Consider the following 72,089-nt stretch of genomic DNA (forward strand, 5'->3'; position numbering starts at 1 on the left):
CCTAAGAGTCTTTCAATGGAGTTTAGGGGGTCTTCTATGTAGAGTATCATGTCATCTGCAAACAATGATAATTTAACTTCTTCTTTTCCTGTCTTTACCCATTTTATTTCTCTCTCTTGTCTAATTGCTCCGGCTAGTACTTCCAGTACTATACTAAATAGGAGTGGTGATAAAGGACATCCGTGTCTTGTGCCTGATTTTAAAATAAAGGTTTTCAATTTTTGGTCATTTAGTATGATGTTGGCTGTTGGTTTGTCATAAATGGCCTTTATTATATTGAGGTAAAGACCATCTAGTCCAATTTTCTGTAAAGTTCTTTTCATGAATGAATGTTGGACCTTATCGAAGGCTTTTTCTGCATCTATAGAAATGATCATGTGATTCTTACTCTTGGCTTTATTGATATGGTGGATTACATTTATTGATTTATGTATGCTGAACCATCACTGCATTCTTGGGATGAATCCCACTTGGTCATGGTGTATAATCCTCTTGATGATTTGCTGCATCCTATTTGCCAATATTTTATTGAGGATTTTTGCATCTATGTTCATTACGGAGATTGGTCTATAGTTCTCTTTTTTAGTTAGGTCTTTCTCAGGTTTTGGTACTAGAGTAATATTTGCTTCCAGGAATGACTTGGGATGGATTGCTACCCTTTCAATTTCAGTGAAGAATTTGAGGAGTGTCGGCATTGGGTCTTCTTTGTATTTCTTGTAAAATTCTGCAGTGAATCCATCTGGGCCTGGGCTCTTCTTTGTAGGTAAGGACTTAATTATATTTTCAATTTCATTAATAGAGATTGGGTTATTCACCAGTTATATATCCTCTTGATCTAGCTTTGGTACTCTATATGTTTCTAGGAATCTGTCTATTTTTTCTGTGTTATCAAACCTTTGAGAGTAGAGGTTTTCGAAATAGGCGTTGATGATCTTCTGTATTTCTGTAGAGTCTGTAATGATTTTATCTTTTTCATTCCTTATTGCATGAATTTGAGCTATGTCTTCCCTTTTTTAAATAAGGTTGGGTAGGGGCTTATTGAGATTATTTATTCTTTCAAAGAACCAACTCTTTGATTCGTTGTTTCTTTGGATTGTTTTCTTAGTCTCTATTGCATTGATTTCTGCTCTGATTTTTATAATTTCCTTTCTTCTTTTGGCTTTGGGCTTGACTTGCTCTTCTTTTTCTAGCTCTTTGAGGTGTAGCATCAGGTTATTCATTTATATTCGTTCTGTTTTCCTGATGTGGGAACTCAGTGCAATAAATTTTCCTCTGAGGACGGCTTTCATTGCATCTCACAGATTCCAGTAAGTTTTATCTGCATTTTCATTTTCTTGTAGATATTGTTTAATTTCTTCTGTGACCTATTGATTACTCAAGAGTGTGTTATTCAGTTTCCAAGTGTTTGTGTGATTTTTGCAGTATCTTTTATCATTAATTTCTAATGTCAAAGCGCTATGATTCATTAACATGCAAAGGATGATTTGAACTCTTTTGCATTCGTTTAAATATGTCCTGTGAGCTAATATATGGTCTATTGTAGAGAATGACCCATGTACAGCTGAGAAGAATGTGTATTCTGATGTTGTTGGGTGGAAATTTCTGTATATGTCTATCAAGTCCATTTGTTCACAGGTGTGATTCAGTTCTGTTATTTCTTTGCTCATTTTCTGCCTAGTTGATCTGTCCCTTGGTGTCAATGGCATGTTAAGGTCTCCTGTTACAATTGTGTTAATGATAATTTGAGTTTTAATTTCTGTTAGTAATTGTTTTGTATAACTGGGTTCCCTGAACTTTGGGGCATATATATTTAAGATAGTTATCTCTTCCTCTTGGAGTTTTCTCCTAACGAGTATAGTGACCTTCTTTGTCCTTTATGATTATTGTCGTTTTAAAGTTCATGTTGTCTGCAAACAGAATGGCTACTCCTGCTTTTTTTTTTTTTTTTTTGGATTCCTGTTGTGTGAAGTATTGTTTTCCATCCTTTGACTTTCACTCTGTGAGTATCCTTCTGGGTTAAATGGGTTTCCTGTAAGCCACATATGTTTGGATTTTGTTTCTTGATCCATTCTGCTAGTCTTTCTTTTGATTGGTGTATTGAGATCATTTACATTTATGGTTATAACAGTTATATGCTGGTTTATTGTTACATGTTATCTCTCTGCTGTGGCATCTTTATCTTTCTGTTCTGTTTAACTATCTGCTTTGCTTAGTGTTTTTTTTTTCCTTTGTGTATCTAAACTGCCTCTCAATATTTTTTGCAGGGTTGGCTTGGCGTTCATGAAGTTCTCCAGCTGTTCTTTGTCATGGATGTATCGTATTTCACCATCAATTTTGAATGATAGTTTTTCAGGGTACATCAGTCTAGGTTCAAAATCATTTTGCTTTAGCATTTGGAATATTTCACTCCATGCTCTTCTTGACTTTACTGTTTGTGCTGAAAGTCTGCTGTGATTCTGATAGGTTTTCCTTTATAAGTGTTCTGTCTTTTCTCTCTGAGCGTTTTTAATAATCTATTCTTGTGTTGGATTTCTGCGATGGTGATTATTATATGTCTGGGTGTAATTTTTTTTTTTTTTTGGTTATGGCTATTTGGAGTTCTGTAGGCTTCACTGAACCTGATGTCTGTTTCTCATCTCATGCTTGGGAAATTTTCAGCTATTACTTCTCTAAAATATCCTCTTGACATCCTTTGGGTTGTCCCCTTCTTTTTCAGTAATCTCTATCAGTCTTATGTTATATTTCTTTGCATCATCTTGTAGTTGTTGAATTGTTATTTCCTGATTCCTTGTTATTTTAAAAAGATCTTTCCTTTCCTGTTCACTAGCTGCAATCCCATCTTCAAGGTCTGAAATTCTATCTTCACTTTCATTGAGGCGGTTTTCATAGCTTTCAGTGGAATTTTTTATTTCCTGTATATCTCTGTGCATCTGCTTTATGTATTCTGTTTGTTTCTTATATTGCTCATCTAGGGATTTATCTTTTTGTTTAGTTCCTCCATTTTTTAACTATGTTTTCTTTAGATATGTTCAGAATCTCTTTCATTTCTTTTATCATTTCTTCTTTTACCTGGGAGATTACTTCGAGTTTGAATTCCTTTAAAGCTTCCTGGAGTTGCTTGTTCATTTCAGTAGCTATTATGTCCGATATTTGAGGTGTATGGTATATATTTTCTTCTATATACATCACTCCTAGGATTTCTTGAGATGGACTGGAGTTTTGAGGTTGTAATAATTTTGTCTTTCATTTTGTCATTTTCTTATTTTTTTGTGTTAAAAGTGTTATTTGAAAGCTTCCTCGGGGTCTGTTGGAAATCCACTTCTATGTTCGCAGCTCCTGGGACTCTGGCACCCAGCTCCCCCAGGCCTCTGGGCCTCTAGAACCAGTAGCCCTCTCCTGCTTGTTTAGAACTCCATAGTTCCAGATGAGCTGGGCTCCAGGGACACTGTGCGCCTGCCTGCTTACTGGAAACTCCACAGTTCTCTGAGCACAGCCAGAATGGGGAGGCAGTTGTAGATGCCTCAGACCCACTTAGCCACTTCACTGCACCTGGAAGCCTGGAGGGTCCCAAACAGTCTGGGCTTGGAGCAGAGTGCACAGGGCACTTACCGCAGGCCATGGCTAACTGGAACTGGTGATGCTCGCCTGCTTGCTGAGAAATCCACAGTCCTCCAGACATCCGGGGAGGTGGATGCAGGGCCCCCAAATCCGCCCAGCCCTTCCTCTGCACACAGATGGTGCAAGAGTCCCAAATAGGCTCGTCTCTGGGGATAGTGTGCACCCATCTGCTTGCTGGAAACTCCACAGTTCTCAGAGCGCAGCTGGAATGGGGAGGCGGATCGAGATGTGAATATTAAAACAGAAATACTAAGTCTATTGGAAGACAAATTGGGTAGAAATTTGAAGACATAGGGGTAAGTTGAGAATTCATGAACAGGACTCAAACCACATGGCAAATACTTCTGAGAATCAATAACTGGGATCACCTCTTATTAAAAAGTTTCTGCATGTCAAAAGAAATCTCCAGCATAGTGGAAAGAAAACCCACAAACTGGGAAAAAATCTTAGTGAACTGTCCCTCAGACAAAGGACTTCTGTCTAAAATATATAAAGAATTAAAAAAATCAGACTCCCAGAATTCAAAGATCCAATCCAAAAATGGGAATCTGAGATGAATAGACACTTCTCAGGTGAAAAAACACAAGTGGCAAATAAATACATGAAAAAATGTTCATCATCATTGGCCTCTAGAGAAATGCAAATTAAAACCACACAGAGCTTCCATATTACTCCTGAAAGAATGGCCAGGATCAAGAAAACCACCAACAAACACTGGAGATGCTGTGGGAATAAAGGAACTCTCCTGCACTGTTGGTCGTAGTGTAGACTGGTGCAGTCATTGTAGAAGTCAGGCTAGAGATTTCTCAAAAAGCTGGGATTGGAAGTCCCATTTGTTCCAGCTATTCCACATCTAGGAATATTCCCAGAAAAACTGAAAACTTCATACCACAGTGATATATGTGCACCCATGTTTATAGCAGCACAATTTGTAATTGTGAGATCCTGGAAACAACCTAAGTGTCCATCAACTGAGGAATGGATAAAAAAGTTGTTTTATTTTTATACCATATTTTATGCAAAGCTATAAAGAATGATCACATTGAGATATTTATAAATAAATGGGACCAGCTTGAGGCCATATTCATAAGTGAAATAAATCAAACTCACATGTGTAAATACCGAATAGCATCCCTACTGTAAGAAATGATAAAAATACAAAAAAATGTGTGGTAATCATTATTCCCCATTATATGTCTTTGAAGCCTTTTAAATTTTCACCCATTAATCGGAATGGTTTTATTCTCGGCTGTTTGATATAATTGCCTGTGATGATAAGAACAACTATTTTGAAAAAACAAGACATCGTAATAGCTAGTTCTGATTTAATATCAACTTATTTTCTTTTTTTTATTTAAGAGGAAAAAGAGAAAAACACAAAACTAAACAAAGCAGTGTAAGGTTACACATAATACAGAACTACAAAAAAAACATAACAGTAAGAAATCACCTGTTAATAGATTACATATTATCATCTTGGAGATAGTTGCTCAAATCACAGTATCAAAGAATACAAAGTAGACATTCAAACAGAGAGACTGCAAACAGCTGTGTTCAATGATCCAAAAACATTAATATAGTCAGCTATTTAACACCCCTAAACACACTTGCTGTTATATCCGTTAGAGCTCTTTTTTACAACAAAATTTACACATTTTGGATTTTATTACTCCTTAGTTCTTATTACTTTTTTGGGGGGGAGAATAAAGTCAAATATGGCAAAACAAAGCTGTCAGTCAAAACCAAGGATAGACATAGCACATGATGTAGAACAGAGTACAAGGTTATTAACAATGGTTATCAACGTTGTCTCTTGTTTCCTTAAAAAGATTTGTCTATCTCATTAGATATTATAAAGTTGGACAAAACAGTAGAGAACAAGACCAATAAAACTTAGGCATTGTAAACATTACAGGACTTCCAAAGGAGACAATAGTCAAACCAGAATGGGCATCTTTGTGAATCTTATTGCCTTCAAAGTAGTTGCCTATACCCTCAGACTTGATACTATCGCACAGAATGGAACAGAGTCTAATCAGTCAAAACAAGATCGTGGGAGCATTACAGGACTTCAAAACAAGTTAATAGGAAATCGAAAATAGTTACTATTATATATCCTAATTTTTTAATTTTTCCCTTAATTAAAATATACATAAGAAATAACAAAATAATTTTTTTAAAGAATAGTAGTTACCATAGTGTCTGTCTTTTTCCTTGAAATATTTGGATAGAACTTCATATACTATAGCTTCAAATATTTCCATATCAAGAAGCCCAGAATAAAGCCTTTCTAATTAATAAGTGAAAATTTTATAAGGCTGCAAGGCCACATAATGGGGAATCATGATTACCACATATTTTTATATATTTGAATCATTACTTACATTAGGGAAACTATTCGGTATTCACACATGCGAGATTGGTTTATTTCACTTATGAGTATGGTCTCAAGCTGCGCCCATTTATTGATAAATATCTCAATGTGATCCTTCTTTATAGCTGAATAATACTACATTGTATAGAAATACCACAACTTTTTTATCCATTCCCCAGTTGATGGACACTTGGGTTGTTTCCAAGATCTGGCGATTACAAATTGTGCTGCTATAAACATAGGTGCACATAAATCACTGTGGTACGATGCTTTCAGTTCTTCTGGGAATATGCCTAGAAGTGGAATAGCTGGAATAAATGGGATTTCCAGTCCCAACTTTTTGAGAAACCTCCAGACAGACCTCCACAAAGGCTGTACCAGTCTACACTCCCACCAACAGTGCAGGAGAGTTCCTTTTTCCCCACAGCCTCTCCAACATTTGTTGTTGTTGGTTTTCTTGATCCTGGCCATTCTTTCAGGAGTGAGATGGTATCTCAGTGTGGTTTTAATTTGCATTTCTCTAATGACCAATGATGATGAGCATTTTTTCATGTATTTATTTGCCATTTGCATTTCTTCATCTGAGAATTGCGTATTCATCTCAGATGCCCATTTTTGGATTGGATCTTTGAATTTTGGAGGTCTGAGTTTTTTTAATTCTTTATATGTTTTAGACAAGAGGCCCTTGTCTGAGAGAGAGTTCACTAAAATCTTTTCCCAGTTTGTGGGTTTTCTTTTCACTATGCTGGAGATTTCTTTTGACATGCAGAAACTTTTTAATAAGAAGTGGTTCCAGTTATTGATTCTGGGAAATATTTCCCGTGCGGTTTGAGTCCTGTTCATGAATTCTCTACCTACTCCTATGTCTCCAAGGTTTCTACCTATTTTGTCTTCCAATAGATTTAGTGTTTCTGATTTAATATTCAGATCTTTGACCCATTTAGATTTTAATTTAGTACATGGTGATAGACATGGGTCTAGCTTTAGTTTTCGGCAAATGGAGAGCCAGTTTTTCCAGCACCATTTATTAAAGAGACTGTCGTTCTTCCAGTGAACCTGCTTGGCTCCTTTATCAAAAGTAAGGTGGTTGAGTGTGTTCGTAGTTGTGGTTGTATCTTCTAATCTATTCCATTGATCTTCAGCTCTGTTTTGATTCCAATACCATGTTGATTTTACTACTGTTGCTTTGTAGTATAACTTCAAGTCAGGGATTGTGATGCCTCCTGCTTTGTCTTTGCTGCTTAGAATTGCCTTTGCGATTCTAGGTCTCTTCTGGTTCCAGATGAAATTTAGGAGTGATTTCTCTAGATCTATAAGGTATGTTGATGGTATTTCTATTGGGATTGCATTGAATCTGTATAACAGTTTTGGGAGAATAGCCATCTTCACAATGTTTGTTCTTCCTATCCATGAGCAAGGGATGTCTTTCCATTTTCTGAGATCATCTTCAATTTCCTTTTTCAGTGTATTATAGTTTTCACTGTATAAGTCTTTCACTTCTTTCATAAGAGTAATTCCTAAATATTTCATTTTTTTGCTTGCTAATGTGAATAGTCCAGTTTCTGTTATTTCTCTCTCTGTAATTTTGTTGTTTGAGTATAGGAATGCTATTGATTTCTGAGTATTGATTTTGTATCCAGCCACATTACTGAATTTATTTATTGTATCTAAGAGTCTTTCAATGGATTTTAGGGGGTCTTCTATGTAGAGTATCATGTCATCTGCAAACAATGGCAACTTAACTTCTTCTTTTCCTATCTTTACCCATTTTATTTCTCTTTCTTGCCTAATTGCTCTGGCTAGTACTTCCAGTACTATATTAAATAGGAGTGGTGATAAAGGACATCCTTGTCTTGTGCCTGATTTTAAAGTAAAGGCTTTCAGTTTTTGGCCATTTAGTATGATGCTGGCTGTTGGTTTGTCATAAATGGCCTTTATTATATTGAGGTAAAGACCATCTATTCCAATTTTCTGTAGAGTTTTTATCATGAATAAATGTTGGACCTTATCAAACGCTTTTTCTGCATCAATAGAAATGATCATGTGATACTTATTTTTGGCTTTATTGATATGGTGGATTACATTTATTGATTTGTGTATGTTGAACCATCCTTGCATTCCTGGGATGAATCCCACTTGGTCATGGTGTGTAATCTTCTTGATGATTTGCTGGACCCTATTTGCCAATATTTTATTGAGGATTTTTGCATCTGTGTTCATTAGGGAGATCGGTCTATAGTTCTCTTTTTTAGTTGGGTCTTTCTCAGGTTTTGGTACTAGAGTAATATTTGCTTCCAGGAATGACTTAGGAAGGATTGCTTCCCTTTCAATTTCATTGAATAGTTTGAGGAGTGTCGGCATTAGGTCTTCTTTGTATTTCTTGTAGAATTCTGCAGTGAATCCATCTGGGCCTGGGCTCTTCTTGGTGGGTAAGGACTTAATTACATTTTCAATTTCAGTAACAGAGATTGGGTTATTCAACAGTTTTACATCCTCTTGATCTAGCTTTGGCACTTCATATGCTTCTAAGTATCTGTCTATTTCTTCTGTGTTATCAAACTTTTGAGAGTAGAGGTTTTCAAAATAGGTGTTGATGATCTTCTGTATTTCTATTGGGTCTGTAGTGATTTCTCCTTTTTCATTTCTTATTGCATGAATTTGAGCTTTTTCTTCCCTTTTTTTAATAAGGTTGGCTAGGGGCTTATTGATTTTATTTATTCTTTCAAAGAACCAACTCTTTGATTTGTTGATTCTTTGGATTGTTTTCTTAGTCTCTGTTGCATTGATTTCTGCTCTGATTTTTATAATTTCCTCTCTTCTTTTGGCTTTGGGCTTGACTTGCTCTTCTTTTTCTAGCTGTTTGAGGTGTAGCATCAAGTTATTTATTTGTATTCGTTCTGTTTTCCTGATGTGGGAACTCAGTGCAATAAATTTTCCTCTCAGGACGGCTTTCATTGCATCCCACAGATTCCGGTAAGTTGTATCTGCATTTTCATTTTCTTTTAGGTGTTGTTTGATTTCTTCTTTAATTTCTTCTGTGACCCACTGATTACTCAAGAGTGTGTTATTCAGTTTCCATGTGTTTGTGGGATTTTTGCAGTATCTTTTATCATTAATTTCTAATTTCAGAGCGCTATGATCCAATAACATGCAAAGGATGATTTCAGCTCTTTTGCACTTGTTTAAATATGTTCTGTGAGCTAATATATGGTCTATTTTAGAAAATGATCCATGTACTGCTGAGAAGAATGTGTATTCTGATGTTGTTGGGTGGAACATTCTGTATATGTCTATCAAACCCATTTGTTCACAGGTATGATTCAGTTCTGTTATTTCTTTGCTCATTTTCTGTCTGGTTGATCTGTCCCTTGGTGTCAATGGCGTATTAAGGTCTCCTGTTACAATTGTGTTACTGATAATTTAAGTTTTCATTTCTGTTAATAATTGTTTTATATAACTGGGTGCTCTGGAGTTTGGTGCGTATATATTTAAGATAGTTATCTCTTCCTCTTGCAGTTTTCCCCTTACGAGTATGTAGTGACCTTCTTTGTCCTTTATGGTCATTGTTGGTTTAAAGTTCACGTTGTCTGCAAACAGAATGGCTACTCCTGCCTTTTTTTGGATTCCTGCTGCATGAAGAATTGTTTTCCATCCTTTGACTTTCAGTCTGTGAGTATCCTTCTGGGTTAGATGGGTTTCCTGTAAACAGCATATGGTTGGATTTTGTTTCTTGATCCATTCTGCTAGTCTGTTTCTTTTGTTGGTGCATCGAGACCATTTATATTAATGCTTATTACTGTTAAATGTTGGTTAATTGTAGGAATCTTATCTCTCTGCTGTTGCATCTTTATCTTTCTGTTCTGTTTAATTATTTGCTTTGCTTAGAGGTTTTTTTCCTTTGTGTATCTAAACTGTGTTTCAATATTTTTTGCAGGGTCGGTTTGGTGTTCATGAAGTTCTTCAGCTGTTCTTTGTCATGGAAGTATCATATTTCACCATCTATTTTAAATGATAGTTTTGCAGGATATATCAGTCTAGGTTGGAAATCATTTTGCTTTAGGATCTGGAATACTTCACTCCATGCTCTTCTTGACTTTATTGTTTGTGATGAGAAGTCTGCTGTGACTCTGATACGTTTTCCTTTATAAGTGATCTCTCTTTTCTCTCTGACAGCTTTTAATAATCTATTCTTGTGTTGGATTTCTGGGATGGTGATTATTATATGTCTGGGTGTAGTTTTATTTTGGTTATGACTATTTGGAGTTCTATATGCTTCACTGATCCTGATGTCAGTTTCTGATCTCATGCTTGGGAAATTTTCAGCTATTACTTCTCTAAATATCCTCTTGATATCCTTTATGTTGTCTCCTTCTTTTTCATTAATCCCTATCATTCTTATGTTATTCTTCTTTGCATCGTCTTGCAGTTGTTGAATTGTGGTTTCCTGATTCCTTGTTATTTTTAAAAGATCTTTCCTTTCCTGTGCACTAGCTGTGATCCTGTCTTCAAGGTCTGAAATTCTATCTTCACTTTCATTAAGGCGGTTTTTACAACTTTCAGTGGAGTTTTTTATTTCCTGTGTATCTCTGTGCATCTGCATTATGTATTCTGTTTGTTTCTTATATTGCTCGTCTAGGGATTCTATCTTTTTGTTTAGTTCCTCCAATTTTTTATCTGTGTTTTCTTAAGATATATTTAGAATCTCTTTCATTTCTTTTATCATTTCTTCTTTTATCTGGGATATTATTTCGAGTTTGAATTTCTTTAAAGCTTCCTGGAGTTGCTTGTCAACTTCAGTAGCTATTGTGTCTGATATATGAGGTGGATGGGGTATATTTTCTTCTAAATACATTCATCCTAGGGTTTCCTGAGATGGGCTGGAGGTTTGACATTGTAATTTGGTCTTTCGTTTTGTCATTTTCCTATATTTCTGTGTTTCAAGTGTTATTTTAAAGCTTCCTCAGGATCACAGGCCGCAGTGCCTCAGGAGCCTGTGATCCCTCCCTGCTTGCAGAGATATCCACAGTCCTCCAGACAAAGGAAGGGGCTTCTGCAGGCACTCCAGATCCGCCCAGCTCCTCCTCTGCACGACTATGGCTAGGCGGGGCTGGGCTTGGGGGATAGTGTAGGCCCGCCCACCCGTTGGGAGCTCAGCAGACCTCCAAGTGTAGCCGGGAGGGATGGGGAGGCGGCTGTAGTGGTCTCTAACCCACTGCTCCACTTCACTGCACCCAGAAGCCTTGGGGGTCGAGAACAGTCTGAAATTTGGGCAGACTGTGCTGGGCACTCACCACAGGCTGAGGTGCCTCAGGAACCTGCGATCCCTCCCTGCTTGCAGAAATATTCAGTCCTTCAGACAAAGGAAGGGGCTTCTGCAGGCACTCCGGATACGCCCAGCTCCTCCTCTGCCGTATCAACTTATTTTCAAGTCCCATCAATCTGTTGTTCTTCTGTTTCCATTGATTTTATCCTGTTCTATCTTATTGGGTTTTATTATATGTGATAATATAAACAAATTTTTATAGGCAAAGAGATAATATAGAAAACGTTGCTCATTTTCTGTTAGCTGGTTCTAAGTACCTTGTAATACTTTCATCCTCTTGAATGGTTTTACACTGTATTGATATGTGGGATACTATAATATTCGAAGTTATACTCAAATATTTGAAGGAAAGAGACACTATGGTAACTATTATTAAGTCGGGTTTTCTTGTGGTGAAATACTATGTTCCTTAAATTGTTCTGTCTAACCTGTATTGTTATGTTGTTATGAGCTCTTTTATCTCAATCTCCTTTTTTTAAAATTTATTTTATTTTCTTAATTAAGGGAAACATTTTTAAAACTTAGCAGGATATATTATAGTAACTTTTTTATTTCCTATTAACTCAATTTAAAACCCCGTATTGCTCTCACCATCTTGTTTTGACGGATTTTACTCTATTCTGTTCTGTTTGATATTATCAATTTTGAGTGTATAGGCAACTACTTTGAACGCAATAAGATTCACTATGACACCCGTTCTGGTTTGACTATTATCTTCTTTTGAAGTTCAGTAATGTCTCCAATGTTTAGGTTCTATTGGTTTTGTTCTGTACTCTTTTGTTCAATTTTATTATACCTGATGATATAGGCAATTCTTTTTAAGGTAGCAAGGGGCATTATGGTAATCATTGTTGATTACTTTGTATTCTGATTTTACATCGTGTACTATGTCTATCCTTTGTTTTGACTGACCACTTTGTTTGGTCACATTTGGTTTTAATGTCTTCCAACAAAAAAGTAATAAGAATTGTGGAAGTAATAAAACCCAAAATGTGTAAATATTATTGTAAATAAAGAAAGGAAAAGAAAGTGCTCTAAAGGACACAACTGCAAGAATGTTTAGGTGTGTAAGACAGATGACCATATTACTAAGTTTTTGTTGGATCATTGAACAGAACTGTTTACAGTCCCAATGTTTGAATGTCTACTTTATTTGCTTAATTTTGTAATTTGATCAAATATTTCTAAAATAACAATTTGTAATCTATTAACTAGTTATTTCTTACTGTTTACTTTTTTTGAAATTCTGTATTAGTTTTTTTTTTCCTTAAATAAAAAATTGTATATATTCCAATACTCATGTGCTGGGATTTTAAAGTGCTTCTCATTCCACAGAGCTCCAGAGTGGTGATAATGTGCTAGTGGCTGCTGTGTTTTGTATCATGAGCTCCCATCCTCTGTGTTGTAGTCTGGGGTTGTACACAAAGAACAATTCAGATCAGGACATGGAGTTTATAATATTTTTATAATGGTCACCGGAAGTTAACACAGGAGAATGCAGGAAATCCATCCGCAACACCAACAACATAGATTATTTAGTCAAGAGTCTAAACCCCACGGCAATGTCCCACATGAGTCCAGATAAAAACCCAGAGCTCAGAACAATGCCTCCATGAGTCCAACTGGAAGTCCAGAGCCCACAAGAAGGACTCACACCAGTCTCTTTTACAGATTCGTGCCAGGAAGACCCAAGGGTCAGTGGTGGAAGCCAGAAAGTCTATGCCAGCAGGATGAAGGAGCTGTGCTAGTGGGATGAGGGTTCTACACTGGAGCCGAGAAGTCACACCCACAACAAAGAGTGGGGCTGTCCTGAAAGGCACCACAGCCATCCTCAGTGACACAGAGGCCCCGAGCTCCTCCGACGACAAGCACAGTCGGGTACGTGCCAGGAAGCAGTGTGACAAGTTCATCCTGGAGACCAGGCAGCACATGTCTTCCCCTCAGAGCCAGGAAGCAGTGCTCGATGTGAAGACCAAAGCTTCTTCAGGAGAACCAAAACGTCAGACAGCAACTCGTAGGAGAACCAAGAATGCCTCCATAACACCTCAATCCCTCTCAACACCTCTCTTCTTCTCCACCTACTTATCCTGGCAACCCTCCTCAGGTGGAGCATCTTCTCTCAATGCATGCTGATGTAATGCAGCTGGCATTAAGTTGACCACTAGTTATCGAACCATAACACTCTGAATTGGTTCTGGAGCCCTCATGAAAGAAGGCAGGGGTGGTCTTCTTGGATGGAATAATGTGGGGCCCAAAACCTGGGGGTAAGGATGGGGCAATGTTCATCACTGCTGGAGGACCGCTGGAGGGCAGGTTGAAGTAGTTGGCAAAGGCTTCCTTTTCTGCTCCCAGAGGAGGAAGAGGGGGATAAGGAGGAGGAGGAAGAAGAGGAGCTCCAGGCAGCCTAGAACAGTCTCAAGCTTGACCCTGAATCTGTGATTCCATCCTTCTCTCTTTCTCTCCCCTTGGCTGCCTGGGATCTTGCCGCCCACTTCATGCTGAGTCTGTGGCCATTGACAATTGCCTAATTAAAGGTCTTCTCAGCAGCCATTTCTGCAGCCTGCCTTGTGGCCAACTAGATGAAAGTGCACTGCTGCCTCTGTACAACAGTGATTGTTCAGATCACACCCAAGTGGTAGAAGTGATTTCTGAGGTATGTCTCAGTGATGGCATTATCCAGACCTACAACATACAATGTGGTAAAGGTCTTATCCTTGGGTGGGTTTAAACAGAGCATTGCTGAAGCCTGCTTTTAGAAGCTTAGCTGCCTCAGGGTCCCTCATTCCACAATACCAGTATTTAATATTCTGATCAGCAAGGGAGCTGTCTTGGTCTGTAAGCTTCTCATATATTTATGGACACTCCTCTCCTCTCTTACACTCTCCTTTCAGCCAGAATGAGCAAATGTGGGGTGATTCCTTTTGGAGTAGGATACAGTCTGGGCCAGTTTAAGCAGCATGTCACTAGTAGATGTGGCTTTTCCCAGCGTGCCAACTGGACTTATTCCATCAGAGTTAGAAATTTCCCTTCCATATTCTGTGTGTAGTACTCTTTGTTGACATATGACATGAGAATGTCATCTTTAAAAGACAGTCCTGAATCTGAAACCTGAATGGGCAGGCCATACTCTAGGTCTAAGAGGCATGTCTGACAGAAATTCTTGAGTTTACTGCAGGTTAGGCACACTTAGATCTTCTTGAAGCACATGCAGACCTCAGAACAACAGTGAAACACTGTGAATGGCCTGGCACAGATCTTGCATTCCTTCTGGTACTTTTCGTTGATCATTTGGAGATAGGGGTTTTCACCAAGGCATATCTGGCATAGAATCAAGAAGTCCGCATCCTCCCAGTTCTGCCTGTTGTAGGCGTTAGAACCCAGAGAGATCGCCACTTTGAGAGCATCACAGGTCAGCAGCAGGTTCTGAGAAGGGAAAGACTGCATGGCCAGTTTATGAAGACTTGGGTTTATTACTCATTGGGCAAGTATAACCCTAGCTTGCCTCAGGAGGACATAGATGGTCCAATGCTAAGGAGGAACTTGGCCTGAGGTATAATCCTGGGATGTCTCAGGAGACATAGATGGTCTAACACTAGGGAGGACCTTAGCCTGAGATGTAATCCTGGGATGTCTCAGGAGGACATAGATGATCTAATACTAAGGAGGACCTTGGCCTGAGATATAACCCTGGGATGTCTCAGGAGGGCATAGATGGTCCAATGGTAAAGAGGCTGAGGTATAATCCTGGGATGTCTTAGGAGGACATAGATGATCTAATACTAGGGAGGATCTTGGTCCGAGGTGTAATCCTGGTATGCCTCAAGAGGGTGAAGATGGCTCATCCCTAATGAGTAAATGTGAAATTACAAATGTATTATTGATCATCCCAACTTTCTGTTTTATCCCTTAAGGAAGTATACAAAACTAGCTATTGTGAAATTGTGGCCCCCAGAAGACTGCAGCTGTAGGAGGTACAAAGGTGACAGCCAGAAAAAAGTTAGGCTTGAAAACACCAGACACCAAGGCTTGTGGGAATGCTTCTCTGTTTCTGAGCCTAGTGCAATTTATTAATGTGATTTGCCTCAGGTGTTCTGTCATGTCCTTCCTGACACCTCATTCCTAGGCCTATGCCATAGTAGAGTGGCAATCTGAGAGGTCATAGAACTAATGGCTAAAGAATACTAGCCATAGAGTCTATTTTCACAGACTTCAGTATACTCCAGTCACTACAGAAACCTTCTCACCTGTCATTCGGGTGAACAAAATTGACATACCACTGTGTATCTTCTTTGCTATATTTGGAGTGCAACAGAACATGTAAACCAATAACAGTCCTGCTTAGATGAGCAAGCATCTTCAGATTTTTCTTAACTGGATTATACAACATGTTACAGGAATCCCTTATAATCGCTCAAGGTCAAGCAATAAATGAGCCCACTCATCTTAAATTAAAAAATCAGCTAGCTAATCAAAATTAAGGAGGAATACAAGGTCAGCACTCTCCTCAAATATATTTAAATTTGGTTACATACGTTCTAAACTTTCTGAATCTTGCTCTTGATTCTGATTTGCCACCAGCTACATTGTACTGGGGACAAGAGTCCACCCACTCACAGAGATCTTTACCCCCTGAAACTTGGAAGAACCTCCAAGGAAGTATCTGAAATGGTCTAGCATCACTCTTAAATTGGAGCAGACAACATGCATGTAACGTCACAGGAAATAAAGAAACATTCTGATGCATGTGCCCACAAAATTAACAGCTCTACAGGGACCATAGACACCATGCCCGAGCACAAAGAGTCCCCAAACAACTGGTTTGAGCATTCACGAACCTAAGCATCCTTTATCTGCCTCTCCCCCAATGGAAGCAGACTCTACTGCCCATTGGTGCAACACCCTGACCAGAATTCAACCCACCCACATACAGGATATTGAACCCTCTATGAAGACAGCAAGCAAGGAACCTGACAGCACATTGTCCACTGTCCTGGGGAAGGTTTACAGAGGGGGTCATACATAAGATTCACCACCTACTTAGCAGCCAGGGTTTAGTTAAATCACCTGAATTTTTTTTCTTGCAGTGCATTCTCTGCTAACTGCTACCGTGATGACCTCCTAGACATATTTAAAATTACCTATAACAGTCGATCCCATTAGCAGCAACAGTTACATGTGGTTATCAAAACAATAGTATATGAGTATCCCATAAATATGGCTCTGAAATCAGCAATGAGGAAGTTGCTGGTAGAGCTGGAAATTCCAAAGCATCAGCCTACAGCCCACCTTAATGAATGGCTTTGCTTCCACAGGTGAAAAAGATTTTATTTCTTTTGATTCTTATTGTATTTTATTGCAACAGATCTGTTAGCTGACCTATTTTACAAAGAAAGATGATTCTGTCTATTGAATGAAACAAGCATCAAAACTACAAAAGAGTTATAATTATCCAAAATTTCCAAAAGAGATTTGAGTGCTCTCTAATACTGATAAGTTGTCTGATGTGTTTTTGTCTGTCTGTCCAACGATAAATGGCTGTTTTCTTTTTATTGATGGATTCCAGGGTCCCTTCATTTCCTTCGTAACCTCAGTTTAAAACCAATTGTTTTTCCCCATCCTAGAATTACTGTCTCTAAAGGATTCTGGTGAAGTTTCAGCTGGTCTCCTGAATCAATCATGTTGACTATTGGCTGTGTATGTGTGAATGACTTCCTTAACCACACCCTTTTTCTGATGGAATTTTTGGTTCTAATTTTCACAATGATTTCAGAATGTATCCAACAGTCTGTTCAAGATGTTCTTTTCTTTTCCTCTTCAATCTCCATGATTTCCTCAAGGATAGAATTCATTTAGACATTTACCTGATCTGGAGAAATTCCAACCAACCACAGGCTCCACATGCCTCTCTTACCTTCAGGGAATTTGAGACTGTCTGCACAATTTCTTGAGTTAAATACCAGAGGAAAAATATATTCCTGTATGTTAAGGGCCATTTTTCAAAATGGGACACCTGGAGAGTGGAAGCTGGATCCATTAATAGTCATCCTGGGGTGATGGGCATAAATTGAGAGCTAGTGGTCACGCCACTTACTAACTGCACCTGGCATCAAAACTGGCTCCCTGGGCCCAGGTGTTGGGTGTTAGTGTGGGGTGGAGGTGATGCACGATGGCCAGCCAATGGGCAGTGAGGAGAACACCGAGGGACAGGATAAAAGGACTCAGTTGCCTTTTTTTTTTCTGCTCTTGTGGCTGGCTTACAAGTGTGCTTTGCTACTTCAAAGCTGGGTGTTCCTTAGGGGCTTTTACTTACTGTCTCTTGAGCTGCTCTAGGATTTCAGTAGCTTCAGAAACAATGTAGCCAAGCAAGGAGAAGAGCTCTTCTTCTCCCTGTAGCAGCACTGTGTTATTGGTTGATTTTTTTGATGATAGTCTCTTTTTCAACCCATGGGGTAAATAAGGAGCAAAACAGAGAAGTCAGAATTTCAAGTGGAAAGGGAAGAATAGATGGGAAAGAGGGGTAGGAAGAAAGGGAAAGGGAATTTGAAAGGAATTAAAGGAAAAATTGGAAATGGAGACCTTGCAAGTTTGGAGAGGAAGGAAAGGTGGCAAAGGAGCAGGAATTTAAGATAGATTACATACATGTGTGGATTCCCTGGGATGAATTTGAACATTTCATACCTCAAATGTGTACTAATACATGTTTAAAACTTTTTCCCCCTAAAAATTTCTTTCTGAATTGGAAAAAGAAAGAAACTTTTGAGTTAAGGTGGGTAGGAGCTTTTAAGGCCAAGGTCAGGAGGCTGAGTTGTGAGAGGCTTGGGTTTCCATAGGAAATCTTTAGTGGGCTTTGGAGACTGGCAAGCCAAGGTCTGAAGAGTGGGAGGTAGCAGAGGGAGCCAAGTTGTCTATCCCAACAAGCACATCAGAGAAAGCTTGCTCACCCCTTTTGGGCAGCATAAAAAGGAATAAGCGTCTGCTCTGCTCCTCAGTGCCATGCTTAAAGCCCTTTCTGGGAAGGGGACTCAGTGCTCTGCTCACCTGCTGGCTCTGGGCAGTTGGTGGGATAAGGTGGTGAGGATGCAGCTCACATTTCAGCCTGGGCAGCCCTGAGCAGACCCTGAGGTTGGTGAAGAGTTGGTGGTTTCCTATGGGTCAGGGACATTCCTGTAATTGCTGCCCCACCGTGCTATAGGTTGGGAACCATTCCCCAGCTCTACCCAAGTTACCAACCACACCTGGTGCTGACCCAGAGCAGCTGTGAGGACTCAGGTGCTGCTAGAACCTGGCTGAGTACTGGCTTTGAAGCCAGGCTGCCTCTTTCTGAGGTTGGGGACTCTAGCTTCTATCTCAATGCAAAAAAGGGGGAAGAGCAGTTTGAGCAACTTGGTGCTCTGAGTAGCCACATCTTGGCAGTAAGAGCACATGAGTTAAACATCACCTAAAGGGACAACTTGAACAACTTTCTGAAACAGCTTTGTTAAGTGCCATTTTTACCCTCCCCATGTGGTGGCCTTGGGTCTAGGTCTCCCCTACTCTGCCATTACCTATTTTCCAACTGGGCTTTTTTTCCTGATCCCTTGGGTGATGGAAAGGGTGCTTAAGGAACCAAGACTTAAGCAAAGCTGCCTCCAAGATTCTATCAAAATCCCAAGACAGTTTCTACTGAGCTGAGCCTTTATACTTCATGCTCTCACACCTATACACTCATCGTGCTTATTAACATTACACACGGCAGGTCTCCAGGCAGCCTGGTTTCCTCAGATATTCTAGGCAGCTGAGGGTAGTCAGGCTGTTAGTCTAGTGAGGTTTTTTCATGATCAGTGTCAAATGTTGCCTTTCACGTTCAAAATCTTCGAGCTGCTGTGAGTCTTGTTAACTAGAACAAGTTTCACAGGTGGAATGAGGTCTTGACTCCCTTTAAAAACCAAATATAATGCATATTTTTTGTGTCTAGGTGCTAGTTGTCCTGCTTTTTCCAGCTTTTTCTCTAAAGGAAGGCTGGGAGGGGCAGTCTGGAGGAAGGGGAATTGACAGGTGATAGAGGTATGATGGGTGAAGCTGTCTTTAAGCAAGTCATTCTGTAATATATGCAAGTGAAAATGCAGATGGACAGAGAAAGAAACCTGTGGATAAGGTGAATCCTACTCTGCATCTGGCTGCTCCCCTGGTTCTGGCCTGACCTAAACTGAGCGCTCTGCTCATTCCCCACAGCTAAACTGTGGGAGAAGCATCCCAAAAGCCTGTTCAACCTGTTTGATGCTTACCAACACAAACTGTGTTCATAACAGTTAAGTAACACTCTAAGACTCATTCTTGCCCATCTGCAGAGATCTGACGTTATTGAGCTGAAACTTTAAATCCTGCCTGTGCAAGGTGACAGCTGGGTCTGGGTACACCTAGGGCATTGTGGGGCATAGGTTTCTGAGGGACTCATAGGGGGAGTGTCACTGACCACTTCATCACAAAGTAAATTTAAATGAGTCTGTGGCTGTTGTCGCAAAAGCCTAGAGCTCTGAGGCACAGGGAGTTGGCCAGTTTTAACATTTGCTCCTGGTTTCAAGAAAACAAGCTCCATCTGAAACCTTGGAGACTGAGAATGAAACCATCTAAGATCTGTTCAGTAACTCTGGCTGTTGAAAAATTGGTGCTGTGTACAGAACACGTGGCTCCCCAATGTTGAACAAAGTCAAAACCAAAGGTTTGGGTAGTTTTTTATTGGAAATTTAGGGAATAGCTCCTAGTTGAGTTGGGTGGTTGCGTGGTCCCTCAGTCCATAGTTACAGATGAGAAAAGCACATGAATTGCTTCATGAGCAGCCACTTCTCACAGGTGGCTCTGGATGTAAAATGACCAATTAGAACTTGAGATTCTCATCCAGGTCAACATGGAGGGTTTAATTAGAAACACAAGGTGGAGGAAAAACTGGTTATACTGGATTTTAAATTTCTTCAGAATATCATGAGTTGCCTGGGGAATGGCTGCCCCTCTTTTCACAGACTGACAGCATCCAATGTTTCCAGAGGACATTCAGCCTATTAAACATTAGTTCATTGTCTAGCTTAACTTTTCTTGCAGGACTTCATATACTCATTACGGCTAAACACACTACAGGCTTATTTCTACCAATGCGGAAAGTTGCCATACAATTTTACATGAGAGAACACCCTGAAACAATCTTTTCTACTCCTAACTCTAAATCCTAAAATTCTAGGGAATTGGCCAAATTAAAACGTGGACTTCAGCTTCTAAGAGGCAGAATCTAATTTACTAAGAAAAAAGAGGTACCAGCTAATGGCAGGCATCTGTATCTAACAATGAGGTCCAAATTATACAATATTAACAATGTCACACTTCATTCTTTAAGTGATGACTAGAATTTTCTACAAATTTAGCCTAAAACTTACACAACAATATTGAACTGTTACAAACAACCCCAACAGAGTCTCCTAGTATGGCAAACACCAATGTGATATTTTAGGATTCTAAGGCATTAACAAATTTTCCAACTCAGGCAAATTTAGAAATTGTCTTGATAAACCCCTTGATTTCTTCAACTCTGCATCCTTTGAAAAGGTCCCATTTCAGTGACTATAGTAATCTTTCACTGGATTCCAGGGGTTCCTTCATTTCCTCTGTAACTTCCATGTAAAACTACTGATTTTTTCCCTGTCCTCCAATGAGTGTTTCTGAATGATTCAAGCTTCAGCTGGTCTCCAGAATCGATCATTTTGATAATGGCTGTGTATTTGTCAATGACCTCCTTAAGCACACTGGTTTTTTGAAGGTATTTCTCGGCAAGATTTTTGGTTCTAATTTTCAGTGATTTCAGGCTGTAGCAAAGAATCTGAGTTCTTTTCCTCTTCAATCTCCATGATTTCCACAAGTGTGGATTTCTTTTTCTTTTGAGACTGGGCTGAGCTCTGGGAAATTGGTTTCACTGATGCAATTCTCCCAAGCATCTTCCATGCACTTAGCCCCAAAGAACAGGATTTGTATGATGTGGGTCCTGGTGAAATTAGGTATTCCTTGATTTATGTGAAATGTGACTTTTTCATCATTCTTTTGCTGAATTCCATAAAGACAGGGGCCTCCTCCTCCTCCTTTTCAGACCTCTTTGCACTTGCTCTTCAATAAATTTGGCAGGTTACTCTTTATTGCCAAGATACTGATGCTGCTTCCCTCGCCCTAGCTGCCAGTGAGTAGTCTCTGGGTCCCCAGTAGTGTGCTGGATACACCAGCCTTAGAGGACCTCATGCACTTTGGCACAGGCCGTGTCTTCCCAGCCACTTAGTATAATTCCATCAGTGTTTTCCACTGAGTAGCGTTCCTATGGATGTGCTCTCAGTTCCTGCTGTGTTCATCATAAACTGTATTGTTATGGACTCACTTGGTGCCAAAGCATCTCCTAAGAAGTTCAAAGTCATTGCAGAAGTACAAAGTCATTGCAGAATTTCTCTGAAAAAGAATCTGTAAACTACAGAGGATTTCCTACAATCAGCAACAGTTGTCTCTAAGATTCTGACCTACAGTGACACATAAAGCTATTCTTGTTCCAGAACTGCTTCTGACACATCTGGCAACCCGAAGGCAGCATTTGAAGCTCTTTGGATTGAATCCTATTGGTAATGGCATTGTGGGTAAGAAAATCTAGCTTCCCCATGGCAACCACTGAGGTGTAAGCCCTTTCAGAAGGGAAACCCCGGGATTGGAAGCAGAAGGAGATTGCTATTGGGGACCTGGCAGAGGAGTGCCAATTGCACATGTTAAAGATTCAGCAAGACAATACAGTAAAATTAGACAAGTCTAGTAATACTGAGTGGCTGGGAAGTCAAATATCCCCCCAGATGATACTGCAAGACCGTCCCTGTGTATTGAGTGTGTACAATGATAGGTGGGGCTGACAAAAGGCTCAGGGTTTTTCCTTAAAAACTCTTTATTCATGAAAACTCAGGGAAAAAATAACTCTTTACTTCATTCTCCTTATGTACATATGATTAAAGTACTGAGTTGTCTAGGAGTGGGCACAAAGTTTTCTCCCATTGTCCCAGAATCTGCTTGGCACAGGTCTGAGATGACATAAGTTAGAGTGGGTTGTAAAGTACAATGGGGAGAGGCCGGGGCTCGTGGTAGTCTGTCGCAGTGGACTCCAACCCAGATTGCATGAGTGCCATGGTCCCAGTTGTGTTTCGCACTATGCTATTTAAAATGCTGACTATATTAATGTTTTTGGATCATTGAACACAGCTGTTTGCAGTCTGTTTGAATGTCCACTTTGTATTCTTTGATACTGTGATTTGAGCAACTATTTCCAAGATGATAATATGTAATCTATTAACAGGTGATTTCTTACTGTTGTTTTTTTTTTGTGTGTGTAGTTCTGTATTATGTGTACCCTTACACTGCTTTGTTTTGTTTTGTGTTTCTCTTTTTCCTCTTAAATAAAATTTTAAAAAAAGAGATATGGGCTGAATGAAAACAAAAAATGCTCACAACCCATGTTGTCTGTTGGGGAGGGGGGGGCACTTTTTCAACTTCATCTCTCCAAAACTACTCTTCAGCTGTATCCTCCATACTTGTACACATTTGTTTTCTTTACAGCTCCATCAAATTTCTCCTCACCTCCCTTGTTAGATGTCTGTTTGTCCCACTAGATCTGATACAGCATGAGACACTAAAATTTTTCTCGGCCTTGGGACCCCCTTCCAGTACTGCCACGTTGACATCCTTGTGCAGGACCCCACCAGTCCTGTCAAATATAGCTGCCCAGCATTGGCCTCAATCTTAAAATTCATGGCTGGGTTCAGATTTCAAACTCTAGATGACAATGTGTGCCACCCCACCGTGAAAGTCACCTTTAATCGTTTAATCTTGACCTTCCTGTTATTTACGATTTCAGGCAGTGTTGGCCTGTTTATGAGCTCCCTTGGCTGTCTGAGCTCTGACATTGTCTTCCCCCTTTGTGGAGCGCCCTGAATGGCTTCAGATCCTAATACTCGTATCAAATTAGAAATTCTCACTTTGGGTTCTGGAGGAGGCATCAGGCCCAGTCTGACTTTCTCTCATAGCTCCTTCTGTGCTTCCCTCCACATTTGCCTCTTGAGTTTCTTCTTTTCCTCCTTGGGTAAGGCAAACCCCCAGATTTACTGATATCACTGACTAGAGGATTGAACCAGGCTGGATGTTCAAGGCTTGTGATTCCAAAATTTCTTGGGATTTTCCTGTAAGTTCAAACCCATTGGGTATGATGTTAAGAGTCCCACCACTCAACTTCTGGGGTGTCTTTCCTTTAGCTATTTCTTCAGAGCAATGAGGTCTACTGCAGTTGAAGTATGAATACCTGTTTTTTGAGTGGCCTGTGACATCTCTGCCTGCAGGTTCTCCAGTTAAGCCTTTGTCTATAATCTTTGAGCAATCCTCTCAAATCTACACATTTCATGAAATGTATAAGTTTGTCTCTGGTACTGACGGAAGAGGCAATTGAGACTTGGTGATCCAAAATATGGGATGCCATGTCACTGGACTCTTTTTATTTGAACTATTGCTTGGAAGTGTTCTTTTCACAGCACCAATATTGGCCTTCAGTGTAGGCATGTGGTGTGTCAGCTCGGTCTCCTTGCCTGTTTCGTCTATGGTGCGACATTGCTCATCTCAGACCAGTGGTGTGGGTTTCATTTTCTCTTTTGACTCTACTTTTAGGGGAGCAATGCCCATTGCATGGAGATTAGCTAGGCCCACCATGTTGGCATTGCCAGTGAGGCCTGTCTTCAGTGACAGCTGGGCCTCGATTTGGGCTTTTAGGTCAGCTGGTTTCTTGCCTTCTTGATGGCATAATTCATAAAAGCAGCAGTTTGGGAATCCTGACCAATGCTGCCTATTGGAAGTCTGGGTGGAGAGGAGTTTTTGGCTGAGGTGGGGGATGAAGCTCAGCTGTTTCTTCCCCTCTCCAGTTTGTTATTTTGTTGCCTCCATCTGTGTAATCTGGAGCTCAGCATGCCAGGATTCTGTGTTGGATGCCCAGGGATCATCACTGGCTCGTCTACCACCACAAAATGGGATATTCTCCCGAGAGCCCACACGAGAGTCCCCTTGGCCAGCACCTGGCCAAGGCTTGCCATGATGTCCATAGAATGCCAGGAAAAAAACAGGTAAGTACCAACTTCCCAGCCATTGTTAAAATGCGAGGTCTTTGAGTCCCACAAACCCCCTACTTGCAAGGCAGCCATTATTTATTAGCAGTATATAGTCATAGGTGAGGCTAGCAAAAGGATTATATAATTCACCCAAAGATTTCCTACTCCAGAGGGTACAAGTCTTAGCTTTATAAGTATCGTGATGTATAGACCTTTGAGGATGCAGGAAGGTGTAGCCAAAAGGTGTAGTTATTCCCATGTTTAGAAGTGTTAATGGGAAATTCTAGATGCCCAGTCCTTCCTTTCATTCCATATGAAAATAGGCAAAAGCCAGTCAGTGAATTTGTAGTCCCCAAAAGTATTGTTATTTGTGTACTCCTGATGATTCCTTGACGATTACAGTCATCACCGAACATCTTTAGCTCTCACTTTCTGCTCCTGTCGCTGATAGACGTGGAATGTCTGGAGCTTCAGTCTTCCTCTACCACTTCAGTCCATCCACAAACTGGAGTCTAGAATCAAAAGCTTTCCAGATGGCCAGCTGCCTTTTTCTTGACCATGTCCTTCTCCATGCAGTTCAATGCTGCTTTGACCACTGTGAAAGCCAGTACCCTTTTTATAGTCTTTAGCCATGCTTTAAGCTCATCCAGCTCCCTCTTAGACAGTGCCATTATCCCAGAAAAGGAGAATGACAGCTCATATACGACCCTACACCTGTGTGCCATCTGTACCAAACGTGTACCTCTGGTGCCAAGTTACCTGCCTAGAACACTGCATAAGTAGAAAACCTGATTAAAAATCCACTATGAGAAAAATCATTCCCCCCAAATCACTCTTCTCCCAGTTTTCTTCTTCTTAAGACTTGGCTTTGACTCCTTGGCCAAGTATAGTCCTGGGATGCCTCAAAAGGACGTAGATGGTTCAGTCCTAAAAAGGCAATGTGAAATCTCAAATACTACTGGGATAATCCCAACCCTCCATTTTATGTCTCAGAAGCATTCATAACTAGCCATTGTTAAATTATGGTCCCCAGGAGATTGTAGCTGTATGAGGGACAATGCTGACAGCCAGAATAAAGTCAGACCAGAAAGCAACGGGACACCAAGGCTCATGAAACTTTCTCTGTTCTTGAGCGTAGAGCAGGTTGTTCATTTGAGTTGCTTCAGGCTTTGTGGCTGAGCCTGGCCTTGCTCTGGGCCCCAAATCTCCAGCTTTAGCCACTCCCCATAGTGAAATTGAACTATATCAACAGAAAAACTAGAAAGCAATTTCCATTTCAAGAAACAATAGTCCTGTTGATACAGGGGAAAGAAATTCCCAACCTACTAAAGGGCTGCTATGAGTTTGTATTCTCTAACCTTGAAAAATGAATTTTAGGAAAAATGGAGGTTAAGGGCAAAATACCTTTTGAGAGGAAAAATGAGAAGTGTCTTGAGTGGTTGTAGAGGACACCACACTTTAAAATTTTAAAGGGTTGAAGCCAGAAACCAGCTTGCCTCCCTGGTAAGTGGCTGTGGTGTGGCAGGCTGCAGCCCCTCCAGGGGGAGAACCACCAATGTCTAATGATATCTACACCATGTGAGAAACCAAGCGACCAGCCTGCCTCCCTACTAAGCAATAGTGAGCCTCCTACCAGTACATGGGTTGAGAGTCAAACATCCCAATTCCCCTGCCCCCATTAGAAAATGGGAAAGAGAGATCTGAGCATCTCTTGGGAGGTTGACCATAAGCAATATAGCAAATAAGGGGGATTTCCGTCTACCATCTCTTTGAAGGCAAATATTTTTAATGTTTTGCTTTATTCTGACTAATGGTACTGCGGTATATTCAATATTCTGTTTTGATAAGTTCTATAATGTTCTGTATGTCATTTTATTTTGCTATATGTGATTGAAAGAACAACTATTGTGAAGATAATGAGATATACTGTAATATCTATTACTGTTATCTCAGTAACCTGTGAAGTTCTGTACCAATTTCACTACACTGTCTCAATTGGCTTTTTCTGTCTTATTCTGGTGTATTTTACTACCCTCAAAATAATTTTTTAAAAAATCTTTAAAGGGTAAAAATCCACTGGTCTTAGGAATCAAAATTGGTGCAACTCCAAATACAAGTAATACATTATCCCTTTTTACTGCTTTCAAATCTATTTTATCTCAAAGCCTGTCAATCAGGAGGCAACAGTGTACTCATTTTAATGAACCCCAAAATTGCCAAGCATCCCTTCAATAGTAAAGGCAAAACTATTTGTTGATGGTCATGAACAAGAAATGGTAATGCAAGGTCAAAGACATACTGCACGTCATGCAGACAAATTGAGCTTTTTGGGCTCGAGGATAAAAGGGAGTGCATCTGGTTTAGTTTGAGGTTCAATAGAATGATCCTGTGGTGATAGAACTCAAGTGGGTGAAGCATAAATTCTTTGGGGTCCCATCCATGCTCACTGGGTAGAGATGTAAGTATTCAACTTTTGCCACCTCAATTTTCACTTGTGTGTAGTCTGTCCACTCATGGGAGAGTCCAAAATGGTGCAAGAGAGCTTATTTGCATAAGTGGTATAAAGCCACTCTTGAAGTTTGCTGTCGTAGCTGAGTAATGGCTGACTATGGGGCAAAGGTCATGTTTCTTTCTCTCTTGAGGGGATACTTTTTAATACCTGAACTAGCTCTTTAGGGCACCTGGTATATTCTAGGCCTCAAATGTGACCCCTCAAATAAATAGGGGCTGATGGGAAGGACTGTTTAGAGTAGGATTAGAACCCGTTTTAGTATAGATTGGGGGAGCCAGGGGTATATCTCAGTGGCACAGCACCTGCTTGGCAAGTATAAGGTGTTTGAGTCCCAGTACTTGGGGAAGAAAAGGAATATGGACTGAGATTCAGATTTAATAAAGAGCACAATGCTTTTGTCATAAAGAGACATAACCATGAGTGTGTCAAACTGATATTTCTTTAGAGTAGCTCTGCTGAGTTACTTTCATTGAGTTTTGAGTGATTAACAAGAAAAATGAAAATTTTAGGTTTATAAAGTCTTGTGTCTCAATGAGACAAAATCTGACCCTCAAAGTGAAGCAAGGGAAGCTTTGTTTTTCATTCTGGGGCTTTTAGTTCATACTTGGCTGGCTCCAAGTCGGGATAGCATGGCTGGGCAGCCATTCATAGCCACTACAAAGAAGTATGGACAGAAAACAAAAGAGCAAAGCATGCCCTCTTCCTGAACTTACATTGTAAGTTCTGCCCCTGAGTGAGTGCGGCCCTCACACCCCCAATCCCAGTGCTAGATGAACTAATCACAAACATTAGACTAAGCTGCATTCATGATTGCATTGAGGCTTGGTGGGTGGGGAGCATCTGAACACAAACTGTAACACATGAAGTATCAATTTTTTCAACATTTATTTTTCTGGTGTAGAATCTAAAACACATTTCTATGAGCCACAATGAAAATACCAGTAGCAGTGTACAAAAATTTTCAGGTGTCATACCTAAGGGAGTCTTCACACATGGCAACAGCACATTCTATACCAGTCTCTCTGACAGCACAGGTGTTTTCCTTTCCTACTCTTCTGGTAGGATGTACTTGACAGCTGACTGGTCTGGTTTTTTGTTAGGTTATATTATGCTACGTGTAACTCACAAAAGCAATGAAGTATGAAATTCTTAATATATTGCATATGTCTTGGTTACTTGTCTGTTATTGAGACAAAATACATGATGCTCAAAGTTAGATAAGGGAAAGTTTGTTTCTTACAGGTTGGCAGTTTTGGTCCATATTCAGTTGGCTCCAAGTGGCAAGGTGGCATGGCAAGGCCACTATGAACAGCAAGCATGAACAGCAAGAGACATGCCTTCTTTCCACTATTCTACTGATACTAGCTCCACCCCTGGGCAGGTGTAGCACTCACAGCAATTGCAGCACTAAATAACGAACCAATAACAAATGGTACAGCCATGTCATGATCACATGAGGCCTTGTGGTGGGGCTACAGAAACACCATAACAGCACACTTAGAATAAATTTCAACATTGTTACATCAGCTGTATACTTACAAAACCTAAGAACATCATAAAAACCTTTGTCCCCCACAATATAAATGCAAACAAGTCTACCAAAGAAACCTTTGCTTCAACTGTCACACCCAAGGAAGTTTTCACACTTAACTTGCATGGAATATGCAGTTTTTATCACTTAAACTGAATACACATGTTTTCCTGTCCTTTCTTGTAGGACACAAGTGACATCTTTTTGATCCATTGTAGTAGGTCTTCAGTAGGTTGTCTACCTTGTTCATCTGTCAGCTCACAGCTGTAGTAAGCTGTGATCCTCTCCCCTCTATTCAGCTAGCTCAGCTAGAATAGTGGCTCTGTTTGGCCAGCCTGGTAACTTCATAGTTGCTTTTCTTCCTGAAATTCATACTGCAGTGGAAATAGGAGCTGTGTAATTGTCTTGCTACAAGTTCAGTATGGGCTGTGTAGGTTGGTGAAGAAAAAAGTCTAAGACAATCAAGCTGCCTTGGGTCTTGGATCCAAGGTTTGGGAGAATCTAAGCTGTAGAGCTGATTGTGTGAGACCAATGTATTCCTACTGCATTGAACACCTAGTGGGGGAGGCTGGTCTAACCCTAAATATGTTCCAGGCTGGTTTGGTTAATGGTCATGTCTTAACTAAAGCCCCTCACCCTCTTGGGACTCTGACACTAAATCCTTCAGGTCATTGGGGGTTGCATGTAGGATACAGATGTTGGCTGCCAGGTGAACAGCCCCCAAGCTGGGTTAATCACTTTCCCTTTCAGTGAGAGTGACCTCATATTTCCACTGTTTTTCTTGATATTCACCCTTTGTATCAGTGTTTACTATAGAAAAGTTTTAATGCAGCATATAAAAAATACTAAGAACCTATAAGACTGGCTTACAATGGCTGCCCAGTGTCAGGTGTGGAAGCGTGCAAATGCTTGTCAGCATGGTGGAGGTCCAAAGGATCCAGTTGAATCCCTGGAGCTCTGTAGTGTCCTGTGAGTCATATCAGGAAGCTGAAGAGTCTGCATTGGAAACCAAGAGACGATGTCCACAATGAAGACTCTGGAGCTCCTCTATAAGAAATGGAAGCAAGCTTTCCTTCACTTCCTTTGATAACATTCTGGCCACAACCTCTACCTGGGTCTTGTACACCCATAACTATGCCGAACCAATCTAGTTGGGCATTTTTTATGCAAGCTGACACAGTAAATTACCCTTGTAACATCCCCCTATGCACCTGGCCTTCAGTCAGAGGACACTATTCCCTGGTCACCATATCCCGTGGGATGGATAGTGAACTGACAGATTTTCTGGAGACCTCAAAACATGTTCTAGGCTAAATCCAGTTAAGAGGCAATGTTGAAAGCCCATTGCTAGGGGTAGAATGGCTTGGCTTTTCAGGTTCTGTCTGCACAGGTATCTACTTCTACAGGACTGGATCAGCACTTGGAGCATCATATCTTGCCTTAACTTTCATCCCTAGGGCATATGACCCAACATCCACAAGTTAAAGGGCCCTGTCTTGGCTTACGGTTTATAGCTGTTTCAGTGCCTAGTCAGTACAGCATGATGCCAGGAGGCCTCGACAGAGAAAAAGCTGTTTATATCATGGTATCTTAGAAGCAGAATGAAGATAGCTAGAGAAGGAGACAAATGCTTCTAGGCTATACCCCCATAACTGACCACTTCTGACCAGATCCCCACCTTCTAAAAAGCACATCTAGTATACATATTAAATTATGCACTGAGCATGAAACAGTTGCCTCCCAAATGCCCTGACTACAATTGCATGGGGCTTTGATGGGAGGACACCTAGACATAAACTCTAACTGGTTTAGAATCAGGTTAGCCTCTGAGGTGGAAAAACTACCAAATCGGGGGTGGCATCAAAAGTACAAGGATGTTCTTTCAGGTGTGAAAAGCTATTTCAGAAAAGTTATAGAATGAGATTCCTTGCCAAAACTCCTGAGGCCTGGAAGCATTACAGTATAACTTTCAACAAAACTATCTGCCTGCTGTCATGCCTCTGCTTTGATAGAATGTTCTACATGAATGCAATCAAAATGCCAGGCAGTCACATGGCCTGTTGTGAAGGGAGTTAGAAAAGCTCAAAAATACAAAGAAGCCTTGCTGTTTGAAGATATGACTTTGGCTAAATGCTGAACAACTCCCCACCCTATATAACCTACACATACACCCTTTCTTAACCTCTGCTTTTCAGAGGTTGATGCTTTCACCCCTAGGGAAGCTTACCAGGTGCTCCTTAAAAAGGGAAAAGAAGTCAGGTTTAAAAACTAGAAATGAAGGTAGCAATTGAATTTGGAAGTAGTCCCTCATGATGGTGTCGCATCCTTAGTAACTGCCAATCCCAGTAGGAATTGGCTTTGGGTTGAAGGTCTGTGATCTTCTAAAGCGAAATGTGGGGTTTGCCTCATTTCCTAATTTCTCCACACAGATTTATGAACTTCAGAGTGGAGATTGCCTCTGTCCCCAGCAGCCTTTGGTGGGTTGATGTTGGCTTACATCCTAGCAACCCTCAATGTTCTCATGAACTCACTGGATTTAATTTGAAGCAAGAGCAGGTACTGTGTTCTGTCCCTGGGGTCATAACTCAGGCAAATGAGCACATGAAAGTACATGGACCATACTATGGTGGAACATTCCTATGTCACATGTGTGTGGAAAAGATTAAAAGCCCATAAAACCCTGAATTAATGAGAATAGATAGCACAATGGATGGCATGGTAAATCAGGGCCTTCTCTGACCTGTCAGCCCATCTTGAACACCAAGCTAACGTGAACCTTTCATGCGCCATCCCCTTCCCCTCCCCCCATCTCTCTCCTCATACTTTGAGCTAGAGAGGAAATGGACAACACCAAGAGGGGAGTTCCCTTCGGAGTCAAGCCCTAGGGATTATAAAGGGTGGCAGGGAAGGCCCTTGAGTGAAGGACCTTAACAAGTCTCCAGGATACTGTTAATTTTGCTAACAAACTTAAATGTGCCATTTAATGGTGAATTCTTGAAAGCTCACCTTGTTCTTTCATGACTTAGTTGGGCTTTGAACTATGAGGAGAGCTGTGATGTATACATGGTCTACAATGGTGAGGACACTGGGTGTTGGTCAGTGTTCACTAGAAAAACTGACTTCTGCAAGATACACAAATACCTCGGAGTTTACAGATTGTTTTACAGTGGCTACCCAGAGTCGGGTGTAAAGGGTGCAAAGGGTCTGTGCACTGGGCGTCTGAAGGGTCCAATTGAAGGCTTGGAACCTGAGAAGTGTCTATCAGGAGGTGGAAAGGTCTGCATCAGAAGGCTGGGGTCTGTGCTGAAAGCCAGGAGATATGATGGTCCAAGATAAAGGGAACAACTGGAGCCTCCTGTAAAGGAGACAAACAGTCCTTTCTTCACTTCCCCTTGACCTTTCTGGAGACAATGCTCCCTAAGGTGGGTCTTTCACACCCACAATTATGCTAAGCCTATTTAGTTGGGTAGTTCTTACACTGACACAATCATCTCATTGGGTGACTCAGCTGATCATCTAAACTGTGCCTCTTTTATTGGATACAAAGAAGTGCCCTTTATGTGTGTGCAATTTGACCCGATGTCTACTTCTGACTCCACTGACTCATAGTTGCTGGGGAATGAATGCCCTGAAATTATCAACAGTTGCTTGTCTTTGAAGACATAGAAAGGACAACAGACAATTGCCAACTTGAGTTCTGGTGTGGACTTCCCACAGATCCCAGGCTGACTCCTTGAATATGGAACAGTAAAATGTGTATAAAATGGCCTTCGCAGGAGATCCCATAAGCTTTTGTCCCTGGTTTTCTGATGTGGCAGCAAGGAGCCAGCATTGCAGGAGAATCCTGTCTCTGGAACCAATATATTCTGTTACTTCTAGCCAGGACCTCAATTTTCTGGTGTGGAATTGCTTGCCCAACCTCCCCTTCCTTCCTGTGGGAAAATAGGCTAGCAGACAGACCCATTGCCCTCATGCCTACCATGCTATCATTCCTGAGTCTCAATTCTTTCAAAGCTGCAGTTGTACTTCTGGCTGGAGTTGGATAGGGTGTTGTCCATGTGTGTCTGGGAGCTTTATGGAGTAAAAGGTCCTTGAATATTGAATAGGGATGACTTTGATCTGAGGGACAAGGATTTGGGCCTTGTAGGTATCCTTTGTTTAAAAATGGTAATTTATGGGAGTGATGGGTAGAAAGAAACTAGTTCTGCCAAATGATTGAAAGGCCAGGTGTTGGAGCAACTGAGGTGTATTTTGAATACTTGAACCCCTTTTTTCTGACAGTGTAGGCAAAGGCACAAGTGCTTCTCAAGCTCTCCTCTCTGAGCCTCCCTAAGCAAAGGAAGTGGGTGGCCCATTATAACCAGGAGACTGAGATAGCATCAATTTCTTGTCAGGAAGAATCTGAGTTGGTTGTCTGGACTCGTCACTTTTTGGAATCCTTGGATTAGGAGGAGACTTACCCAGGGATATCACAACCTTAATCCACTTTGACTGCCTGAAATGAAGCTAGGTTGTACCTCTAAATCCTATGTGGGTCAGCACCTCGTGTAAACAGGTGGTGCATGCTACATGACCCAAAAGAATTCTCCAAGTTTCCCTCTGAAGTGGGAAATCTGTGCCTTAAACTGACAAGTTTGAAAGCACTCATTTCAGGATCTGCTCTCAATTGAACTGATATCAGGAAGCAAACTCAGACTTCATTTCTTCTTGGTCTAGACTTACAAGTACATGGTGTTACAGTCAAGCACAGCTGTGGCTCTATACAATTTCTAGTGGCAGCATTGTGCATACAATAGCTATCTCACGCGGAAAAGCCATCCCTGGAAGACAAGCGACTTTTGTAATGATAGCCACGCTTCGGTGTGCACCAAATGTGGTCTTTAGAGTTTTTCTATTTAGAAAACGTTGCTTAAATATACCTTACTGTAAGTAGGCATAGAACTATGCACTAAACTCTTGATAAAGCTCCCATTTTACTGAGTTAAAAATGGTTTAATGATCTGGTAGTTCTTGACGTATCCAATCTCAAAGGATGATGTGTGAACTGAGCAGAATGGCCTTATGGAGAGAATATTCTAGCCCTCTTGACCATCAAATCTAACTTTAAGAGCAAGAGCTTCATAGTTGCCTTCTGCTGCCCCTCATTTTATGGCCCCTGTATATAGTATAAATGCTGTATTTTATTATAGGCATCTTGGATCTAAACACTCCTATGGACCAGACAGGTAAGGGGTACAGAGTACCAGGTGGGGCATGGACAGGATCAATGGGAGCTGGCATGGATAGCAGAACTCACTTTAGCCCCAAGGTTCTGGGAGGATGCAAATGTCCCTTTCCCCATCTTCCCAAACTGTGGCCCTCTTTTGAACAGAAGCTGGGGATCTGGAATTGCATCTAATCCTGGCAAGTTAAGGTCGTTAGGAAAAATCTCTGCACACGAATGCAGATCTTCTTGCAGGCTGTTCTTGAGCCATAAGTAGGAACTCTGGATATTTGGATTCTGGCACTGGCTATCAGTGCTTCATTGCCTGAACAAAGGAAATAGTTGATCTGTATCCAATGGGAGCTGATGAAATCAAAGTACCAAAGCACAATAGCAGGCTTAAATACTCTGGCAAAAGAATAGAGCTGTCTTATCAATAAACTTCCCCATATTCGATTTCTCACTTACACCCCAAAGAATTGCCCAGCATGGGTAGAGCTATAAAGTCGAGGCCAGAACTGCCCTTGAGAATCCCAATCTTGTGGAGAGCTGACCTCTAGAAATTACCATGAGCCTTCACAGGGCACCCTGCATGAGGCAGGGTTGGTCCCATGACTGGCCAGGGGCAGAGGCAATGGGTCTGATAGCAGCTCGATTCTGCTAGGATGTAAGGATCCAAGAATAACTTACAAGTACTTGTGCATTTTCTACTCTCTACCAAGAGATTTCATTTTCTTGATCTAACATAAACTGCAATAAGGTCTCAAGTGGGAGGCTATTGTAGAAAAAAGTTTATGCATAACACAGACGGCAGGGGGAAATACTGGGATAGCTGGGTAGTCAGCTGTACTTAATGAAAATTCAAATAGTAAACTAGGACCTTGGACCAAGCATTAACTTCCTCATGCAACGTGGAATGCAGCTGACCACCAAGTCCTGGACTTATGAGGAAATTATAATACAAAGTAGCCAGTTTTAAGATCTTGTTTTACTGTAAAAGCTTCAAACTGGGCTAAAGCCTGTGTTATGTATGGACTGGTCATATTTTTAACTTCATGGAGCCACTTGCAATAGGTGTCCACTAAATGAGCAATTGTGAGCTACTTAACTGTGTGACTATATTGGCCTTGGTGGTAACCCATTTGGAAACCCCCTCTAGAAATTCAGAAGCTGTTCTGCCTCTTAGTTTGGCTAAATTCTCCCCATTTCCTTTCACTCATGACTTTGTGGAACCTTGAGCCTGATACATAGAGTAGAGCTAAGATTCCTTTAAATTCCATTCATACCTTGGTATACTTCTTTCAATTTTAAGAATAAAGTCAAATGAAATAAAAACCAATCAAAACAAAATGGTGAAAGGGATACAGGATTTTAAAACAGGATAATAGGAAATCAACAATGATTACTATAATGTGTTTTTTATCTCTTCAACATTTTTGCCCATACCATCAGACATATAGAGCAGAATAAAACCAATCAAAACAGAACACTGAAGAAAATAAAACAAAATAAAATGGTATTGGATTTCAAAAACACAACAGAAGGAAATTCCCCATAGTTGCTATATTGCATATCCTCTAAATACATGCTAAGATTACAGGCCTTAGATCTGCAAAGTCAGTCAAACAATACAAGCATTAAGTTGTTTTGTACCACAGTTGCTATCAACTTGGGCTATAATCCTCTGCATCAGCTGGTTGCTTATGAGGGTAGTAGGATGGGGGGGTACACTTGTCTCCCAGCCCACAGACTGGCTCACTTAGGGGAAGGTGAATTGATTTCTTGCTTTCTGGCCTCATAAGACTGCTGCTGGCTCACAGGAATGGCAAACTGACCATACATTGGTATCTTTAATTTGTTCCAGAACTCGTGACCAGTGCAATTAAAAATCAGTGGAGGCCATCCAAATCTAAACCCTAAGAATATCAGTATACAGATGTGTGTGTGCCAAATGCATGGGAAATCATGAAAGTTTCCCAGAAATTTCATCTTTGAGCTGATAGTAACCTTTGGGCATTATGGGGTGCTTTGTGACAAAGCTGGTCTTGTGGGAGAAGCTGTGAACTGAAGGTCAAAGTAGCCACCAGATCTTGCCTAAACTCATCAGTGCCCCATGTGTGAAAAGAAACCTTGCCTCTGAGCTCCTTGAAGGTGTTACTGATTTGCTTTCTTAATAGGAAATTTCTGGTGCTAAAAGCCAGATTTGTGCATGTAGTGCATTCCTGAAGCTTTTCCTGTGTGGACTCTCAGGTGATTGAGAAGCAAGGTACACAGGCAGAAATGCTGTATATGAATGGCTGGAATGAGAACCTGAACACAAGGACCCCTTCCCTGCTTGAGGCTCCAATATTCCTCTCAGAGGATACTAGAATCATGACAAAGACTAGAGCTGGAAACAATTCTGTCCTAGGAGACCCAACAGTGGGTCCTAGTTCCGTAACTGCACTTGTTTCCATGGTGCCTCTGTAACTGGGGCCTTTCATTTCCACCCGTCAAGTGGGAGGTGGCAGTTGTAAGTGTAACTGTACACTAAACATCTGTAGCCCATAGAGGACACTTAGGATGGCAACTTATCAATATCTAGGTCGTTATTTTCTTAGGGTTTAGACTTTGATGGCATCATCTGATTTTTTTTTTTTTGACTGCACTGGTCTTTAACTACTGACACCTAGTTTTGTTAAGTAGAATGAGGAAATTCCTGTCCTGGAGGAGGTAGGTATCTGGTGTAGTATGTTTGATCTTATGTGCAGGATGCCAGTTGGTAGTCAGGTGATGGCAGTCATGGAGTGTACCAGAAAACCTTGGGTGGTCTTTGTGTGGTTATGAGGCTGAGCCTGAAAGGGGATTGAACTTAAGCAGGGGTACTATCCAAATGGCTCACACCATAAGCGCTTGAGTGTCTTACACTAAATCCCCTTTCTGAATCATACCTTAGATCTATGCCACATCATTTTGCAGGTGATTAATCAAGACTGAGTTACATAGAGAGCTATATATGCCACACAATGGCAGGTAGCAATTAGAGGATGGATGGTACCTAGGTTCTCATTCTGAGCTTCCAAATCACTGCAAGGCATCAAAATTTGCTCCCAAGTTATCTGATCTTCCTTTTCTGTGCTTGATGTCCACAAGCTCCTCTGAAAAGCCCAGGTAGGAGGGATATGAGGGAGCTGATGGAGTTCCATTACAAATAAGCAGTTAAAGTCCTGGATTCTTGAGCTTTTGGGATTTATTTTATGTTAAATTTTTGTCTTAATTCAAGTGCATTTCCAGCATGGCCCCAGGGTTGTCTTTTATGCCATATTTCTGGGTCAGTCGGCCAGTAAGCAAACTATTCTAGGGTCAGGTTGCCAACTGGGTCCAACTGGCTGGGCCTTGGAGCTGAGGTCACATGGTACAGTAACGTGACTCCTGGTCATCAGCTGGGATCTGGAGAATTTCAGTTCCAGGAGCTGTGAGTGGTAGTGGTATGCAGGGTGATTTCTATCTAGTTCCTTATTAGGGGACTGTGTGGTCTTGGAAAAAGCTACTTGAGGCTACTTTGTCTCTCTATTGTCTAAAGTATGTGGCTTGGGCCAGGGATCCTGTTTTATAACAGGATATCTGCTTCCCCTGTTCATCAAGCCAATGGCTGCACTCAGACAAATTCACTTGTAAGAACCTTAAGTCTCTTAGTGTGAACCCTTAACAGATGCTTTACATGGACCGAGGATCTTGGGATAGTCTCCCAAGGGTATACACTGAATAGGGAGAGGCAAAATCTTTTTCCATGCTCATGCTATGTGCAGCCAAATACGTATATGATTAAATAGGATTCTGAGCTTTCTGGGGAAAGTGGTGCAGTTGAGTGAGCTGTGTCAGTTATACCCAGCTGACTGGAGCTATGTCCTCTTGCCTCTCCTTGCCTATTTGTTGGGTCTGTTATTAGCAAAAGCAAGGTCTCGATCTGAAAGTGCATTTCTATTCAGTTCTGTCAGCTTTTGCTTTGCATTTGGTTTGCCATTCATAGTAGTTGCATAAATGAAGGATTAATTCTTCATGCAAATTAGTCCTCTTCACTGGGTGATATCCCATGTTTCCCGCTCTGCAGTCAGCTCTGACGTAAGCCTAGCCACTTATGCCTTTGAAACTTAGTTTCCCTGAGAGCACAGTTGGGTGGCTTTGCCAACTCAATAAACGTCTGAATTTATGGTACATTAACATTTTAGGTCACTATACTGATATTTAGTGGCCCTTAAATGCACCTCCAAATCTCCATACTAAGGAGTTTAGTCTGAAATTTTGGTCTGGGCTTCTGAAAATGACAGAATAAACATTCCTGGGTGTTATGTCCTGAACTGCTTCTAATAACTTTCCAGGGTTGGATTGCTGTGTTCAAGAGCAGTAAGTGTAATTCCCACTAGATGCTGTCTGAACCTTGAAGACTCTCTAACCTTCAGCTAAACTAAGAATTAAAGTCTGAGTCCTTGTTTTGTTTTTTCAGCTTCACAGTTCAACATCCTGCAGTCAATCCCAGAAAAGATTTAACACTGTCCTCACTAGCTACTCCTTTTCCTGACCAATCATTTAGTGGGCTGCAATTTCTAAATGCACATTTAACAGGGAAGCTTTTTAGAGGGCATAGAACCAGGGTGTCAGGCAAAGTTGTGGCTTTGGAATGTGGAACAAGATTTTTCTCAATGGCCTTATCTGGATCCCTCCTCGCTAACAGGTCTTAAGTTATCTGTGCTCTGAATGCCCCCCTGTTGGGCATGTCTACCAAACCATTAAACACACAGCCATCCTGGCAGGATTGTACATGTGATGCTACATGTGGCCTTACCCATGAAGCCAAGTGCTTTATATGACTCCACAGTGGTGGCCCCCTACTTGACTAGGTTTTCAAGCAGCTCCTCATGGCATCCTTATCTGTCTCTGTGACAAGCCAGGTCACTTCAGGTGTTTTCCCAAGCAGCTAATCAGATGGCATCAGTGGGAATGTTTACTGCTTGCTGCCACTAAGGGAGCTTTGTCAGAGCCCCTAACATCAGTCCCCCACCCAAAGCTGATAACATAGCTGGGAGAGGATGGAAAGCCTCAGAGCCTGAAAATGACAGAAGACAAGATGTCCCTCTCATCTGAAGCCTTGCCCAGGGCCCCTGAGAACTATATTCAGGGGATGACATGTCCAGAAGCAGACAGATGCCTGGCACTGATGCTGTTGGTTCATTCAGCACAAGAGCATCTACCATGTGCCAGGTTAACTTCTATGGTGAGTGGAACCACTATCTTTACCAGTTTGCAGATGTGTTTAGCTAAGAATTAAGCTTGGGTGCTAACCTTACCTTCAACTATCCAATCTTGAACAACTCTTGGCCATTTTTGCTCTGTAAAATAGGGACATCTTTGCTGTGAATCATGTGTACTCCAGATCTAAGGGATGAGGCTGAAGATTATTACCCTTCCATCATAAATCATGACTGTATACCCAGGCTTCAAGTAGTTGCACTTTACCGGACATCTTTGAAAAGAACAAAACGAAGGTGACAAGGCAAGAAACTGAAAGGGATGCTTTAAAAAAAGGGCTCCAATGAGCCACCTAATCCTACTGTCTGTGCTGTGCAAGTTCAAACTTTTGCCAGTCCAGAGTCACAATCTTAAAATCACTAGACTATTATCACTTAACACTGGGCATGCTTCACACTAAGATGGGAAGTTATGATCACCTGACTGTGGATGAGTTGGGATTTTTGATCCCAGGTGGACTTCCTGGCCCCACATCTAGAGTCTCAATGTAATAGTGGGGTTGGTACACCAGCAACCACAAAGCCTTAGTACCTTAAGTAAACTGTGGTTGCTCCTGGCTTTAAGATTTTCATAACAGTGAATGATCCAGTGCTGTCTGTATGACTCTAGACCCCTGGTCATTGACCAGACTGCACCCAGGTAGCTAAACTAAATTTCATGTTTGCAGCCTCCATTGCATGTGCCCAAGTGTTCCTCTGAAGTGATGCACCTCTGGCTAGAGAGGGACCTCCAGATAGTGACATCTGGCCAATCTATCTGGACACTTGGAGGCCAGGAGGTGGAATTCTGGCTTTGTGAATAAAGTTTGTGAGGTCACCCCGTGCATAATGTTCCAGTTTGGATGATTCCATTTGACAAGATTCCAGTTTGAATGCAGTGCTTTGTGTCACTATCTGACTCCTGGGCAGCATCTATGCAAAGCAGATGCATGGCTTGAGGGAACAGCTGGCTGAGACTAGACTATGTGATATGGTGAGTAGGTTCTGAGAGCAGGGAGATGGCAGTGTCCCATGGTTTGATTTATTTTCTTCATCCAGATCTTCACTGTCTTGAAATCGGATGCCTTCTGTCAAATTTAAAAACCCAACCCAAAAATGGCATCTGAGACGAGTATGAACTTCTCTCAGGAAGTAAAAACATCAAGTAAACATGTGAAAAATGTATATCATTGGTCATTTGAGAGGCAAATTAAAGCAATACTGTAATTGCATCTTCAGAAAGAGTGGCTATTACAAAAAAATCTAATAAATTCACTGTTGTGAGTGTGAACTGGTACAACCACTGTCGAAATCGATGTGGAAATTGATCAAATTAGGCCTCGAGGTCCCTTTTGACCCAGCTATTTGACCCCGCTATTTCCCCTTTGGTACCAAAAGAAAAGCCCACGGTGATGCAGGTACAACTACATTTACCACAGTGTGACTTGTAATAGCTAAATCTGTTTTAAATCTTTTTTTTTTTTGTCAGAACCAGGGTCAAACTCATAACTGCATGCTTGCAAGGCAGGTGTTATGCCACTGAACTAAATCCCAAGCCCAATAGCTACATCTTGGGAGAACAGTACAAATATCCATCAGCCAAAGAGTAGATATTTTTATACAATAGAGTACTACTTGGCCATAAAGGATATATGTGAGTCATTTATAGATAGACACATGGATCTTTTGACCATACTCAAGGGAAATAAATTGGAGACACATGTAAAGACCCCATTCTCTCTGGTGTGGGAAATTGGAAAGTGTAAGAATCACCGTAAAATAATACTACAAAATTGGAAGAAATGGTTCAAAAAGAAATTAGGGAGAGGGATAGAGGAAGGAAATAAAAAGGATAAAATGGAAACAACATTGTAAATCAGGAGGAAGAGGGGTTGAAGACATGGGAAGGGGGGAATGGAAAGAGGAGTAAAGATATATACAGGTAGAACTACCCTGTGATGAATGTGATTATAATATACCAATTAACAGAATAAAGATGCTATCTTTTGAACAGAAAAAAAAAAGCCCAAACATGAGTTCAGCATTTGGCATACCATTTTTATTTCTGTTGAACATGAGTAGTTTCTTCCATCCAAATGATCTTTGGAAAATTTTTACCTTCTAAAAGCTAAGCCTTGATCACTTAATTAATCTTCATTGATGCTTGGAGTTTGATAGACTGGAATGAAACATCTGTCAATGTAAATAAACCTAGCTTTAATAACTATCATTAATCAGACCTATGTCTTTATCCAAATCACTGATCAAATATTTAGCAGTGAGTTCAGGTGCTCAAATAAAACCTCTGAGAATGTGCTCCATCATGCTCTGATGCCCATGCCCTCGCTCTCAAATAAGCTTTGACAGTTTCCATCTGCAAAGATCCTCCTTTTAACTTGTTTCTCCAGGAGTTAATACCGTGGGCTGAACTGCTGTGTGAATGAATTGGCAGTCTTTCCAGAACTTTATTTTAGGGGATTATGAAGCTTACAACTTGTGCCATCTGAGATATGCTATTTTTAGTCTTTGAAGGAATGCTGGAGAAGAGATGCTGAAGAGTGAGCTTGCAGGGATGTATTGACAGTTAACACCTGAGGTCCAAAGTCACTAGTGCAAACATTTCTTATTGTTCCATATTTTCTTGGTAGCTCCCCATTAAATAACCATATTCAAGGGGCATTAGAAACAATATTAAAGTATCTGCCAAGTACTTGTCACAAAAAGGCAGCTCTATAGGAGAGAGTCCATTCAAAGTAGATGTACTAAGTGCTCCTGGGTCAGACTGGAATGAAGTGCTCAATGTCCTATGCCTCCTGATGTTATGTGTCCTTCTGTATGTCATTTCTGTAGTGTTCCCTAGAATGTGTAAGCCCATGCCTGAGAACACTTGGCCATCATGAATTGAGAGGGATGTTGCAACGTAACTGACCAGAACCCTTTAAATGATCAAGATCAATACAAGCAAAAGTAGACATGCTAACAGGACATGCTATCCAAGGTTCACTTCTGGAATTTGACACACCAGTGGAAATGAGTACAACCCTGTAACTGAGTTAGTATAAGGTTAATGCCTTAGTCTGGTGGTGCCGTGGATGTTACATAATCAAGGTGTCTTGGTTAATGTCTGTGTCCCCCTGGACTCATGAGTTTGCATTGCGCATTTCTGATTGGTTCATTGTCTAGTGCTTGTATTGATGTCAGTGCTCCACCCACAAAGGGGTGGAGCCAGGATGTGATGCATTGGCAGGAATAGGTGTGTCTTGCTATTGCTGGTTTCTGCTTGCTGTTTACAGCCACCATGAACTGTGGCCCAGCCATGGCCACCTACCTGCCTTGGAGCCAACTGAGTGTGGACTGAAACCTCCAAAAATTGTAAGAAGTAAACCTTTCCTTTCCCAAATTGGGCTCCAGGTATTTTGTCTCAGTGTTGAGTAAAAAGTAATTAAGACAGAATTTGGTACCATGAGTGGGGTCATTTGCTGTGACTACCTGACCATGTTTCTCGAGAGGCTTTGGAAATAACTTGTGGGCAGAATTTGGAAAGGTTCAGACATGGCGCCTGTATGTGTAGAGCTGGAGCAGCTTAGGCTGTTCCATAGAGGAGATTCTGGTCAGAGCCAGGAGACCAGAAGGCTGATAGAAACCTGATGGTAAAGACCAGGCATGGGAGGTTTCTGCTGGGAAGAAGGACTGCACTGGTTGTTGGGCTCCACATGTGTGCTATGGCTTGGTAAAAAGTTTGTCTGCATTTTGCTCATGTCCAGAGACTTTTCCTGAGATTGAGACAAAGGCCAATGGACTGATGAATCTTGAAAAAAAAATAAAAAGCAATCAAATATTGAGGGTCTGGCACAGCTATTGTTGGTGGCTTTTAGCCAGCTTTGTTACAAATCAAGAGCAAAGAGCCCAGCAGGATAATTTGCAATACTGTGAGTTTGGCCAGAAGGAAAATGCCAGGAAGGCTGTGGATTGTAAAGACAGAGTTGAGATTTTGATTCCTGAGGAGAAACAGAGATAAGAAAAATGTCCCTGGGGTGAAGCCAAAGGTGCAGTGGGAGACCTCAGAAGTTTGGAAAAGCCAGGAACGTGGATGATCCAAGGAAGGCTGCAAAAAGCAAGCAGAGAGGACTTAAGAGAAAAGCTGCGGGAGTTGAAATCACTGGGAGTGCCATTGGGAGTGGAATCACCCAAGCCTTTTGGAGCTTGTAACCAGATTGCTTCAGATGCTGAGCATGAAACTGTAGAACTTAATGTTTGTCCTGCTGGATGTTGGACTTACTTTGTTTCCAATGCTTTATATTCCCGTTTGTGACTTTTGGAATGGTAATGTTTATCTTGTGGCTTTGCATTTCAGAAATGTTTAACCTTGTTTAATTTGTACAGGGGGTTATAGTTAAGAGTTTACCATAGATCTTGGAGGAGACTTGGGACTTGGACTATTCAGCAGTGCTGAAACTGTTAGGACTTTGACAACTCTTGAAGGTGGACTAAATGTCTTTTGTATAAAAGATGTACATGAGTCCTAGGGGCCAGTGGTGGAATGTTATGGTTTTATGTCTGTGTCCCCCAGGCCTCATGAGTTTGCATTGTGCATTTGGGATTAGTTCATTGTCTAGTGCTTGTATTGATAGTGTCAGTGCTCCACCCATAAAGGGGTGGAGCCAGGATGTGATGTAATGGCAGGAAGAAGGTGTGTCTTGCTGTTTGCTGGTTTCTGCTTGCAGCCACCATGAACTGTGGCCCAGCCATGCCTGCCTGCCTTGGAGCCAACTGAGTGTGAACTGAAACCTCCAAAAACTGTAAGAAATAAACTTTTCCTTTCCCAACTTGGGATTCAGGTATTTTGTCTCAGCGATGAGTAAAAAGTAACTAAGACACAAGGGAAGCTGGTGAAGGGAAGACATGGATTCCGCTATTCAGACTCTGCTTTGCTAGCATTATTTAGATGTGTGCTAAGAATTTAGGGAGACAACTCTTGTAACACAGGTCTGTCCACTCAAGCACTGCTTTTCTTGGAGGGCTGATCTGGTGTGGTTTCCAAACTACATGATACTCTTTGAGCAAAGCATTTCATCTTGGTTTTTCCCCTAGTACTATGCTGTTGTTGTTATGACTTGGGTATAATTAAAATTGGTGTCTTGATGCGTCCAGCCTTGCCCTTTTTGCTCGGGATTGCCTTGGCTCTTCTGGGTCTCTTGTTTCTGTATAAATCTTCCTAGCTCTATGAAGAAGACAATGGAAATTTTTATGGGATTGAATGTAGTTTAGCCTTTTGTAATAGACGTTTTAATTGTGCTCTACTTATCCATAAACATAGATCTTTTCATCTAGTGGTTTTAGTTTGCTGTAATTATCATTGTAGAGGTATTTTGCCTCCATTAGGTTGATAGCCTGATATTTTCTGAATCTACTATGAATGGAATTTTCCCTTGGTTTCCTTTAAAAAATAAACTGGTTGAGAGCAAGCTGTAAATGTTGACTTTTGTATCCTGCTACTTGACTGGATTGGTTTTTTTTGTTTGTTTGTTTGTTTCCATCCTTAGGGTTTAAAGTATAGCATGGTATGATTTTAAAATAAGAATTTGTCTTCTTGTTTATCCCCTTTCTTCCTCTTACCTAATTACTCTGACTGGAATCTCAAGTACCACATTGATTAGAAGTGGTGAGAAAGAATATCCTAGTCTTATTCCTGATGTTGAGGAAATGCTTTTAGGTTTTCTCCAGTATGACGTTACTCTTTGTTTCTGTAATGGCAGTGAAGTCTGTATTAACTGAAGTATATTTGTCCTTGGAGAAAATAAGAAAATGATAATTGGGGGCTGGGGATTTAGCTCAGTGGCATAAGCACCTGCCTTGCAAGCAGGCAGTCATGAGTTCGATCCCTGGTACCGATGAAAAGGAAAAAAGACAAAAAAAAAAAAAAAAAAAAAAAAAAACAACCAATTGCAGCAAAAGTACAATGTGTCAGGAAAGGCAAATTCTATGCCTTAAGGATAGAACATTAAAGTAATTCTAAAGAAATTCTCTAAAGCCAGATGTCCCTCAATGGTTCATGATATCCTCTCAATTCTGGGAAAGAGTGACAATTGTCTTACAATCATGCTGTGATGCCTGTATTATTTCTTGTAATTTCATTGACCAGAATGTCTTATCCTACTTCTTAATGTCTGAGATGCACTGATAATCTTAGACTGACAGTGGAGTGTGTTACTGGCATTTTTGTGTATGGGAAGTACTCAGAAGCTTGTATACATCCACTGTCTCAGTTGCCCAGTGATTGGTTCAATGTATTAAAGTGGTAAGTTCAGGTCTCGCTCATAGCCATCTGGAAGCATCATATCTTTTTGCTTTACACATAGAATGACAAGACCTACAGAATGGAATCATGAAGATTACCTTCCTGCTTCCCATTGTCATTCATTTTGGTTCTTATTGAGCCTTTTGACTTCTCACAAGAAAATGCAATATTTAAACACCTGTGTCCAGTTTCACTTAAAACCTAATCAGAAGAGGGAAACAAAGGGGAGGGGAAAAAGTGAAGGGAAAGGACTATGTAAAGAGATCATTGTGCAGCACAGCTGGCACTTAATGCAAAGTGGGAGCCATGGTTTAAACAAGAGGCATGACAGTGAATCATGAATTGGCCAATTCTAAAGGGAAATACAGTATGCACATATCAGGACATGAAGGAATTTTTGATGGTCTTCACATGATTCTCTGAACAAGTAAAAATTTAAACGAGAGTGCTGACTTGCAAAGTGACATGAGTTTCATGAGGTAGTCTCATGTTGTGTGGCACAAATGTGGGCATCCCCTAGCACTGAGATCAGTTGATAGTTGGCTGGAGGGCTCCACAATAAGGACCCATGCAAGAAGCTGCTCTCATCAGGGTACTGGCAGTTATTTGATGATGCTGTTTGCAGTGACTTCATCTACTTCAAGAACATCAGCTAGGGGAAGGACGTGTTTCCAAACTCCCTTTTTGGAGCTTTTCGGAAAGGTCGTGGCTGCACCCTTGCAGTTCTTGATGGTCACCGCTGTTTCATTAGGTGTAAGAAGAGGTAACAGACTTCTGAGTCTTTGACTAGTTATCTAGTTCCTGTCTACTAGTATGTCACAGGCTGTGCATGTTTGCTTCATAGGTTTGAGTTGGCTCTTTGGTGAGTTGTCACAAGTGTCCTGAACTCTTCAGAGTTAGTTGGATGACTTGAGTGATAAGATTTGATGTGCAAATGTTTGTTCTTTGGCTTAGCCTCATCAGCTGGTACATTGTGAACCATCTGCAGCCCAGGAAACCTGGGTTGCTCAACTGACTCTGCAGTGATGGTATCAGTAGTTCTTATGCATTGCACCGACAGATTAGGTACCAGGGAGAGCCAGATAGGGTATTGGAAGATACACTACTGCTTTCTTATCAGTACTAGCACTGCAGATAGCCACTCCTGACTTCTGCGATTAATGTCTTGATGTTCTAGGTCTCGGAATAAGCAATGTACTTTCTGCATGCAGGCCTGTCTTCTTATAGCAGGTCTAGGTGGATAAAGCCTTGAGTATGCCATAAAAGGACCAGAAAGGTGAGCAGAAGCTCAAGACATTTTTAATGCTTTTATTTCATCAGCCAATCAATTGGCATAATCCACATAATCCATGCGGCAGGCAATGCAACGGAGCCCTCACCCTGGATGTCATCCTGTGGGGCAATGAACTGGTAACCATTGTTATGTCAAATGATTAAAAGCCACTTGTAAAGTACTTGACTCTCATAGTGATAGCAGTAGCCAAGGGTAGTATGAAAGCTGTCCTATAGTTCATCAATCATTAGACCTTCCCCCAAACATGCAGTAATTTGTCATCTACTGCACACAAGTATTCCTCTGAGATCTATTGTCTTTCACCTTGCAATCATAAAATTTGTTACTGGTCTAAAACCATAGCTCACAAAGTATGGCATACGGAATGGAGTTTTATGTTGTAATTGATTAATGTGTTTCAGAGGGTTCTGATGAAGATGTGAGAATGGTTTTGATATGGCAAAAAGATGGTGTCCAAGCTAGTATGATTCCAAAAACCTTGACTCCCAGAGCCCTATAGGCAGTATGTCCAACATGAGGTCAGAGATGAGGGATGGTAGTGACCATAGAATATGAACAGAGGGCAACATCTTGTGGTTGGTCACCAGCACTGAAATAAGGTGATGAAGTTCTGACCACCTGAAGAGCTTCATTGCTAAGTTTAATAATCTACTGATGTTGGATCTTGGGCTACAGACTGAGCATTGGTCATCCCCCTCAAGCTCCACCTTAGTCTGGTGCAAAAGATGGATCCATGCTTCAACTGGCCTTACTAATTTCCCTGGTAAATTACTGGGAACCAGAGGTGGGGAGGCCTCTAGGAATGCCTCATCTTGCAGTCCAGATGGATTAATATTTGCCATGTACAACATGAATCTAAAGCCTGCTGTGCCTTTAAAGAAGTTGGGAAGAGGCAAATTGGTTGAGCCTTCCCAATCCTAGGCATACCTAATTTGTTGCTCAAGCAACTTGTATTGATTGGTTCTGACAGTGAATTCTGGTTTTCTACTAATGGGACTACTTTCTAAAGCATTTCACATCTGCCTGAGATGCTTTCAAGCCTAAGTCTTGTGCTAAACTTTTCTATTTAGGCCACGGTGTTTGCAGAAGAAACAGATTTAATGCAGGACATAACAATTTGCATGATGAGCTGACAGTATCCACCCACAATGTCAAATGTAGAGTACAAAATATCCATTCTCAAGGGAGAGATTTGAAGAATGCAAGTGAAGGCCTGAAGCCCATGGCAATGTCCAGCACAAGGCCATATGGGGAGGCTGAGGATCTAAAGGGAAAACTGAAGTATCTGTGCCAGAAAGTCCTATGGCTGATTCTGAAGGATAGTCTGAGCAGGCTGGAAATTTGGAGCTGGAAGCCACCAGTGTTTACTCCAAAAGCTAGGAGATACGATGTTCAAGGTGAAAGTAAAAACCACAAGCCCTCTGAAGGGGAACAGTATTCCTGGAAAATGCAAGGGCTAGAACTCTTCCAAAGGGAACAGCCAGTGCTTCTCTCTGAGGAAAATCGGCATGATACTTTTTGTCCCATTCTCCTTTTTTATACCTTGCTGACAACAATCCTCATGTGGGGCTTCCTCATCCCTCAACTGGGCATTGCCACTCAAGTTGACCATTAATTAACCCCCATGGGCAGCTTTCCCAATCACTTTCCATTTATATTCTCTGCAGAGAGCTGTGGGTCTGCTGGTGTAACTCTTGAAACAGACAATATTCTGTTTTGGCACATAAAATGAATGGGGTGTGTTACTGATACTTTTATCTCCAAAGCATGTTTCCCATTTATAAAATAATCATCCAGAGTCATGAATTGTTACAGGATTAAATCTTAGATGTACCAGCTCCTTTGCTGTAGTCTTCAACTGCACTAGCAACCCCTTTGCTCAATATTTCCAAGTGATATTCAGTATTTCCTCTGGTCACACTGAGGTTTTCTCTGCCTTATATTGGAGAAAGCTACACAAGTATGTACGCCAAGCTGATGCTGTTGTCCGAACCTTGGAGTGGTCATTTTTTCTCCATTCCCCACTTTAACATTGAATCAGAAGTGCTTGCCACTTGAGTGTTTGGTTTTAAATGTCTCGTGTTTTACTTTTACTCCAGTGTAACCAGCGTACACAGACCCAGAGAGATCAAGGACTATACAGTTGGCTCTAAACTTTCTATTGGCCTGAAAGTATAGTCTATAGCCAAATAAAATAATAAGGCCATTTTGATGTGAGAGATCAGACTCCTGCAATGTACTCTTGTTGGTAATAGCTGCTGTTATGATAAAAGACACTGAGTTGGTCTAGTCTCATTCCTTTAATCTGTAGAACATGAGGGAGATATGAACGTTTCCATTTTACAGTGGAAGAAAGAGCTCTAGCCCCTATGTTCCTGAGGCATGTGGCAGAATTCCTTCTTGATTCAAACCTGCTAAGATTCTCAGCACATGTCCTTGTTCAGTGTTGACTTCTGTATGCTGAGTCTCATTTGTAAGCTCTGATAAACTGTCTTCTCTGTACAAGCAAAGGCCAAAAAAGTGCTAGAAAATAACCTGCACGTAACTGAAACAACTTATGGACCTCATGGATCAAGACTGGAAAAGTGTCAGTCCACCAAGGAAAAAAATCTCTTCAGGTGGGGCTTGGTGTTTATCATGTGAAACCTTTGGTATCAAGGCAGAATGAGAGGCTACAGTCATACATGTGCTAGATTGTGGTCATTCCCTAAAGGGTAGAGCTGGGCATGTGCTTTTTCAAAGCTTTTAACATGTATAAATTTAAGATAGGAATTTAAAATACTTCCCCAAGTGGGAATGTAGCAGACACAACCACAGCTCATCTGAAAGGAATGCATGATTTTCTATTTGCTATTCTCTTGCACTGCAAAAAAAAAATCCTACTATAAACTTTAGACCCAAACGTACTAGATGTAAAACTTACTGGAACATGACAATTCTCACGTGCCTATTATTATCTTGATTCATCAGTTGTTTACATACTACTGTATTTGCTTCATATTCTCTACAAAGTTGTCTGAGGCATGCCCTGCTTTTCTACAAATAGAACTAAACTTTCACAGAAGCTAATAAACATGTATGACTACAGAGAAATTTTAATGTGCCTGATCCAAGGATGGCAAAATAACCACATGTAACCCTTTCCCTAGGGTCTGGGAGTGTAAGCTTGTGCACTGCTAGGCAGTGTGTCTCATCTCAAGATGCTTAGTAGATTGTCTGATTAAAGGCTCTCAGAGCTGGAGTGGCCTTGCTAATAGCAGAAGAAGCTTCTTTCAGAGTGGGGCAGGGTTTCTGTTGAGCGGAAATGGGAGCAGGGTGCACCATTACCTACACCATGACACCATGACAGACTGGAGTAAAAATTCCTCATTATCTAGCAGAAACTGTGTTCCTAGCCAACAACATGCCCTGAAGAGTCCTATAGATTTTAGGATGGAAGCTGTCCAGCGAAGAGATCAGTTACTCTGTGTACCAAGGGGACTGACTCTCAAATCCATTTGAAAGGCTCTTTGTCTTTAACTGGGGCTGGATTGGTTTTTTCCTCCCCCATCTAGAACCATTACACCATTCTTAAATCTGGTACTCCTGTGGGAAGTACCGAAGTTGTAGATCAAAATCTCCACCTACAATTGTGTTGTGACTCGTTAGTGATGGTGACATATGGTATGTTGCCTTGTCACTCTTGGCCACTAGAGATGAATCTGGAAGTTCCTTGACTGAATTAAGCACAGGGGTGTACAACTGCTGCCATACTTCCTGCTTTCTACATATGCTCACCTTGAAACCTCATTAGGTTAGGATATGAGCCTCTGTCAACCCCCGGCCTGGGATAGATCCTTCCTTGAATGTAACTATAGATTTTTGGAGGCTTAAATCCCTATCGGGTATGAAATTCAAGCCTCAGCTCTTAACACTGAGGAAAGCTGCTCCTCAAGGGGTATCTTCAGATAGATTTAGGCACCAATCTCAAACGTTCATGAAAGATCTTGCAGGCATGAACTGTCCTACTTGACATTAAGTGCACATAATGCTGGAGCACATAAGCTTGTCTCTAGATGATAAAAATCACTTTCCCCCAAGCAATTAAACACTCCCCTTTCCATTGTAACAGGATGAATTTGATGCAGGATAACTAAGTTGGGAGTGCAGATAGACTGCAGGGTTGCTTTGAAAATGTTCTAGTCTGGTAAACGGTGTTTCCTGACTTGAGAGTAAACTGTGCCTCTCAGAAATTTTGTCAGTTGCAAGCACTTTTGAAGCTTTAGGGTTTAGAAATGGTGTCCCTGAAGAGAAGATAATGACACTCATGGCCACATGAGGTGTTTCTATTCACCAAAAGTTCAGAGTTCTACCTTTGATCACTGAGGCATTACATTTAGATATGTAAGAAGTGGCTCCAATAGGAACAATGCCTAGGTTCTCAATAGAATTTGATCAATGATAGTTCATTTCTGGTGGGAGGAAAAAAATTAGTTTTGGCTAAGGTTTAGACCAGAAGTCCTGTTTATCCTGCTATTGCGTACACTCGGCTTCTCCAGCTCTGCTTCCATGTAGAAGCTTGAGAGGGGCCAGCAATGTGCTTCTTGAACTGATCAGCTGTCTCTTCCACATGGAATCTGGGGAGAGAACTGCTCGTGAGTCCCAGCCTCCCTGTGCCCAGAGACCAAAAACACATTTGCTCAAGATACCAGTGTTTGTGTCTAAGGTGTTTCCAAGTTTGCATCTCCTCCATGAATTGGCTTGGTTAAGGAATGACTTGAAACCTGGCACCTGAGTACAAAATCTTCCTGGAAAGAGGGTTGTGCTCCCATCTGTGCATTTTCTTGGGCATCCCTTTAGGTCCCATCATTATTACTAGGGTACTTTTTGTCACTGTGACTCTGAGGTCTGTGAAGACTTTATTGGGAACCTTATTGGAAGAATAAGCACTTTGCTGGTGCCAGCACCGGCCATCTACCAGGTTTTCTCTTGTTGGTGAGAGCAATGACAAGGGTCTTCTTGTTCGTGTGTATAACAGTTCATGTTCAGTGTTGTACTTCCTCCAGATGAGCTGTGATTATTTTGAACACCATTCTGATACATACCCATTTTCGTAATATTCCAAATTCCTGATCTGAAACTTTTATACATGTGAAAACACGTGCTAGGCTGATATCATGATTAAGGCTGGAATTATAGCGGTGAAGTGAAAGCACTTGGTGAGTTCCTTTAGTATTTTTCTAAATGAGTCAAAGGTGGAAGGTGAGGCAGTTATTAAGAGACTGTTTCCAAGCAGCCCCACCACATAAAGGCTTTTCCTATAAGATTCTGAACCTGCAACAGGTAGTTCATAGTTTCATGATTGTGTCAGGAGCAGTATAGGCTAGAGGGATCTGGTTTTGTCACGTCTTGGTTGCTGAGTGAATCAGTAGATGATAAAATCTTGCCAGATCCCAGCTAACCTATGGTAGGGTACTCCAAATCCTCCCTCTTGGATGAGAGAGAATTTCCTGGTTATCCTGATGAGTTCCATTGGAGTTTTGTAATGAAATATTTTGTCCTGTACTTTTCTCCATGTGAAATTTCCATATGACTCCTCTTGGACTCCCCCCACCACGTGTTCAAAGGACCAGAAATACATGGACAGGACCAGGCCTTATAGTGACTGCACCCTGTCTATTTGTGCTAAACTATATAAACAGATGGACACTTCATTGGTTCCATCTGATTAAATTCTGGTTGAATAACACCAGAAAAGATTGCCATGGAGGTGCCAGTCATCTTACAGAGCCCTGTCTAGAGACACATGGCAGAGTATCCCATCTACCTCTGGGGCTGCAGAGGTTACTGCTTGGTGAGATTAAAGATCTTTCCATTGTAAAGATTCCTCTTTGCTGCATACTTATGGTGGCATAAATATTTGAGGGCCTTAAAAATGTTCTGCTTCACTTAATTCCATCCAAAGATGTTGCACAGGGAGCTGTAGACTGGTATGTGTTAATGCAAAAGCATACTCCTTTCACTTCTAACAAGGAATATGGCTGCTGTCCTCCATGGTTTTCCTTGTAGGATGAGGGTCTAGCCAAGTCAACAAATATAAAGCATGGTGATAACAGGTGTCTGAGAAAATGATCAGCACTCCTGCCTTAACGGCTCCATGGATAAACCTGAGATTTGGTCTACCTTCATTTCCTAAGGTGATTCCCACCTCAATCTGCATCACCATTATTTAATCTTTTATGATCTATTAGTATACAGAACCAAGTGAGGTGGCAACCACAACAGAATGACTGTGACCCTCCCCCCTTTAAATTGGTCATAAAGTGATTGTCTAAACCCAGGCCAAACTTCTCATCTTTGACTCAATAGGTTTGCATCTGAAACACCAATAAGCTTACTTCCTTGATACAATGACTCTTACCTGGCACTTGGCCTCCAGACTAGCCTTCCCAGGGGAAAACAAATCACTTACCTTCTAGTCACAAGTTTGTTTTTTTGTTTTGTTTTGTTTTGTTTTTGTTTTTTTGTTTTTTTGTAGTTCTGTATTACGTGTACCCTTACACCGCTTTGTTTTGTTTTGTGTTTTTTTTCCTTTTAAATAAAATTTAAAAAAAAAAACAAGTTTCTTTTCACCTTATAGTACAAATATTAGGGATGGAATTGAGAACTTATTCTTAATCTCTGTCCCAAGAATACATCACAGGCAACAGCATGTTGGTTAAATAGTCTTTCATTTCTCTCGCCACATCAACTTGGGCTATTGTGCTCTTCACTTCTCAAGGAGGTGCTTGGGATAGAGCTGAACACCTCCAGGGCTTTTTATTTAACCCATGTCTCTCTTCACTGGGTGAATGCCCTTGATGACACCCTTGGAGATAGCAGCTTTTTGTGAGCCCAAGTCCTGTGTGCATTCAGATAACAAAGATGAGCATAATTTTGGTTTAAAGAGTGGGAAAGAAACCCATAAGGCCATTAGAATGGTTCTCCCACAGGGAATTCCTAACTTTATAGGAGAAAGCCTAGGAATACCTAATATCCAAAAGAGGAGTTTCCTGTCCTTATTGAATCTGTCTCCCTCCTCTTCCAGTTCTGTACAGTTAGACATCTAAGGTCACAAAGAGCTTTGTGCTTTTTCCTGTTTGCATTTGGTAGTGCTGAAAAACAGGTAGCAACATTTTTGGAAACTGAGGATTCAGTTCAGTGCAACAAGAGTTCAACCACTCTCTGTGACACCTAAAGTAACATTGAGTCAAAGGCATTTGAGAATGAGAACATATTAGGTGGACATATCTCCTAGACTTCTGTGCCAGAAAAGTTGGTGACTCATCTGGTGCAATAGCTCTTTCTCTTCCTTGGGTTTCACTGCCTCCAACTGCCTCCACGGAGAAGCCCTGAGGTATCCCAGGAAGGGACAGCAGTGTGCTGCTCTAGGCTAAGCAAAGCTGTGCCCCATGAATGTAGTGTCAATTTCTGCTCAATCTTATGTGAAGCATGGGAAACAAGATGGCTTGCTCATCTCTGATCCCTCTTGTTGCTCTCCACTTGACTCCTGACTAGCTGGCTGAGAAGGAAGGTAGTTGTCATTTCCATGTCACTGCTCCTTGAGGAGCAACTGTGCACTATCTGACCACAGGGAGGCTGAGATTTGGATGGACAGTTAGTGTCCACCTGGGACTCCAGAAACAAAATCAAGCACAGTGCAGGAGGAAGAGTCAGGGGCAAACTCGGCTCCCTGAATTCCCTAACCATTTCCAAACATGAACTCTTGCACATGATCCTCAGATGAGCAGTGACATGGAAACTGTACACATCCTTAGGTCAGGGCTCCTTTTGGCATTGCTGGGCACCTCTTAAGTTTCTCCTGACCTTGACACTGGACCATGTGCTGACTCAGTAGAAGCCTACTTAGTCTCAAAAGCCAGCTGGTTGCAGCTTCCCTCTCTTAAACAAGACATCTGTCATTGCCACTGGGTCCTCTGTCAGATGGACCAAGGCTCAGTGTTCATGAAGTGACCATCTTTGGTTTACCTTCTGTTTCTTGGTGTCCATGTAGACTCTCTAGGGATGTGAGTCTCCAGCTTCAGACTGTTAGGCACTTTCCTACTACCAAAAACCAGATTGCAAAAGGCCTCAGACCTATCTAGGGTAATGTTTCCATATAAAAATCAATGTGGAACTCTAGGGACAACCCAGGAGAATACTTTGTCAGGACCATAGGAAAGGTTAAAATGTCAAGAGGCTTAGGAAATGATCTGGGATAAAACAAGGTGGCACATTGGTCTTCTGGGTTTCTATAGTGTATTTTTTGGGCAGTACCTATGAGTGTAAGAGAACCCTTTTAGGAAATAAACAGTATTTACCTTGTTTCTTTGACTTGACTTTGAAAGGGCATCAGGGTGCCTAGTAAATTCTTGCTTTTATCACTTCTTAGAATTTATCCAAAACAAGGAGAATGAGAATCAGCTGTAGCCCCTAAGATGGACTTGGCTGATATCACCAAATTAAAAAGACTTTCCTGTTTGTGTTCACATGCAAGATCTTCAGGGAGGTTGAGGCAAACCAAAGACAGTCTATTTACACATTTTCAAAATGAACTTGACACTATGAGTGCTATGTCCTTTTTATCCATGGAGAAGTCTTAATAGTTGAGACTTTTACATAAAGTTTCCTGTTCTCTTGAGTTATATTACAAACTAAGTTCAGGAGAGATAATGTCCTTGAGAGTTTATGCTGAAGCCACATGATTTGATATCCTCTGATCTCTTTGCCACCAGTCTAACTTTGGTACTCATGAAAGTGCTCATTACTCAAAGTGCAATTTGAAACCGCTCTCAGAAACAAAAGAAAATGAGAATGTAGCAAGGCCACTGAACCTTCCTCAAGTATGAAAATCTCCTGGAATCAATATTACTAGGAGTTCTAAGTTGTTCTGGAAATCTGTTCAAAACTATCAACTACCACAAAAGTGCAGAAAGAGTAATTCTGCATTAAACCTGTGTTTTGATTATTACTGTTTCATGGCAAGGTAGTGACTATCTTCTAAACCCAAGCCCACACAGGCAATGCACAATGACAAGGGCTCATTCCCTGGCAGGAAGCTCTAGGTTCTTCTCTTTCTATTCATGGCTTCTAAGAGGCTGTTGGAGATCAAATCTTGGCTGTATCAGCAACCATTCTGTGGGTGTCCATGTGCAGAGCACCTGCAAGAGACAACAGTGGACTTCACACTCACTTTTGGTGGAATACAGGAACACCTATCTGCAGAATGGTTGTGTACCAATGTTCTCAGACACTTATTTGGTCCTGCATAATAGAACACTTAATAGGTCAAAGTTTTTGACTTAGCACACTGAGCATGTTTGCTTACAGATTCATTCTTGTGTAAAGAATAGAGAGAGAAAACAGGTAAAGGTGTCCACGATGCAGGTGTTCGGACGGCCCCAGTTGGTGATTCTGAATGGCTGTTTCCATTTTTATGCCTGTGTCAGAAGCTGATACCAGTTCACTTGCTCACTGGATACGGAGAGTTCTGATGCTCAAGTAATTTACAGATTTTGCCTGTTAAGCCATCTTTCTGAGGTCATTGTAGGACTGAGTGAATAAATTCCAACTTCCACATTTAGAGGATCCTGAACGTAGGTTCAGGAGTGCCCCAAGAAATTTCATGGGGAAGGTGAAGCTGAAAGTGTTCTTTGGTGCACGCAGAAGGAGAGGTACCAGGACCAGTTTGGACCGTCAGAGAGCACTTTTACCTCAGTCACCACCTGGCCTGTGACCTTGGGGGGAAGAACTTGCCTAAGGGGAGCAGTCTATCTTTGCCTCATGTGGGACTATGGTAACTCCCACGATATGGTTTCCTAACACTTTCATTCTGTGCAAGTCGATGTTCACTTGCATGCAGATTGAGTTGACAGTGGGGAGTTGGATTTTTTCCCCCACCAGGTTATGCGCTGTATCTGAATTTGATTGTGGATCATTTGGACCAGAAGTTATTCTCACTGAGCTGCTTGTTCGATTGCAAGCAATATGACCCATTTTGTCTCCTCCTGCAAAATATTGTTCCAAGTGAAAAGGGTGAAAGCAAGAAAATTCTTCTTGCGCAGAAATTTCATGAAGTCACTTTTCCTTCTCCAAAAATATGCCTATTTTTCAAGCAAATCTAGGCTAGATCTCCCCTCCCCCACAGTCATTGTGAGAGTTGTCTTGGGTTTTCTTCCATCCACCAGGGGTACTGCTTAATCCTCACAGCCCAGCCTGGGCATATTCTGTGATAAGAGCAGAGTGTGAGACAGGATTTTGGGGTATTCTTTCTTCTGCTAGCTTCAGGGTAGGACAGATCTTCCCCTTCTTGGTTAGGCTATTGTATAAAGGGTGGCTTTCTGTAACATTCCCAGAATGAAGTCTGGAGCTAGGGAAGGGATTTTCTCTAGTAGCAAGTGTACCCCAAGGAGCAGTTAGTAAATATGTGCATTTTTAGGCCTGACTGTGAGCCTCTCTAGCCAGCTTCCATGGAGTCAGAGCTGGTTACCAAGGAAAAATTGGAAGAGTCCAGGAATTGGGGTGTGGGGTGGTCTTGCACTTCTGCTTCTTGAAATTGATCCATATGCAAAACTCTCAAGACTTTCTTGCTCCATATATGCATTTAAAGAGTTGAACACAAGAATGCATGGAGGTGTTGGACAGGAGAGAATGTCTCAGATGGACCACGGTCACCTTCATGCATTTCTATCACACATCTGGGAAGCAGGACCTGAGAATATTAATAGCAGCCTGAACCACCATGTCTTTCTTTCATTAAGGGCTAGCCTGGTATGTGGGAAGTTCTGCAAGAATGACATGGACCCTTCAGAAGGTGCTTGGTTCTGCCCAATCAGGATGGCCTTGAATACTCAACAAGAATACCATGGAGATAGGGTTGTTTACCACATTCTGCACACATCAGGATGTGCCAACAGAAATACCAAGTCTGTTCACCTAGTAAAGATTATCCAAAGCTTATTCTTCCTAGTGTGTAATGAATACTTTTGCACATTATGTCCAGGTGATGTGGTGACCATGCATGGGAGAGAGACCCTTAGGGCACCACACTTTTAGGATGGATTCTTGGGTTCAGATCTGGAATATCCAGCCCTTCTATGTATGCCATTGACTCTGGGTCTGAATCTGAAAGCTGTGTCACTGTAAGGGCAGCTACCTACCCTGTCAGATTCGATGGACAGGGACTGCCTTGTCATTACCACTGGTTTCCATGTGCTAGAGATGCACCTGATGGTGCTGAAAAGACTTCTTGTGGTGAGCCTTAAGTCACCTCAGTGTACATGTACGCAGTGTGAATGCCAGACCCTAGCTCAGTCCAGGCATTTCCTGTCAGTAGAAAGGGTGAGAGAGTATTGCATGCATATATATATATATATATATATATATATATATATATATATTTTTTTTTTTTTTGCATGTTGAGTTTGCACTTGGAATGTCTTACACTCCAGAGGTTCCCCTTTCTTAAATTGATGGGTGAGTCACAGGAATGGAAAATGTAATTTATGGGAATTTTCACATTTAAGTCTCGACATACACTTGACCTGGAACAGGTCATTAGTGTTGCTGCTTTTATCTTATTAAAATCTTGATATTGACAGGAAAGTAGTTCACATCATGTGGGCAATGACCCAGGTCTTTAAAAACCATGGATTCTTGTCACCCACTTGCATTGCTGCAACCATATTCAGGCAAACAGCAACTTACTGCATACATGAGCACTGAGCATACCTAACTGCATATTTTTAATGTTACCGTTAACATATAAATTCAGTTTCTCATTTATTAACATGCACAATCAAGTCATCCTCGTATGAGTATCATAATTAGCTGGACTAATGTAGCATCCAAGTACAGTCTACATGTTTGTTTGGGTATTTTAGCTTATATAAGTTTTTTTCATTTATTCCTTTGGTAATAGTGTTCTATGAATTTTGGTCTATTGTGAGGCATAAAGTTGAGAAAAGTTTGCCCAATACCTCCCTGAATAGACTTCCCAATTACCCTTCATTTCCATCCCTGAGAGCACAGGGATACCAGTCTGAGTGCAAGTGAGGAAATGAGAAATGAAAGTTGTGCATTCCTTGATATCAAGCTGTTCTGGTGCTTGATCAGTTTCCCCTGAGCCACCTCACAGCCATTACTATTGAGACTCTGCAGTGGTAAATTGATGCAATCCATCCCCACATGGGAAGAGGAGTAAGAGCAGCAAAGAATGGAGGTGCAGGACCCCTGACTTGTGCCTCCCTCCTGGAAAATCCCTGCTAGCTCCCATCTTGGCTGCCATTTTGAATTTGGTGCATTGCTTCTGGGAAAACAAGCATTTATAACACCAGTGAACCTTACATTTGTGGTGAATGTTACAGATGAGAGCGTCTCTTAAATCCTTCTGGCTAAACAGAATGTGTCAGCAAAGGACTCCTGGGATGTGTGTGTGTTTTGACAGAAGGGCAAGCTCAATTTGTGGTATCTGCTGTAGTCTTACTTCAAAAGTGAAAGCCTGACAGCTTGTAGTCCTTTGAGTTAGAATCATGGTCTAACTGTGCTATTGTTCCAACTGGACTCCTAGGGATAATTGAGTAGCATGTAGAAGAGATAGGAAGGAAAACACTGGGATGTCCTCCTTCCAGTCATGAGAATAATGCCCATCCCAATGAATGTGGACAATATGGAAAAAAGTATGACATCAACTGCCTTGGCAGGATAATCACAGAAACATACAATAGGAAAGCAAGAACAGTGACAAGTTGAGATTCTGACCTTGGCTAACTCATATCTTCGTATAAAGTGGGAAATGTTGCTGTGAGATGAATCCTGGATAGGCTTTTTAGTGTGTAGATCTCTAGCACTGATGGAGCCTGGCAGGCACAGTGACAGAAAGCAACTGTCATCTTGCACCTCCAGCTAAAAGGGGTGCCTTTGTCTTTACTTGTTCTTCTGGGCTTCTATCAGAGGCTTATACATGCAGTGCCAAATTGTAGCCAGTTCACTACATATATCAGGTCACTAACTCCAAGTCTATGGATTATGGCAACTTTTGAGATGAATCTCAACAACTCTTGACATTACTTGGTGTGTCTTTCTTTATATGTTCATAGTAACAGCTTCAAATGGAGGGAGTATTGATAGGGATAGCACCAGACTGAAAATGAATTCTTCACTTTGGTCAACTCTAATCATTCCTTACACCTACCAGGAAGACAGGGCCCTGAAGGACTAAACGTGCCCATTGCAACACGTTGAAAATTTCAGCAGAGTAGCAGTATGCACTGCTAGATCCCAAAGTATATTGATCCTTAAGCCCTAAGTTTAGTCAGTGGAATTAAATGAGTATGTTAGACACATTGTGGAGGTGACTTAACATGTTCAGGACAGGGCTATAATTCATATCAATGTTTTTCTGCAAGGAGGCTCTAATTTGAAGTCAGTAACTCCTGCATTTTGAACCATGAGTGATGTATTTCTGACTATACCATACTTCTCAGGGAGTTCATTGATTACACAAAGGTGACAATCTAGCCTACCAGGTGTCACCCTATACTTAATTCATCAAGGAAACCATTGAAATTGGTTTAGAACCAATTGTAATATAGATAATTTGTGTTACAGCAGTTATATGTGCATGTAATACACATGAGAAACGGGATACTGGTAATGCTTCCATGTTAAAATTTGGAGAGTTACTGATGAATACATGATTATTGAGAAGTATACATTTCTTTTAATGTAAAAAATTGTGGCAGGCTAATTTGGAATAGGGGACACTGTCAGAGAGTTGGGTCTCTTCATTGGTTCTTTCAGTTGTGGTTCTTTCAGTTGTGGTTCGGAGAATTACAGTAATATACTCACCATTGTCCCACCACTGGGGACGGAGATGACTTTCTTGGTTTAAAATGAACACTTTATTAATGTTCTTCTGTTGATGGCTTACCGAGTGAGAGACATGTTTCAGATCCTGATATTTGTTTCCATTTCACTCAATTCTCTTAACACTTTATTGATAGGACTTAAAACCAAGAAATTCTAACTTGAATTCAGTCTCTGCCTGTTAATGAAAAGTTCCAGGATTCTTTCCCTCCCACTGCTTCTGACTAGTGCTAGACTATCAAAGTGATTCAGGGAATGATGGCAACAGAGGAACAATCTGACATTGTCCCTCACAATTCGCATTAATGTCTAGTGGATAATAACTGTGTTCATGGAGACCCCTGGTATAAGGCATGTAGGAAAGTGTCCATCTGATCTTTGTGACTGCCTGTTACACACCATGACCTTGCGATTAGAACCCTGGAGTTCACATGGTACCAGCCTTTGTGTTCTATCATCATTATTGGATCCTGAGTTCTACTGTTGTCCTAAGTGAGTGGGACAATATCTGTAACTCTGAGCATTGATCCAGAAACTGGCTGACAGGTGGAATTTGTGCCTTTATGAACAAAGACTTGTTATTGACCCTGTAGATAAGCAACAGAAACTACTGTGTACTTCCGCCCAAAACCTGGAGCCATAAACATGCAGATCTGTTAGGGAGGAATGGAGGTTCCTGTCCATCCTCCTGTGGGAATTCTGTCCCTTGGTGGGTACTCTGTGGAGGTCTGTCCTCTACTGTGGCCATGATGGGAGTCTCCGAGCTGTGTAGAAAGACCACTGCTCCAGTTGGCACCATCCTGGCTTCAGCTGGTCCTGGATGGGTAGGGGACATCTAAGACTTGGCACTGAGTCATTCCAGAGACTCCTGTTGGAGGAAGTTGACAAACTGACCCTCAATTTCTTTGTGCTTTGGGACAAGGATAGATTGTTATGAGAGCAACTAGTTGGCCTTTTACCCACTTGAGTGGCAAAACTAAAAGGACAGGTTCTTTAGAGTTTAAAATTCATATGTTCATGTGAAACATCAGTGGAAAATCTTTTGGCACAGAAGTTTTTTCCTTGAAATAAGTGATGACCAGATCAACAACCTAGGAAAGACAATGCCAACCTGGGTAATAAGTATGTTTGCATCATCTGAATGGCCTTTAACTGTTCAGAAGTATACATAATTAGCACAGTGACTGTCTTCAAGTGAACATGACAACATTCAATAATTGAGTCTCACAGCAAGTCTTGTTAACTCCACTCTTATGCCTGCATCATTTACCAATGTTGACAGGATCATTATTAGTCTGGTACAGACAATATGCTTTTTAACCAACCTAAAACCATGACAATACTGTCACTACACACTGTTGTTTGGGCCATCAAAGCCTATGAACAGTGAATCTTCAAGTTCTCAGGACTATAATTTCAATATAGTCTAGTTAATAAGATCCACCTACTTATAGTTGGTTACACAAGTGTCCTTTAAGTTGCAGGAGGCTTTTCCTGGACTATGTCCTTTTCTGTGAGGATAGCTCTTATCTTACAGCTATTCCTCCTCTCTATCTTAGCCTCAAGTTTTTTTTTTTTGTTTGTTTTTTGTTTTTTGTTTTTTTGTACTTGACTAGAAAAAGTTCTGTCTTCACTATTCAGGAATACATGAACATTGTTGCTCCTTTTAGACTTGGATGTTTACACACATAACCTGAAGCAGTGGTGATGTGGGGAATCTTGTCAAGAAATCAGAAGGGACTCCCCATTTGTGACACTGTGGGCTGGTGAGGGGAGGAAAGGGCAGCACCAACTTTGCAAGATGAGGCATAGACTGAATGGCAGACTAAGTAATATCTTTGACCTCAGCAGGGAATGCTCTTTTGGCCATTAGTCATATTTTCTCTTTAGTTCCTTTCTGGATGACAGGGTCAGGCCCATTGAGCTCTCAGAAAGTTGGTTGTTGGAAGTACTAAGTTTATAGTGTAAGAAAACTGGCCCTGGGCAAAAAGAGGCTCTGTGGCCAATGTGTGTGATTTCGCTGTTGGGTGCCTTTGCAGCTACTGAATCACTGCTCTGTGAGACTGTAGGTAACAGATTCATAATGTAAAATGTTACTGATCTCCTGATATGAAACTGGGAATATTTCAGTGGAATCTGAAGCATGATGATAGGCTTCTGAATATTTAGGGTTTTTTTCTCCAAAATTCCTCTGAGCTGCAAGAACTGCCTTTTATCTCTCTATAATATGCTATTTTCAAGCTCTTCAAGGGCATGTTGGTTTTCTCAAAGTAAAGTTCCACAGAGGTTTCTAATCTTGTAACTTTGTCATTAGAGCCTCAAGTGTAGTGTACACTGTAACCAACCAAGCAGTTATCTGCTTTTGTCATTTGGTCACCAGCTCAGTCAATGGGTGGATGTGGCTGAACTTTCCCAACTGTACAATGGAGCCTCCACTGAAGGAACACTTCATCCTTAACAGACTTGGTCTTTGTGTTCATGATGTTAAGGTCACACAAGGATGTTATTGATTAGGAATAGTTTTGACTTTAACTCTGGTCTTCCCCTTGGTCACCTGCAGGCTTTTGTGACTCCTGTAATGAAGGTAGAACTTCAGCAAAGATGTGTAGCAGCCTCACTCTGTTTGTAACATCTGCATGGTAGGGTCATCCAAAATGCAAGATCACCAGCCAGACATAAATTGGGATCCTTATAATTCCCAAATTGAGTCCTTGGTGTGACCCCTGAAGAAGGTGTATTATATACTGAGTGCTGTGTGTGGTCCTATCCTAATGCCACGCTAGTTGTCCCATCAGAGAAGATCGTGAAATCCCAAGGACAGATGTGTCCTTGAACCAAATATTAAAGTTTCCATTTCCTGCTTGTCTATTTTTCACTAAGACAAAATACTGAATATTTAAAAGGGAAAGGTTTATTTAGCTCAATTTGTAGAAGTTTTAGTCTATAACTAGTTGGGTGGCACCACAGAGGAGAAAACAAGTCATGGCAGGAAGACAGTAAAGCGATGAGGGATGACCAGTTTTCTATCCCTTATATCTAGGTTACTTAAGTTATAATTTTAATGGAGGATTTTTTGAGAGTAGGGAGGCTTGTTTCTAGTATTGTACCAAGCATCAATCCCAGTGTCACACTCTGAAAAAGCCCCACTTATGACTACATGAGACTTTGGGTAGGGGGAGGCACCTAGACACAAGCCATAATGCTGCTTATAGTTAACATGTAGAGTTAAGTGGCTGAGATCACTAAATGATTTCTTTCAATGAAGTAAACACTTCATGGATGAGTAAATCCCACAGGAGAGTTCCATTCTGGAAGAATATTCATAAACACAAAAGTCTTGTACACCTTTGACATAAATATACAATGTAACTCATAAAGATACCTAACAAAAATACTGTAAACTTTTTTCTTAAAGTTATACTGCAGTACAACTGATGTAAAGGGAGCTGTGTGGTGTGAACTCGCAAGAGTTGCTAACTGGAGGAGGGAGAGGGCAGGGCGGAGGTTAGAATTGAAGCACCATTAGCAATAGGCAATGAAGGGCGGCAAGATGGAATTTCACTCACACCTGATGTAGATGAAACATGGATTTTTCCTCCATAGATTCAATTCTGTCTACCCTCTTAAAAAGCCAGGGCAGTGATGCGTGAGTAATAGCTCTTTTTTCTCATAGATAACTGTGTAGCCTTGGATGGCATTCTGAATGGTTGCTGCAATTGTTGTGTATCATTCTGGTAACCGGTGCCTCAAACTAAAATGCCTCTTCAGTAAAGAAAATGCCCTGGATATTTCCTGTGAAACTCTGGTTCTTCAGTTCCATCTTCTTGGCTGTTGTCTTCTTTGAAGGACTCTCAGTACATCAGGTCCTCCTTGGTCAGCTCCTTATGTTGCAGAACAAGGAGTTCTTTGGGAATCATCCTCTTGCAGATCTAGCACCAGTTTCTTGCTGTGGGTCACTTAAGTTGAAAGCTTCTTTAGGTTCCTTTCTCAGCCTAAGTCCATGAAGTTTATAAACCATCTGAAGGCCAAGTTTCTTTCAAACTCCATGAGGACAGGTGAAACCTCCTGCCAAGCATATTTAATATTTATGGCCTTGTAAATGTTACAGTCCTTCCAAAATTGTTGCAAGATTGTTCATGTTTTATCAGTTGTCTTCCCTATAACTCCTTGGTCCATAGGTTGTACAAACACTATAGTATTCAATAGTAGATATACTACTTTGTCATTAGAATTTGTCACCCATGAATTGGGGTGACTTGGAGCAGTGTCAAGCAGTGAAAGACTATTGAACTGGATATCTTTCTCCAAACTATTTTCTGTCTAAATTAGTGGAAACACCAATCCTGGAATGTCAGCTTGTAATCCAGGCTTTGGAGTTACTGATCCACATAACAGGCAGACAGTCCTTGGCTACAGTTTTGAGGGTCCTTGGGTTCTGTTTGATATCACCAATGCAAAGGTTGGCTCTATCCTTGAATCCGTTAAGCCATATGGCAGTAAAATGCACCCTGTTCACTTATTTTCATGTTTTCTGAAAGGCTTCTAGCTTTTTCTTAAGCATTGAACCGAGTGAGATTTAATGATGATGCTAATAATCTTTTACCTACACAGCGAGAATTTTCTCCATCTCTCACTTTATTATGCTTTTCTGCTTTGGATATTTCCATTGACTTCATTGGCACATCAGATTTCATATGCTCATAATTTTGTTTGTTAGAATCAACTGTGGAATGGATAAAAAAGTAGTATTTTTGTACAATGGGGTGCTACTCAGCAATAAAGAATGATCACATTGAGATGTTTATAAATGGCACAACTTGAGACCATAGTCATAAGTGAAATAAATCCAACTCATATGTATAAATACCATATAGTCTCCCTAGTATAAGAAATGATAAGAGTACATAAGAGTTTATGGTAATCATGATTCCCCATTACATTGCTTTGAAGCCTTATAATGATTGCATTCATTAGTTCGAGTGGGTTTATCTTAGTCTGTTTGATCTTATTTGTGATGGTATGAATAGCTATTTTAAAGAAAACAAGACATTATAGTAGCCAGTGCTGACTTATTATCTTGTTTTGAAGTACTACCATGCTTTTGTTCTTCTGTTTCCATTGGTTCTATCATGTTGCATCTTATAGGATTGTACTATGTGTGATAGTATAAACAAATTTTCTATGAAAAATGAGATAATAGAGTAGCCATTGTTTTCTGTTTCTGCACATTTAAGTCTCGGCATACACTTGACCTGGAACAGGTCATTAGTGTTGCTGCTTTTATCTTGCAGAATCTTGATATTGACAGGAAAGTAGTTCACATCATGTGGGCAATGACCCAGGTCTTTAAAAACCATGGATTCTCGTCACCCACTTGTATTGCTGCAACCATATTCAGGCAAACAGCAATGTACAGCATACCTGAGCACTGAGCATACCTAACTGCATATTTTTAATGTTACCTTTAATGTATAAATTCAGTTTTTCATTAACCTGCATAATCAAGTCATCCTTGTATGAGAATCATAAGTAGCTGGACTAATTTAGGCTCCAAGTATGGTCTACATGTTATTTGGGTATTTTAGCTTACATAGGGTTTTTTCATTTCTTTCTTTGGTAATAGGATTCTATAAACTTTAGTCTATTGTGAGACTTAGTGTTGAGAAATGTTTCCCCAATACTTCCCTGACTAGACTTCCCAATTACCCTTCATTTCCAACCCTGAGAGCACAGGATCCCAGTCTGAGTGCAGGTGAGGAAATGAGAAACTAAAGTTGTGCATTCCTTGATACCAAGCTGTTCTGGTGCTTGATCAGTTTCCCCTGAGCCACTTCACAACCATGACTATTGAGACTCTGCAGTGATGAATTTATGTAATCCATCTCCACATGGGGAGGAGTAAGAGCAGCAATGAATGGAGGTGTGCAAGGCCTCTGACTTGTGCCTCCCTCCTGAAAAATCCCTGCTAGCTCCCATCTTGTCTGCTATTTTGAATTTGGTACGTTGCTTCTGGGAAAACAAGAATTTATAACACCAGTGAATATTACATTTGTGGTGAATGTTACAGATGAGAGCATCTCTGAAGTCCTTCTGGCTAAACAGGATGTGTGTTAACCATGGACTCCTGGGATGTGTGTGCTTTGACAGAAGGGCAAGCTCTATTTGTGGTATCTGCTGTAGTCTTACTGACTTCAAAAGTGAAAGGCTGACAGCTTGTAGTCCTTTGAATTAGAATCATGGTCTAACTGCCCTATCGTTCCAACTGGACTCCTAGGGAAATTTGAGTAGTATTTGAAAGAGATGGGAAGGAAAACACTGGGAAATCCTCCTTCCAGCCATGAGAATGATGCCTATCCCAATGAATGTGGACAATACAGAAAAAAGTATGACATAAAATGCATTGGTAGCATAATCAGAAACATACAATAGGAAAGCAAGAACAGTGAAAAGCTGAGGTTATGACCTTGTCGAACTCATATCTTCATGTGAAGTGGCAAATGTTGCTGTGAGATGAGCCCTGGATAGACTTTTTAGTGTGTAGATCTCTAGCACTGATGGAGCCTGGCAGGTACAGTGACAGGAAGCAACGGTCATCTTGTACCTCCAGCTAAAAGAGATGCCTTTATCTTTACTTGTTCGTCTGGGCCTCTATCAGTGAGAGGCTTATACACGCAGTGCCAAATTGTAGCCAGTTCACTATATGTATGAGGTCACTAACCCCAAGTCTGTTGGCAGCTTAGCAGATGAGTTTCAACTCTTGACATTATTTGGTGTGTCTTTCTTTATATGTTCATAGTAACAACTTCAAGTGGAGGTAGTATTGATAGGGATAGCACCAGACTGAAAGTGAGTTCTTCACTTTGGTCAACTCTCTAAGCATTCTTTACACCTACCAGGAAGACAGGGCCTTGAATGACTACACGTGTCCATTGCAACAAGTTGAAAATTTCAGCAGAGTAGCAGTATGAACTGCTAGATCCCAAAGTATATTGATCCTTAAGCAGTAAGTCTACTCACTGGAATTAAATGAGAATGTTAGACACATATTGTAGAGGTGACTTAACATGTTCAGGACAGGGCTATAATTCATAGCAATGTTTTGCTGCAAGGAGGCTCTAATTTGAAGTCAGTAACTCCTGCATTTTGAACCATGAGTGATGTGTTTCTGAGTGTACCATTGGGTGGTTCATACTACTCAGGGAGTTCATTGATTACACAAAGGTGACAATCTAGCCTACCAGCCTATACTTAATTCATCAATGAAACCATTAAAATTAGTTTAGAACCAATTGTAATATAGATAATTTGTGTTACAGCAGTTACATGTGCATGTAATACACATGAGAAACGGGATACTGGTAATGCTTCCATGTTAAAATTTGGAGAGTTACTGATGAATACATGATTATTGAGAAGTATACATTTCTTTTAATGTAAAAAAGTTGTGGCAGGCTAATTTGGAATAGGGGACACTGTCAGAGAGTTGGGTCTCTTCACTGGTTCTTTCAGTTGTGGTTCTGAGAATTACAGTAATATACTCACCGTTGTCATAAGTTGTCCCACCAATGGGGACGGAGATGACTTTCTTGGTTTAAAGTGAACACTTTATTAATGTTCTTCTGTTGATGGCTTACCGGGTGAGAGACATGTTTCAGATCCAATATTTGTTTCCATTTCACTCAATTCTCTTAACATTTTATTGATAGGACTTAAAACCAAGAAATTCTAAGTTGAAAAGTTAATGAAAAGTTCCAGGATTCTTTCCCTCCCACTGCTTCTGACTAGTGCTAGACTATCAAAGTGATTCAGGGAATGATGGCAACAGAGGAACAATCTGACATTGTCCCTCACAATTCACATTAATGTCTAGTGGATAATAACTGTGTTCATGGAGACCCCTGGTATAAGGCATGTAGGAAAGTGTGCATCTGATCTTTGTGACTGCCTGTTACACACGATGACCTTGCGATTAGAACCCTGGAGTTCACATGGTGCCAGCCTTTGTGTTCTATCATCATTATTGGATCCTGAGTTCTACTGTTGTCCTAAGTGAATGGGACACTATCAGTAACTCTGAGCATTGATCCAGAAACTGGCTGACAGGTGGAATTTGTGCCTTTATGAACAAAGACTTGTTGTTGACTCTGTAGATAAGCAACAGAAACTACTGTGTACTTCCGCCCAAAACCTGGAGCCATAAACATGCAGATCTGTTAGGGAGGAATGGAGGTTTCTTTCCATCCTCCTGTGGGAATTCTGTGCCTTGGTGGGTACTCTGTGGAGGTCTGTCCTCTACTGTGGCCATGATGGGAGTCTCCGAGCTGTGTAGGAAGATCACTGCTCCAGTTAGCTCCATCCTGGCTTCAGCTGGTCTTGGATATGTAGGGGACATCTAAGACTTGGCACTGAGTCATTCCAGAGACTCCTGTTGGAGGAAGTTGACAAACTGACCCTCAATTTCTTTGTGCTTTGGGACAAGGATAGATTGTTATGAGAGCAACTGGTTGGCCTTTTACCCACTTAGCAAAACTAAAACGACAGGTTCTTTAGAGTTTGAAATTCACATGTTCATGTGAAACATCAGTGGAGAATCCTTTTGGCACAGAAGTTTTTTCCTTGAAATAAGTGATGACCAGATCAAAAACCTAGGAAAGACGATGCTAACCTGGGTAATAAGTATGTTTGCATCATCTGAATGGCTAACTGGAGGAGGGAGAGGGCAGGGCGGAGGTTAGAATTGAAGCACCATTAGCAATAGGCAATGAAGGGCAAGATGGAATCTCACTCACACCTGATGTAGATGAAACATGGATTTTTCCTCCATAGATTCAATTCTGTCTACCCTCTTAAAAAGCCAGGGCACCGTTACACTGCTTTGTTTTGTTTTGTGTTTTTCTCTTTTTCCTCTTAAATAAAAAAAAAAAAAAAAAGCCAGGGCAGTGATGCCTGAGTAATAGCTCTTTTTTCTCATAGATAACTGTGTAGCCCTGGATGGCACTCTGAATGGTTGCTGCAACTGTTGTGTATCATTCTGGTAACCGGTGCCTCAAACTAAAATGCCTCTTCAATAAAGGAAATGCCCTGGATATTTCCTGTGAAACTCTGGTTCTTCAGTTCCATCTACTTGGCTGTTGTGTTCTTTGAAGGACTCTCACTGCATCAGGTCCTCCTTGGTCAGCTCCTTGTGCTGCAGAACAAGGAGTTCATTGGGAATCATACTCTTGCAGATCTAGCACCAGTTTCTTGCTGTGGGTCACTTAAGTTGAAAGCTTCCTTAGGTTCCTTTCCCAGCCTAAGTCCATGAAGTTTATAAACCATCTGAAGGCCAAGTTTCTTTCAAACTCCATGAAGACAGGTGAAACCTCCTGCCAAGCATAGTTAATATTATTTATGGCCTTGTAGATGTTACAGTCCTTCCAAAATTGTTGCAAGATTGTTCCTGTTTTATGTTGTCTTCCCTGCCTTGATAAAGTGACAAATCTTGAAAGTTGCAATAACTCCTTGGTCCATAGGTTGTACAAACACTATAGTATTCAATGGTAGATATACTACTTTGGCATTAGAATTTGTCACTCATGAATTGGGGTGACTTGGAGCAGTGTCAAGCAGTTAAAGAATATTGAACTGGATATTTTTCTCCAAACTATTTTCTATCTAAAGTAGTAGAAACACCAATCCTGGAATGTCAGCTTGTAATCCAGGCTTTGGAGTTACTGATCCACATAACAGGCTGAGAGTCCTTGGCTACAGTTTTGAGGGTCCTTGGGTTCTGTTTGATATCACCAGAAGCATTACCACCAAACAAAAGTCTGTCCTTTGTTTCTTTGAAGCCTGGCATCAACTTTTCCTCTTTACTGATGCAGTTCCATTCTGGAATCCTCTTCCAGCATAGCCCGGTTGGGGGATGGAAGTTCTCAGGCAACTACGGTACATGAACTTGCGGCCTTTACACTTTCGTTTTTCATTGCGAAGGTTGGCTCTATCCTTGAATCCGTTAAGCCATATGGCAGTAAAATACACCCTGTTCACTTATTTTCATGTTTTCTGAAAGGCTTCTAGCTTTTTCTTAAATAAGCATTGAACCGAGTGAGATTTAATGATGATGCTAATAATCTTATACCTACACAGCGAGAATTTTCTCCATCTCTCACTTTATTATGCTTTTCTGCTTTGGATATTTTCATTGACTTCATTGGCACATCAGATTGCATATGTTCATAATTTTGTTCCTTAGGCTCAACTATGGAATGGATAAAAAAAGTTGTGTTTTTGTACAATGCAGTGCTACTCAGCAATAAGGAATGATCACATTGAGATGTTTATAAATAAATGGGCACAACTTGAGGATCATACTCATAAGTGAAATAAATCAAACTCATATGCATAAATACCATATAGTCTCTCTAGTATAAGAAATGATAAGAGTACATAAGAATTTATGGTAATCATGATTCCCCATTACATTGCTTTGAAGCCTTATAATGATTGCATTCATTAGTTCGAATGGGTTTATCCTAGTCTGTTTGATCTTATTTGTGATGGTATGAACAGCTATTTTAAAGAAAACAAGACATTATAATAGCCAGTGCTGATTTAATATCTTGTTTTGAAGTACTACCATGCTTTTGTTCTTCTGTTTCCATTGGTTCTGTCATGTTGCATCTTATAGGATTGTACTATGTGTGATAGTATAAACAAATTTTCTATGAAAAATGATATAATAGAGTAGCCATTGTTTTCTGTTATTTGGTTCTGAATGCCCTGTAATACTTTCATTCTCTTGAATTGTTTTATACTATTTTGTTATGTTTGATTCTATTGTATATGAAGTTATGCTCAACTACTTCAAACAAAGGGACATTATAATAGTTACTGTTAATTATGGGTTGTCTCCTGGTGAAATACTGTTGCTTACATTGTTCTGATCTGTTTTATGTCCTGTTTTGTCTTAATCTCTTTGAAAAATAGAATTGTGGTTGAACAACTCATGCTGTAGGAATAAGCAACATTAACCATCTTTTTGCCTCAGTCCTATCTTGACTATGTTCACTCTGTTTCTGTGGTTTTGCACTTCCTATCAGTCCCCTCCACATCACTGCTTTTCCTTTTCCTTTTCAACACACAGGCTCTGAGCACTGTACTACTGTACTCTACATTACACACAGCAGCACAACTGACAGGGTTTGGTAGGCACATGAGCTACTTCCATGATTTGTTTGCAGCTGTGAGGGTTCATAATATAAGAGTCATTTGTATCTGCAAAAGTCTATAACTTGATTATTCATAAGTGGGGAACTTGCAAAATTTGGAAACTACCAGATGGTAACTACACCAGCATATATTAGAGGGATTAAATGTACACAAATTAATGAGAAATTGTCAAGATCATGTTTCACACTTTGAAAAACTTTGGACTTCTACCTTATTCATTCCATTGTCATTCTTTTACTTGACTGTGTAATCTGTTGGGACAATAGGTGCCCTAGCTTTTCTTGCTAATGTGTCCAAAAAACCTTAGGCAATCTATTTCTGTTAGAGCCAAGCTTTGAGTGTGCGCATTTGGTTTTTCAGGATCTAGATAACTGTTTTCTTTAAAATATTGGTTATATTTCATGGATAATGATTTCCAGTGACTCTGACACAGGATTTGAATTTAAC

General features: G+C 40.9%; 3 pseudogenes; all 3 read right to left on the reverse strand.

Moving 5' to 3' along the window:
- Positions 1-12,658: 12,658 nt before the first annotated feature.
- LOC100717514 (pre-mRNA-splicing factor RBM22-like) lies at positions 12,659-16,141 on the reverse strand (annotated as a pseudogene).
- A 4,775-nt stretch (positions 16,142-20,916) lies between these two features.
- Positions 20,917-21,975, reverse strand: LOC111754856 (DNA/RNA-binding protein KIN17-like; annotated as a pseudogene).
- A 1,232-nt stretch (positions 21,976-23,207) lies between these two features.
- Positions 23,208-25,116, reverse strand: LOC100716961 (U4/U6 small nuclear ribonucleoprotein Prp3-like; annotated as a pseudogene).
- Positions 25,117-72,089: the final 46,973 nt, after the last annotated feature.

This window comes from Cavia porcellus, unplaced genomic scaffold (genome assembly GCF_034190915.1).
Source record: "Cavia porcellus strain 051 isolate PalLab524CR breed Dunkin Hartley unplaced genomic scaffold, mCavPor4.1 scaffold_33, whole genome shotgun sequence".
In the NCBI taxonomy this organism is placed as follows: domain Eukaryota; kingdom Metazoa; phylum Chordata; class Mammalia; order Rodentia; family Caviidae; genus Cavia; species Cavia porcellus.